The sequence below is a fragment of the Ipomoea triloba genome, chromosome 7, assembly GCF_003576645.1.
Source record: "Ipomoea triloba cultivar NCNSP0323 chromosome 7, ASM357664v1".
Classification (NCBI taxonomy): domain Eukaryota; kingdom Viridiplantae; phylum Streptophyta; class Magnoliopsida; order Solanales; family Convolvulaceae; genus Ipomoea; species Ipomoea triloba.
Window position 1 is genome coordinate 12,099,851 of NC_044922.1, and position 66,798 is coordinate 12,166,648.

At 34.0% G+C, this 66,798-nt stretch overlaps 6 protein-coding genes and 1 pseudogene across 8 annotated transcripts; 2 read left to right on the forward strand and 5 right to left on the reverse strand.

The window, feature by feature from the left end:
• Positions 1 to 4,898: 4,898 nt before the first annotated feature.
• LOC116025664 (putative uncharacterized protein DDB_G0290521) lies at positions 4,899 to 10,242 on the reverse strand. Its single transcript, XM_031266982.1, has 12 exons — positions 9,926 to 10,242; positions 9,462 to 9,632; positions 9,234 to 9,335; positions 8,932 to 9,141; positions 8,358 to 8,409; positions 8,130 to 8,191; positions 7,375 to 7,494; positions 6,259 to 6,399; positions 5,889 to 5,949; positions 5,642 to 5,799; positions 5,337 to 5,420; positions 4,899 to 5,248 (listed from the first exon to the last, which is right to left on the reverse strand). Exons 1-12 carry the CDS (start codon positions 10,046 to 10,048, stop codon positions 5,225 to 5,227), a joined length of 1,308 nt encoding a protein of 435 aa, XP_031122842.1. The 5' UTR covers positions 10,049 to 10,242; the 3' UTR covers positions 4,899 to 5,224.
• A 3,200-nt stretch (positions 10,243 to 13,442) lies between these two features.
• LOC116024131 lies at positions 13,443 to 15,081 on the forward strand. The gene is made up of 2 exons (XM_031265033.1): positions 13,443 to 14,264; positions 14,521 to 15,081. The coding sequence occupies exons 1-2, from the start codon at positions 13,443 to 13,445 to the stop codon at positions 15,079 to 15,081; spliced, it is 1,383 nt and encodes a 460-aa protein (XP_031120893.1).
• Positions 14,287 to 18,894, reverse strand: LOC116024132 (annotated as a pseudogene).
• A 7,245-nt stretch (positions 18,895 to 26,139) lies between these two features.
• LOC116024133 (secreted RxLR effector protein 161-like) lies at positions 26,140 to 26,592 on the forward strand. The gene has a single exon (XM_031265034.1). It carries the CDS (start codon positions 26,140 to 26,142, stop codon positions 26,590 to 26,592), a length of 453 nt encoding a protein of 150 aa, XP_031120894.1.
• Positions 26,593 to 33,844: 7,252 nt separating this feature from the next.
• On the reverse strand, positions 33,845 to 36,562 carry LOC116024612. 3 transcript variants are annotated; one of them, XM_031265547.1, is made up of 4 exons: positions 36,368 to 36,562; positions 34,702 to 35,503; positions 34,433 to 34,609; positions 33,845 to 34,257 (listed from the first exon to the last, which is right to left on the reverse strand). In XM_031265547.1, exons 2-4 carry the CDS (start codon positions 35,401 to 35,403, stop codon positions 33,985 to 33,987), a joined length of 1,152 nt encoding a protein of 383 aa, XP_031121407.1. In that variant the 5' UTR covers positions 35,404 to 35,503; positions 36,368 to 36,562; the 3' UTR covers positions 33,845 to 33,984. The 3 variants fall into 3 exon arrangements, 2 of the variants coding, with proteins under 2 accessions (XP_031121407.1, XP_031121408.1); XM_031265548.1 differs by having other exon boundaries at positions 36,327 to 36,562; XR_004099504.1 differs by lacking the exon at positions 34,702 to 35,503 and having other exon boundaries at positions 36,368 to 36,558.
• Positions 36,563 to 43,118: 6,556 nt separating this feature from the next.
• LOC116024134 (F-box/LRR-repeat protein At3g03360-like) lies at positions 43,119 to 48,688 on the reverse strand. Its single transcript, XM_031265035.1, has 8 exons — positions 48,578 to 48,688; positions 47,931 to 48,473; positions 47,668 to 47,838; positions 44,395 to 44,836; positions 44,124 to 44,247; positions 43,495 to 43,616; positions 43,214 to 43,275; positions 43,119 to 43,130 (listed from the first exon to the last, which is right to left on the reverse strand). Exons 1-8 carry the CDS (start codon positions 48,686 to 48,688, stop codon positions 43,119 to 43,121), a joined length of 1,587 nt encoding a protein of 528 aa, XP_031120895.1.
• Positions 48,689 to 52,191: 3,503 nt separating this feature from the next.
• On the reverse strand, positions 52,192 to 55,395 carry LOC116024135 (F-box/FBD/LRR-repeat protein At1g13570-like). The gene is made up of 3 exons (XM_031265036.1): positions 54,808 to 55,395; positions 54,538 to 54,708; positions 52,192 to 52,599 (listed from the first exon to the last, which is right to left on the reverse strand). The coding sequence occupies exons 1-3, from the start codon at positions 55,393 to 55,395 to the stop codon at positions 52,330 to 52,332; spliced, it is 1,029 nt and encodes a 342-aa protein (XP_031120896.1). The 3' UTR covers positions 52,192 to 52,329.
• Between the last annotated feature and the right edge of the window lie 11,403 nt (positions 55,396 to 66,798).

The window sequence follows — 66,798 nt, forward strand, 5'->3', positions numbered from 1 at the left end:
TGTGTGTGTGTGTGTGTGTGTGTGTGTGTGTGTGTGTGTATAATCAATTATGCTTTATAATGGAAAGTATAAAAAAAAACATACAAATATCATAATAATTACTCAAAAGAAGGGAATGATAATCTATTTTTATACTAATAATATTATACCTTAAATATAAAATAAGAATATTAGGCAATTATGTTAATAAATAATTAATATTTTGGTACATTAATTTCCGCTAGGAAATAATTAGGTTGGAAATAATTAATAAGAATATTAGGCAATATCAATGTCATGAAAATGTGTTTTTGGAATCCAATTCGCAGTCTTAGACAATTTTGTATATTATTATGATTAGATAATTATATTATTATTAAAATAAATATAGAAAAATAAAGAAGAAATAATTTAAAAAATAATTTTTTTAAATATAATATAATATCAACTATTATATAATAAATATGCATATTGCTTGTTAATGGCGTAGAAAAGATATTTAATAGTAGAACTTAATTAACCGACCAACTTTTGCAATATATATACTTACAACATCATATTTTGAATATCTGATGAACCCATAAGAGAGTGCCGAAATATACAATGTTGCGTCAAAAAACCCCACTGATTTTCTACCAGTTCGCAATGTTGCGTCAAAAAACCCCACTGATTTTCTACCAGTTCGCAATTAATTTAAAATTTTCATCAGAAAGGCCACTTAGACATCACAAAATCATTCATCCATCAACTACAGAGTTATTTTTACATCACAAAATCATTCATCCATCAACTACAGAGTTATTTTTAGAGAAAACCTCCATCCGATCTCGTTTCATGCTTGCAACAATCTGCAACACTCTCTTTGACACATCACTCTTGTAGTCACCTTTCATTAAAACTGATGGAGGAAGAGAAGTCAAAATTATGCATTTCAACTCCTACAGCTCACAACAATTTGGAAGAAAGCACATTCGATAATTATCTAAGCATTTTGGATGGAGATGCACCAATTCATAGAGACAATTAATCATTATCCTTAGCAATTTAGTTTACACACCAAAAATGAGAAAATGGGGACAGACTTAAACGAATAGACGATGAATTATTTTGACCCTCAGTCCCTGACCATTAGTATAATGATGCATGAAGAGGCTAGGATCAACAGGTTTATGAACAATTTGATGTTTTTCGAGGCTCAAAAGCTTGCAAACACCTGGCCAGTACATAACTATAAAAAGAAAACGCAATAATTAATTCATATCATAAAAGGAAGATTCAGCGTAATATCAAACCAAGGTGATTCCAACTATCCAAGACTCTAAGATAAAAAAGATTCACATTTTAATGAGAATATCTCTTACACGTTAACACTCAATAAGATGGCGAAATCAATAAGTAGAAATGGTTTTGACTTCGTCCTGCAAAAGAGACAGAAATTCAGCATTTAATTCATCCCCAAACAATGACCCTTATTATTGAGTTACTCACTGACAATCAATGTAGAGGCACGATGTTGCAACATGAGTAATTATCTGTCCTTTTGTAAAACTGCGTTCAAGAGCTATTTGGAATTACACGTGCAATTAGACATGTAAAAAGTAAATATAGTGTCAACTTTCAACCTATGATTTCTTATTGAGTGATGGAAGAAGGGAATGAGAGAACTACCAACATGAGGAGAGGAGGCCATCCATTGTATTTATAGGTAGGGAATGTGTGAATTATAAATTAATAATATCATATTCCTTTTTCAATTTACCTCTTAATCAAATATTATTTCAGTCAATTAGGAATCTTTATAATTTTCCATTAAATAATAATATTCGTTTCCTTTTTCAATTTGCCAATAATGATTATTACCAATTATAATTAATAGATACTATTTAATTTCCATATAAAATTTTCTTACCAATTAAGTTTTACTAATTATTTTACTAATAAATTATGTAATTAAATATTAACAAAAGTTTGAGCGGGAAAATTTGGAAGGAGGATGTTACTTTTATATATAGTATAGATTGAAATTTTGATCCATCTCGGGTCCACCTCCTCCCCCCAGCCCAACCACAGCAGAATTATATTTGTAGCGTGTGTGGGAGGTGGTTTAACAGCTGCCAAACGCTCTTTTGGCACATGAGGCTCCATGGTAGCCGTGGGTGGAGAGGCGCCTTTCCTCCTCCTGTGTTCAATAGAGGCGAATTTGCCTATTTGCTACCATTACTTGCAGCCACCGCCGGCGAAGTTGCGGATGCCCCGCCTCCTACCGCAGACAATGCTCTACCGGCTCAGCTCGAAGCACTACCTGATCCCAATGAGCATCAGTACCGTGTTCCTGATCTGAATTTTCCTCCCCCGCCCGCTTAAAGTTGCTTGAATCGGTGCCATGCATGGTTTCATGCATGCATATATGTATGGGTTAGAAATAAACAAATAAACTTGCTAAGTTTAATATAATTTTTTTATATAATTTCTAGTGAGTGTTCTCCATACTAGTATCTCTCCCTCGTTACGCTACATTCAAAATACACATTCTAAAAATAAGAGATTTTAATACATAATGATTGATAACAACATGAATTGTGCGTGCATGTATTTTAAAAACATCTATATTGAGTTAGAGAAAACGATCATTTCAATATCAATCCAATCATCAATTAAATTGAGAGAATTATGAAAACAGTCCCTCGACTACGACGGAGCGGGTTCTTTTTTTTGGTTTTGGTTTGGATCGAAAACTAATTTAGTTAATTAAATTAATTTTAGTTAGGTGATGAGTTTTTTAAAAAATTTTAAAAGATTGTGTATTGGTTTAATTCACTTTAAAAAAAACTAAATTAATTAATTAAATTACTTAAAAGGTCATCAAAGCATGAACTTTGCAAATTTAATTTTATATAAATTCATCATTTTTTAAATATACTTGACCTTAATATAATATAATTAAGCCCATTACTGCTTATTATGTGAAAATTGGTGAATATTACCAACAATATACTGCTTCATATTTGATGTCTGGTTTGGAATGTCTAAGCTTAAAGAGTATTTTAAAATCTAAATTGAATTCTAGGAACAATGGTGATGGCTCTTCTCACTTGAATTCTCTTCTCCACGGCCAGCCACAACGGAATCATATATGTGGCATGTGTGAGAGGCGGTTTAGCAGCCACCAAGCACTCTTCGAGCACATGAGGCTCCATCCTAGCCATGTGCGGAGAAGAGCCTTCTCCTAGGGAATCCATCTTGCTTGCTCCCTTCATCCTAGCTTTCAACGATCAACGATAGTGTTTAAGTTCATCCTACAATTCTAATTTCTTTGATTTAGGTTCGGATTGTTTCGACATTTAGGAAGGGTTTCGTGGTTTTGGTCGGATAGTCTTCGTTGGTCTGTTACTCTCTTCGTCTTTGACTGAGGAGACCAAGAAACAAGTGTGCTGATTAAGACTTGGACTTGAAAGGACGGAAATACCCCTCAACTTCACGGCCTTCAAACGGCAATGGTAACTGTGGACTAACATTGTTCAACTTTAACAAAATTTGGGTACAATGTGGCCAAATTAATAAAATCAGACTAAATATGTCCAATGCACAATAAGTCTAGGACCAAAAAAAGATTTCACTCAATTGTTATATTTATTCATGGAAAGATTGCTTAAGTTATAAATAATTAATGCTTACGTTCAAGTGACATGATAAATGGCATGCTTACATACATGTAGAGAAAAAAAAAAATTAAGTCCGCATGCATGAATATGTTGATAAAAAAAAATATACTAAAATTTTAACGTGATGTTGAAGAATGAAATTAATAAAACAATGAACACGTTGTATTTATGTATCTACTCTAAAAAACGATTGTAAAGGAGAGAACGGAAATGGGTAAATATGAAATGTTGATTTTGCGTAATGTCCGTTACAAAGTAACAGTAATATAGAAACCAGTAAGGACTACATATGTTTTTTTTCTGTTTTCTCCTTAATAACCGATCCATACTTTATGGTCCTTAGGACATGTTTCTCTGTCATTCAACAACACCTACACCCTTTCCCACTCTATTTATTTGTATTCAACAATTCTCAAAGACCAAACAGCACTACAATACTTGCCCCAACACAACACGACATTTTCCTAAGGTTGTTTCTTTAGTTTTTGTAAATGGAAGTGGAGAATAAAAAGGAGGCGAAGGTTTCAGGAATCAAGTCGTCTTCCCCTACGAGGCTGCAGAAGAAAGCTCCGGTGGCTCTTAAGTTGGATAAAGAAGAGATGGTTCCCTACAACCCTTTCATATCCTTGGAAGATGGCTCTTATTCTTCTTCTTCCTCCACTCAGATCGCAATTCCGTTGTTGTCTCCGATCGTCCCACCTCCTCCTCCTCCGGTGCTTAATGTGGAAGGGCAGAGCTGCAGCCAAATCGGCCTTTGGTGCCACCCAGCATTGGAGCCATTTCCGGTTCTCGCAGCTTTCAACACAAAATGTACGCTATAATGCCCTTCCAGTTCCTGGCTTCTTCTGCATTTAGATTGATTGTATTGTATTGTAGCTCCCTTTCCCTTCTTTGTTATTCTAATAGTGTCATGAAAATATGGTTATAAAATTTCCTACTTCATGTTTGTGTACCATACTCCAACGACCAAAGCTCCGACAAAATTCATTAAACATTGTTCAAAAAGAACACCACTTGTTACTAGATTTTGAGTTCAAACTACTTGAACTAGATCGAGGTCAATGGTTAGGTAAAGAGGGAAAGATGAATGCAAAATTGTTGCACTGCTATATTTTAACAGACGACCAAAGACAAATAATGTGCGTGGGGTTGAGACTTGAGAGTGATAAGTGGTCGGGGGCCAGGCCAGCATTTCAGAATTTTGTTGCAAATAACCTAATAAAAGTAGTAGGCATGGGCGTTCACAATAAGCAACAGTTTTCGACACGACAAGGAAAAGAAGTTGCAGTAGATGTAGAGGAGACTTGTAGAATGCGACATAATTTGGTTTACATCAACAAAAAATAATCCACATACAGAGTCTACGGAATATAGTCTGGAAATGAGTCTCAATTTATGGCCAAAAAGCTCTCCCCTTTATGTACAGCAACTAATCAGAGTCCCACACATATTAGGCAATTTCCTTCAGGCTCGTCGGTCTACTTAATAAGAAAGAGCAATTATAAGAATACCTAAGCATTCTTGCTTTTCACTTCACTTCAAACTCAGTGCTCTTTTGGCAACAAGGATTTCTTTCGACACAATCAGAAGTCAAACTCTCCTGTTGCCTGAAAAGGAAATGTGCATTGAATAAGTAGGCCATTCCAAGATGCATAATTCACTACACAATTTTCAACACACTATAATATACCCCACCTTATTAAAGAGTATATCTTTGTTATTTATATGCATTATACCGTCCTTTAGAGTGCATTTCCACCTGCTCTTAGTACGGGTAACCTTACAAAACAAAAATAATTGCATCACTGTTACCATAGCTGTATAAAGTGCATGACAAGATGAAGAGAATACAAACAGTCTGCCTTGCTTTTCCAGCATTATTATAGCCATAAAATGACATTAAAGAGAGTTTGATAAGGGAAAGGCAATAAGAACAACCACTCTTGATTTTCCCACACAAACCAAAGTTCTTGAAGATGGGAAAGAAAAAGGGTAAATACCTTGTCAAACTGAGCCAAAACTAGATGAGCTGTGTTTAGATCCTCTCCTTGGTCTACATCATCCAAATCATCATCATCATTTTCATTCAAGGGCTCTTCATCATCGTCATCTACAGCATCATTTTGTGGGACTGGAGCAGGAGTAGGTGCTTGCATGTCTAAAAGACAGAAAATCAGCTCCAAATTTACGGGAGAACAATTTAAGCTGATGACACACTATCATATAAACACTGGATCTTGAATTTACCTGGTGCAGGTGTATTTGCTACATTGTAGTCTTCATTGACAGCTCCTTGATAATTATAGATCTTTAATGTAAAATGAAGCAACCAAAGTTTGCCAGAAAAAAAAAATGTTAAATCACCAAGATTCTAATATGGTTCAATAAAAATTGAGAGGACAACTGACTTGTGAAAAGAAAAAATCAGAGAAAAAACATTGATTAGTGTAAAAAATGCCAGGAAAAACTGGAAGTAGAAAAATGAATATGAAAAGCTGAACATTATGAACTAGTACACTGACAAACATTCCATACGCAAGTAAATTTAAGCAATAAATGCATACTGGAGGTTTTCATTAAATCCAAACATGTTATCTGATGATAAACCAAAACATACATTGGGTGTTGAGAGCATTTCATCATAAGGATCAGGAATTGGACCATCCAGCTGAGGGATTCTTGAAATACTTAGCCCTTCTATCACTATCTCCTTCCCAGCAGCAACAGATCCATGCTGAATAGCACTACCTTGAACACTCTGAAAAGGACCACTTGGCAATTTAACAAGTTGTTTTGGACCACAAAATAGATGTATAACCAACACTAGAGGGAGGAAAAAAAAAGGTCCAATTTAATTCATGAAAACTCCTACCTATGATAGAAAGGAGTTACTTAAAAACCTTTACAGAACACAGACAAGATGTGAATCAAATTGTGTTGTTTTACTACTAATCCAACTAAAAAATGGAAGGTACTTGGTGTGGAGGTAAGACATTTCTCTTACAATTAACAGCCAATGAGAATAGCAAAAGTTATAAATCAGCAATGGATAGATTAGCATCTAAAGACCACTCAAAAAAAACCCTGTCCCAACCCTCCTAAAATCTATGCTAGTCATTTAAGAGCACACGGTACTCCACCAAGGACCTTGTAGCCTAATGACATAGGCCTGAGACACTAATATAAGAGATCTTAAGATTGATCTTCATTCCCTTGTATGTAAATAAAAAAGGAGCACATGATACTCCAGAAGCAGGAGTTAATTAAGTATAATTTTTTGTTACCAGGAACAACAGAAAAAAGACAATAACAAAATTGTAAAGAGAAGCAGAGCCTATGCATGCCCATAAGCTTCAGACCACAAGTGCACGTGCTAAATTCAACTGCTGGTGCCACAGAGTACTAAGACTGCAAAAAGAAACTGAACTTGTATTGAACCTGGGAAAATTATATCTATGTTCATAATAATGGGAGCTCAGTCTTTTGCTAATTCAGTCCCACAATATTGTACAACTTCAACCACCCCACTGTGGAATACACAAACTAGATGCTGTAAAAACAGAAAGTCAATATACTCACCATAAAACTATGACTTGACCTCTTAATAACCTTTTTCTTTATAACTTGCAATTTGAATGGCTCTTACTTGCGAATAAGTTATTAGAGCTGTTGAAGCTTTAAAGCAATGGTCCTAATTATGCATGAACTTATGAGAATATATAATATATTCCACCTTTGGATCATAATATAATGCATCTCCAGCTCCATCTTGCTGTGGTATGTAACCACCAGGCTGATACTGTGAAGCAAAATCCCTTTTTCGCTTTCCAGAAGGAGGAACCATGAAAAAATCCTGCATTTGTCAAAATTATTTTTTAGTCCAATAATGAGCCTAGAGTAGCATCAATTTGAACAGGACATATGTTATGAGAAGCCTAAAGAACAAGAGAAATTAAGGTATATTTAAAGAGTAGTTGGTATTCCGGGAATAACATGATTAGTGAAACATGGAAATATAGTCAACTCCCTTATGTTGCTGTAAAGTATTAGACGTACCCTTTGATGCTATATTCCTATACGCAAAGATTATACAAATTTGGATTCTCATGTACATGATCCCATTACCATCACAAGCTTACTAAATGCTAAGAAAATTCAATTTCAACAATCTTGGACCTTCAAGTGGCATCAAGCATTTTGGATTTTTGGCTATCTTCCCTACTATTATTTAGAGGTTTTGTTACCCACGAAATTCTCCAACCATCTGAACTGAATAGAATTCTAATGATTCAAATCTTATTAAAAAAATATTAATCTTTATAAATTTAATACCCACTTATACTGGTCAACCCAACACCTTTCGGCTTTCACACACATAAAAGTGTTGGGAAGTAGAAATAAGTGAGGAACAAAGACCACTGAACAACATTTTGCTTTTACAGGGTATTTGATAGAATCACGGTTAAATCAGACAGTTTAAAATTTCACCTGTGTCAAGGGTTGTTGTTGGGATGCTACTCGTTCACTATCTTCACGTCCTTCAACGTAAGCTGCACAAAGGAAGAAACAGATTAAAGCATAAAACGTTGTACATAATAACGAAATATACATGCCAAATCAGTAGCCAAGATTAACATCAAGGGGAGGAAGATAACTAAGCACAAAACAGTTTAAATAATAATGTCAGTAATATAGATGTCAAATCAGTTCACTTACCAACATTAACATCAAGAGGAGGCCTTTGGTTCATCCAAGTTGAGGGTGGTTGCTGCACAAATAAATATATCAATCCCAAGAGTTACTTCTGAACAGAGCCAATAGAATAGAATGGAGAAGCAAAATGAGGGACAACTTTCAATTATAATTTTTATAAAAGCAATGCAATAGAGGGATGGGAGAGTTAGTTGAAAACTAAGAACTTCCCTCTAATTTTCCCCCACCTTCTATATTGACTTATTGAGGTGGGTGAAACCAACTTAACTAAATTTATAAAAATTCTATAATGCCAAAAAAAAACTGTTTTTAATTGCTTCATTATTTAGGGAAACAGATATCAAATAGTTTAGAACATTCTCATTTTTCCCTTTTTTGTTCTCAAACAAAACATGTATCTAGTCTATGATCCTATTTTCATCCAAACACAAGCAAAGTTTACTCAAATTTTCATTCTTCTCAATTCAAATATACCATAAAGCTTTACCTCAAGTCCCAAAACATCATAGAAGAAAACTTATTAAAAATATTCATATAATTATTTAGATTGGCAGACTAAACAGATTGCAGTGTTTACCATATAAGGGCTAGGCCTCCCTTGAGCAGGTTTAACATCGGGGATATCATTCTCATTCACAGTAGAGTATTCATTGGGGGTTATTGGAGTGCCACCAGTAGGAATGTTATACAAAGAACTATCTGCTGTTCCTGGCGGTGTCTGAGCAGTTCCAGGTAATGGAGTTTGAACACCTGGCAATGGTGTAGGGGCCGGGGTTGGTAAAGGAGTCTACATTCACAAACACACAAAAAAAAAACCATTCAATATTCAAAACTTCCGAATTGCATTGTAAAGATGGACACAGAATGCTTAAAACTAACCGGAGGAAAAAGCAAATCAACAGTGGGAGTGTGGGCGGTTCCAGGTAGCGGTGTCTGAGCTGTTCCAGGCATAGGTGTTGGGGCTGGGGTGGGTAAAGGAGTCTATATAGATTCACAAACAGAAAAACAAAAGGCTCAATTTCCCAACTAGAGCTACTGCTGAATCCCAGAGCATGAGCAAAATACAGCCAAATTCCATTGACAAAAAGGAAACAGCATAAAACTTACCGGAGGAAACAGTAAATCAGCAGTGGGAGTTTCATACTCCTCACTGCCTTCGTAGGGTACATTAAGGTCATGCACAGGGGTGATTGGACCGCCGGGTACCGCTTTCGGAGCGGAGTTCCTCTCAATCGGACCCAATATAGCCCCAGCTTGCATCATTTTCATCTCCCAAATCTATAAAATCCACATAAACTTATCAACTAAAATCTCCGAAAATTAACCCCACACTCCGATAGATCTACAGAAAACGTATTAGCCCTAGACGGGTTCAGATCGATCCACAACCAAGTACCATAATCAAATTCCCACATTACACCCGACAAAAACCGAATACTAAGTAAGTATTCCACTAAATTCAAACCAGAAAAGCACCCGATACACATACGATTGTAGCCACACACGAAATCGAATACAAATTCCGAGCAACAAAAAAAAAATCAAAAATAAATTAAGAGAAAGACGATTACTCCTTGGAGCTCGTTGAGGACGCTTTCTCCGGGACCACCATTGTTGATGAACTCATCGCGGACCTTATTTATGACGTCCTCAATAACATGGATGTAAACATTGCTGGTATTGGAACTAGCCATTTCTCCACACCTCAAATCCTCGGGAAAATCGGGAAGAAAGCAGCAATTAGGAGAATCGAACACTGGAGTCCCGAGATGCGGGGGTTAAGGTGGTCTGCAGGTTGGAGTGACGGCGGTGAAGGCGGGGGGAGACGGAGGAGGAGGGGGAGGAGGGAGGAGAGGGGAAGAAGAGACAGGGGGCGGAACAGAAACGGAGAATAAAGAGTGGAATATAAATAGGTTTGCATCCGTTTATATGCGTGAGCCCACGTGGCGAGATCTGATAACTCCGACATTTCGGTTCTGTTTTAAGGAAAAACTTCGAATTTCACTATATCGTTGCTGCCACCACACACCGCCATTATCCAGCTCTTGTGGGCCTGGCCCCCTTCGGGATCATTGGGCTTTGATATCAGTGTTAGCTAATTGGCCGGTTTCATTCTAGCCCAAATTGAGTTTTGTGGACCTACACCTACTACAAAATATTACAGGAGTCACTTACTTTCATTCTCTATTTTTCTTTTTCCAGTTTTTCATTTCTCCAACTTTTTCATTTTTCTAATTTTCTTATTTTATTTTACAAATTTAATTTTAAAATATATAGATTTATTAAACTAATACTAAATGTGTAAAAGGTAACAAAAGTTAATACAAAAGGAGAAGAGTGCTACCGTGCGAGACTGCGAGGGTTTAATCCTCCGTCCTCAGGGTGAACCACTATTTATTGAGCATATATATAATAGACTCTCGCCCATTTTTTGTCCTACTGTTATTGGGGCATTGCCAATTTTAGTCCACTTCATTAATTTTTGCCACATTGCGACCAGTCTTATTTAGTCATTGCCACTTTTAGTCCACCGTTAAAATTCCCGTCAAATGGTCGTCCAAAACAGGGGTAATTTTGTCTTTTCATGTTTTGGTCATCTCCTTTACCCTTTGTAGTGGTTTTCCTTACACATTTTCATCCAATGGAGACCTAAATCTTTCTATGCGGCGTCTCCTATTTTGGACGACTGCAAAGGGTAAAGGAGAAAGGAGAAAGGGACGATTACAAATGTGTAAGGAAAACCACTGCAAAGGATAAAAGAGATGACCAAAGCATGAAAAGACAAAAATACCCCTGTTTTGGACGGCCATTTGACGAGAATTTTAACGGTGGACTAAAAGTGGCAAGGATTAAATAAGACTGGCCACAATGTGGCAAAAATTAATCAAGTGGACTAAAATTGGCAATGCCTCAATAACAGTAGGACCAAAAATGACAATAACTCTATATAATATATAAACATAAATGTACAATCCAACTATCCGCTTAAATTTTTAATTGAGATCCATGGAGCACATGCTTCAATATTCAAGCATGTTTTTTCATTCCTCCATTTGGAGAAATCCATTTATCACTTTTCCAAAAACAATGAAAAAGTGGGGAAGAGGAGTGAGTTTAATAAACAAGTTTTTCATTTTCCATTTTTCACTTCTCTAATTTCTTGATTTGTAGAAGATTCTCCCATTTTTCATTTTGGTAAACAACCCCTATAATTGCTAATAAAAGATACAAATGGTACACTCTTTGTATAATTGTATTTGTATTTATCATTTGAGTAATGCTAGGAACCAATTCCCTTTTCACAACATTCCTTTACCACCTGAGTTAGAAAAAAACTAAATCATTATTTCTACAAATAAAAATGTTCTATTAAATATATTTTTTTTATTTAGTATGCCATTTAATTGAGTAATATATATGAGTGAACAGAGGTAAAAATGTAAGGTGGAAAAGAAGCATTGTCCTTATCTTTTTCAACTATAACGGAGGCAATAGTTTAAAGCATAACTATACAACAACAATGTTCTTAAAAGAGTTATCTATATACGAGCTTGATCGACACATTTTTGAGATTATCCTTAATGGGACTCAATCGGTACTAAACTGTATTAGTCTCATCTTACAATATGTAAATACTAGTATTATATTGACCATGATTTGGTCTCAAATACAATTCCAAACCCAACTTGACTGTTCAAAGTTATGTAGGGTTGACTTGTACTCTCATAATTAGAACCAAATATAAATATCGGTATATGTGAGTAACACAACGTAAGAACAACATCAATAGTGAGGTTTTTGGGATGGTTTTTGAGGTGCCAATTATGAGAGAGATAAGGGAAAGAGAAGAAGGGAAAAAATAATAATTAATTTTTTTAAAAAAAAAATAGTGTTGGGCTCTAGCTTTGTGCGAGCACAAAATTCCTAAATTTTGGTGGGTCCCACAATATGATAAAAACCAAGGTTCTTACCGGGAGAGGTTTCTCTCTCTCTCTCTCTCTCTCTCTTCTCACCCTCTCTCCCCCTCTAAGCTTCCTTTCTCAAAAACCTTTCTAGCAAAAACTACTATTGGTGATGCCCTAATAACATTATACTCCGTAGCTTTTATATGTTGTACTCCATATATGTACTTCCTTACCTCTAAACTCATAAACCAAACGTCCCTATATAACGCTCAAATTATTACTCACTCTGTCTCATTTCACCTGTCCTATTTACTATTCATTGGTCAAATCAAATCTTTCTTTATTGCTTATTTTCTTTAGTAATTTTTTTTTTATTTTTAAATTTAATTTTTTGTGTTTAATAGTACTTTTAATGTAGTTTCTAAATATATAAATTTTATATATTAATGCTAAACTTAATATTATAAAAAATTAGATTAAAAATAATTTCAGTCAAGTCTCGTTAAACGAATTAGACAACCAAAATTGAGAAGAGGTAGTATATTGTATTCCATACTATCACGGGATTTCAAGTTTGACTCCTAATAAAACCATCCTATTGGCTTTATTAATTTGAACCGGCCAGCTATAAACAACATATATAAATTGATTTACCCCTTGTGGTCATTTATTAACTAGAGTCACCCCACCGCCTTTACTTAATAAACACCCTGGGATAGTAACCGTGGATATTTCTCATCACCCAAAAAAATAAATTAATTAATCACAACTTCAACACCACATACACATAGTCTATCATATTACTTTACCAGCAATGCTACAATTAAAGAAATAACAGATGGAATAAAAGCGTCACATGTATGTAAAGATCAGATTGATAATTATATGTAGTGTGATGATGGAATAATGTATACATGGATGGTGTGATTACAGTTGGGAGGAAAATGTGAGAAATGTTACATATATATAATGTGTCATCACGAGAAAATCATATATTTCCATGCATGATACATACTTCCATCACGTCCAAAACAACATAGTAATAAACACATGATTGCCAGAACTTTGATCTGTTTATTGCTCTTAGCTTCTTCATAAGAAATAATCGATCAAAAACTACTGAGACGACAGATCAAATTCTATAGTTGCTGCAAAAATTAAATTTACTGCGCCGCCGCTTATCATGGGTTGGACGACAGCGCCGCCGCAGCTCCAAAAGATCACGCCGTTATCCTCCAAAGTCCTGACCGGAAAAATCTTTAAGTTGCTGGCGATTTCTGGAATAATCGTATACGTTATCTACATTTTACTCCCGATTCATCCGTGCTGTTACTCTTCCACGATCTTCAACAGTTACTTGACCCACAGGCGTCACGCGGAACCCGACAACCTTAATCGCCCCGCCGCCACGAACCTCAGCCACGTAGTGTTCGGAATAACGAGCTCCGTGAAAACATGGAAGAGCAAGAAATGGTACGCGGAGTCATGGTGGAGGCCGAACACAACGCGCGGGTACGTGTTCTTGGACGGGCCCCCGGGGCGGGGACGGTGGGCGGCGTCTTCGCCGCCGTTCAGGGTGTCGGAGGACACGTCGAGGTACAGAGCGTACGACAAGCACCCACTGAAGCACGCGATCAGGATGTCGCGTGCGGTGGTGGAGGCGTTCAGGGAGGGGAAGGAGGGGGCGCGGTGGTTCGTTCTGTGCGACGACGACACGGTGTTCTTTGTGGAGAATTTGGTGAGGGTTTTGGGGAAGTATGATCACGGCGGCTACTTGTACGTGGGGATGAACTCCGAGTGCCACACTTCCAATTGGCTTTACTCGTTTGGCATGGCGTTTGGCGGCGGCGGATTTGCTCTCAGTTACCCTCTTGCGGAGGCGGTTGTGAAGAATATGGATATTTGTCTCCAAAGGTATCCCACTCTCTATGGAAGTGACCATATTTTGCAGTCTTGTGTGGCTGACTTGGGAGTTTCTCTCACTCAAGAAAAGGGATTTCATCAGGTAATCTTATAAATTATTAATGTTTTGAAAAAAATATAAACATTAATTTATTGAGATTTTAAGTCATCTCTAAGTCTGTCAAGCATCTTGTGTTTAGATGACATGCAGTGACTCTGAGATTATGAGATCAAAAATATACAGATACTACAATGTAATAGAGTCAGTAACATTAAAAATATATATATATATATATATATCTCTAAGTCTAAGATTTCATGACTATAAACTTATTAATTGTATACACATATGTATACAGATAGATCTGCATAGTGACATCTCAGGCTTTCTGTCAGCGCATCCACAGTCTCCTCTGGTCACCCTCCACCACCTGGATTTCGTGGACCCAATATTCCCCACCATGGACCGCTACGAGGGACTAAACCATCTGATGAAGGCAGCAAAAGCAGACCAATCCAGGCTACTGCAGCAAAGCATATGCTATCACAGGCAAAAGAATTGGACTTTCTCTGTATCCTGGGGCTACTCTGTTCATCTCTACGAAGCCATCCTCCCCCAAAGCCTGCTGCGGAAGCCACTGCAGACCTTCACTCCTTGGAGCAAATCTGCCACGCCCTTCTTCGTCTTCAACACCAGAATCCCCTCCAACAATCCCTGTGAGGCTCCCCACGTCTTCTTCTTTGACTCCGTGGAGAATCGGGACTACAGCTTCATAACCAGGTATACCCAGAAGAAGAAGCGCGGCTTGCCGGCTTGCTCCCTTAACGGCACCCATTCTGCGAGTCATGTGCCTGAGATTCGTGTTGTTTCGCCTTTATGGGAACTGGACTGGGTGAGTAAGGCTGCCTCCATTGCTTAACTTTAATTCTTGACTTTATTGCTACAGGGATAATTGCACTTTTCGTCCCTAAATTATACAGTAATTGTAGAATTCGTTACTAAGTGTTGATTATTCTTATTTTTCATTACTAAGTTATTATTGGCGTTGCACTTTTTGTCTGTGCTCACTTTTCATTTCTAAAATATATTAAAATTGTAAATTTCGTCTCTAATGTTTATTAGTAAAAGGACGAAAATTGTAACATCAATGATAATTTAGTGAAGAAAAGTGAGTATGATCAACACTTATAAACGAATTCTACAATTACTCTATAACTTAAAAACGAAAAGTGCAATCTTTTCTAAATATATTCTAATGAATAAAAATAGGTCTTATCATTTGATTTTTAAAATAACAATTATGTGACCTACCAACTAAACTACTTTGTCCTTGATTATATATATATAGAAGGTGTACCCAACATGGGTCCTAGGCAAGGGCCAGCCTGTCCTAGCCTAGTAGCAGCGAAAGTAATACTTGTATTAGCGATTGAAATATCTTCGGCGAGTATTTTCTTAATTGTGTTGAACGGTACTGCAGTCCCTGAAAGGAAAAGATTAGAAGTTTTGTTCCACACTTTTAAAAAGCTATAAAGTGTTGTGCATATAAGATTATTTTTTATTAGTATGAATACTATAAATTATATATACTATAAATTGTATGTCTTATATCCGATCAATATATATAGACTCAAATAATTATAATTTCCATTATCAGGTTGGGAGCGGAAGAGAATGCTGTGAAGTTATGTCTACAGATGAAAAGAATGCAACAGAAATCAGGATAAGTGAGTGCATCAAGGATAGCATCATTCTTTGAATATCATTAATTAATTCCATTTTCTTAATAATATTGTGTAAACAAACAGTTGTCAATTAATCAGGATCAACGAGTGCATCAACTGCATGCACTTTAATTTTTATTATTAATAATTATCTGCTGTTATAAATTGTTATATTATAAATATCTATTTATTGTGATTTATTCTTCCTCTAAGGAGTTAACATTGTAAGTTTCTCTCGTCCCTTTTTGTGGTCTATATAAAGGCACATATCTCTTCGAATAAAATAATCTTCCTCACTAATTTTACTCTCTTCTTTAGTTGCTCTCTTTCTATTATTTCATATTTCATAACACGTTATCAACATTAGTGCTTTATATTTTGGAACCGTTGTTTTTCCAATGTATGTTTTACATATCTATTACTCCGTATGATTTATGATAATGTTAATGTTAATATAATGACTAGTACTAAAGTATTATCTCGTACCATGAACTATACCGAATTGTTCATGCTGCACCATGATATTTCATAACATATATTTTGATTTATTTACCATTATTTTTTTTCGCCTAACATTTTTTACAAATTTCCCAGTTACCATGATGACATGACACTAGTTATTAGTTAATGTGGACCTTCTTTTTAAGTCAATCCCCCAATTTCTAATATAAATAAGAGTAAAATCCTTTTTTGGTCCTAGACTTATTGTGCATTGGACACATTTAGTCTGGATTTATTAATTTGACCACATTTTACCTTGACTTTGTTAAAGGTGGACAATTTTAGTCCAAAGTTAGTCTTACCGTTTGTCAGCCGTGTATTTGAGGGGCATTTCTATCCTTTCAAGTCCAGGACTTAATCAGCACTGATCTCACTCGTGCAAGGGACTGTATAGAGATTGCGTGCAGTTGTAAATATCTTGTATAGTATATATAAAAAAAATGCAGCATTGCTAAATCATGTTAAATATGGCCTTGAGAAAAAAAACATACGAGACAATTTTTTCAGCATATTTCTTTCCCATATTTCTACACTACCTTTGGCAGATTGTGCTTGCTTATCAACCTAACCAGTGCGATTTAAAATAAAATGTTTACAAAACATTGACATTGAAATATATACAACTTACAGAGTCAACCTCATTGGATAACAACCAAGGATAATATAAAATATCAATATATCATGGTGACCCATCCTACAGCATGCTTCAGCTAAGTTTTGTGAGTATTTACCTTAAATCAAAACTCAAAAGATCACAAATCGTTCAAGCTAGCTCACTAAAGTAGTGACATGTATCCTAATTTTACATCCCTCAAATTTAACAGAACATTCGGTGGGTAATGCATCCATCACACGAAATATTTCCTTAACGTAAACAACAAACCATGATCCATCATCCTAAAGCCCGTTTAGTGTTTGAAAGTTAAGCTTTGTGAGTATTACCTTTAAAACAAAATATGACCACTTTCCAAACAAAAATATCTAATGTTCAAGCTCACTAATCTTGCAATATGCATCTTATTTTTACATTCCTCAAATGCACACTTTAGGGAGAAAAACAGGCATGTCCTATCCATCCATTACAACAATATTTTCTTTATCAAAACAACTTTTCATGGCAAATCCTAAAGAATGCTTCAGTTAAGCTTTGTGACAATTACCTTAAAGCACAAGATGAAAGCTTTTCAAACAAAACAATATATTTGAGTCAACCTAGTTTATGGCATTCAATGAATTATAAGAGTGAATAATTACCTAGCTCACTCCATGGTGATTTTTGCACTGACCCCCTTCATTTTCTCGATGATCTTCTCAGCCTCCACTTTACTAACCCCCTTCTTCAAAACTGCCGGAGCCTTCTCCACCAATTCTTTGGCTTCTTTCAATCCAAGGTCAGTGAAAGATCTCACCTCCTTGATAATCTTGATCTTCGCCACAGAATCGAACCCGCCCTACAGCTTCAAATCGAACACTGTCTTCTCCGCCTTGGCCCCAGCTCTGGCGCCTCCCTTGCCCTTCAACCCTCCGGGACTAAAACCCATTCCGAGCATCATCATCGTCATCAGCGGCATCTCCTCAACCCCCATTTTCTTCCTCAGCATCTCCGTCAAATCGGAGACTTCCAGCAGCGTGAGACCCGAAATCTCATCAACGATACCCAACACTGCCTCCTATGGATTCGGAGCTAAAGTTGTGTAATTTGAGGTGATTAGGAAGTGGGTTCTCGAAATTAGTAAGACACGGCTAATTAAGTAGTGGACTTGAAAGGATGGAAATGCACCTCAAATACACGGCTCACAAACGGTAATATTAACTTTGGAGTTTGGACTAAAATTGTCTACCTTTAACATAATCAAGGTAAAATGTAGTCAAATAAATAAATTTGGACTAAGTGTGTCAAATGCACAATACATCTAAGACCAGAAAAAGATTTTACTCTATAAATAACTAAAATCCTAAATAATCCAAAGAAAACGTTATCAAGTAGAATGTATGAAAGGGTAAAATGGTACTTTGAATGCAACAAAAGGTTCCCCAGTACCACACGCGACTTTACCAACCAAGACCCGCCAAGAAGAACAATAGGGCTGATGGGTGATACATACGTTTCTCCAGTACGACACGCACTACGCCTAGCAAATGAACATTTCTCTCCTCAACTCCCTCTTCTCTTCCAACACCACTTATCCGTTTCAACCCGAACACGATAACTATTCCGCTTTAGTCTCCATTAATTCTTCATCTCGGTTCATGCAAGAAGCCAATAATGGTGCTTATGCAGCAACAAGCGAGCTTGGATGAAAAAGATGGCGACGGAGGAGGAAGAACGGCGGCGAAGGGGTTCGCATGAAACAGAAATGACGCCCAGGCCCAGCCCTAGGCATGTCTGCTCAAGGCCGTTGCACAAGGCCCCCAAATTTTGGGGGCCCATATTACAAAAAAAAATTATGTATATAGTCATATAAAGGAATACAGGCTGGAGGGCGGAGGTAGTATGCATTACGCATTTACACAATCGGGAAGAAGGCAACCCTATGGCGGCAGGCGGCTAATTGGCTATTTAAATCCGATCCTTTCCTTACCAAATTCAAATTGCTAAGCTTATATGTACACAAATATCACAACTCACAACTAGCCTAGTTAGGTATTAGGCAATTTTTAAATTGATGCAAACATTATCAGCATACGACGAAATTAAAGCAGTAGCACGAAAGTAAATACGAAAATGACGCAGTCGACGATAGACCGTATACGCACTCAGAATTCTTCAATTCTTCTTGATTACTCAGTTCTACAATTCTCTTAACAGGTAATTAAAATTATTAAATATTTCACAATTTTTATTTATTGTTTTATTTACATGACTTAATAATTCTTATTTTAGAATAATATATTCAAGAATTTGTTTCTTGATTAATTATTTATTCATGGAGTTTATAAGTAAATTCTTATTTGTTCTTAGGATTTTATAATTATGTCGTCTAGAAAATATTCAGCTTGGTTTGAGAAGCATAAGAATAAAAGAAGAATTGAGCAACTAACTCAATCTCAAAAGAGAGTTGATCTTGTAAAATTCATTATAAAAGAAACTCAAATAGATGTGAAAAAGATGATGCCCAGAAAAATTTGTTAGATGCTACTATTCATTTAGAATATCAAGATGATTGCGAGATTGAAAAAAATTTAAATGATAGTGTGCACAACGATGATATGTATCATTGTGATAATGAAAATAATAAGAATGTTGATAGTTGTTTAGATGATGTTGGTCACAATAATAAACCAAATAATTCGCTTTTATTTGACATACTAGTTTTTCTTAAAATAGGTGCCCAATATTAGTATTTTATATTAAAATTTTAAATTTATTTAAATTTTAATATATTAAATAATAATAATAATAATAATAATAATAATGTAAAATATTTTTATAAATTGGATATTTATATTTTAAAAAATAACTAACATACAACTCTAATATTTAATGTGTATATATTATTATTATTATTATTGAAGAAGATAAGAAAATATATGGTGGATACATGTGCATAGTAACAATAGTGGAAATGATAGCGGAAGTTATAACGGTAGGAGTATATTTGTCTAAAATATTATGTAGTACAACTTTTATAGCATAATGTACAAAAAAAAACTTAACAAAAAAAACGGACATAAATGAGGGGTATAACCTTCATTCACATTTATTATGTTTTTAGATATGATCCAAGAAATTGAGATACCCTTGATTCTAAATTAATAGATAATTTTGTGAAAGATGGTCCTAAAAGAGATTTATCAATAAATAAATTAAGGTCCTAAAGATAAATTCTCTAGAAGATTTTCGTCAACATTTTACACAAGATATTTGCCAAATGTAGAGAAGTGTGATCGAGATTGGCTTGTATATTCAAAAGAACTTGACAAAGTGTTTTGTTTCTGTTGCAAGATTTTTAAAAAAGGTATAAGAAAAGGTGTTTTTGGTCAATGAAGGTTTTAGGGACTGGACACATCTTGGTGTTAGACTTAAAGAGAATGAAACGAGTGTAAATCATATGACTAATATGACAACTTGGATGGAGTTCCGTCTTAGATTACAAAAACATGAGGCAATTGATAAAGTGGCTCAAGAACAACTTTTGAAATAAAGAAAAAGAATATTGGAGGAAAGTATTATATATGATTACTAGTATTTTTGCCCGTGCGTTGCACGAAATGGATTTGTTATAATATTTTAAAAATATTTAGATCGATATACAATTATATAATTATAAAATCGAATATTATATAGCGCAATTGATGAAATTGGTTGGATCGATTATGTTTTCTGATGTTTTTCTTTGCTTGAATTAGACCAATAATTGTCTAATTAGCTGTGCGATGCATGGATAAATTTTTTATTATATATTTAGATAATAAAAATACATATGAAATTATAGAAAATTCCAATATTGAACGTGTACATTTATTTGATTATAAGATTAGTGCAAAAGTATTACTCAATTAATTGAATAATATATGATTTGTTTGTCTACAATTATCTTAAAAATATTGATATGCAATGTGACTTATGCAACTATACTATTACTAAAATAAATATGAGAAAAATGAGAAATAATTTAATTATAATTATTATAATAATAAATTCAACGACTAATGTTTAGCTTAATTACCATAATAATTATTAGACAATTATAATTAGTCAATTAGACTAATATATGTGCAATTATACTTTTATACCTTAAGTATATTCATTTTCACCATATCACATTTAGTTTTTCTTCCTCCTTCATATTTGAATGATTAATTGTAATTATTATAAAAAACCTAACAACCCATGTTTAATTTTTTTTTAAAGTTTAAATAATTTAAAGTTTTCAAAAGGAAAGTGTAATTAATTTTTTTAAAAAAGTTTTTAAATAATTTTTAGTCAATTAGTAACATCTTTTTACTTTTTCAATTTGCCTAATTTCCTTTTCCTTTTTCATGAGGATCTTTTTATATTTTCAATCAATCAGTAAAATCAGGTTTCTTTTCCATTTTTTCTTTACTATTGTTTAGACGAGAATTTCATAAAGGATGATTTTATTTTTATCAATAGTAGTATAGATATAGAAGTATAGATAAGTATTCGAATTATAATTATTTGTGTAAATAATAATTAGTAAATTATTTTTCTTATAAAATTACTCATAATTTAAAAAGAATTTTCTTATTTATTACAAAGAATTTGTTTCCATTATTTTCACAATTATAATGGTTTAATTATTATTAGAATTTGGTAAATACAATTTTGTTACCAATTAAACTTTATTACTTTTTTTTACCAATTAATTAAAAATATTAGTTTGTGCGGGAAAGTTGAAGGGGGGATTTTACTTTTATTAATAGTATTGATACGTGAATATAGAAACTGTAACCCCTCGGTTTTTTCCGACAAAGTTAAGATTCGAGAATAGCGATGTAATTTTTTTTTGGGCTATGACGTTTAAGAGAAGACTGTTCGGTGCTCGAAATAATTTTTCTCTTAAGGATTAGTTATCGATAAGCTGCGAACTACGTACCGGTCACGAACCGAGAAAATTTTAAGGATATGGATTCGGTTCGAATTTTCCAGGAATTAGATTATTAAGTGTGATACGATTAAGCCTGAATTTCTAGTTAGTTCAAGAAAAATTTTAAAGGGACTGTAAGGGATAAATTGTTACGGACTCTGTACCTAAATTTAGCGGGACACCGAAAATTCCCAAAATTGGTGATTTGTGACGGGAATATTTTTACGATAATTTTGGTATTAGAATTTTCCCGAATTAAGTTATAATCCTCCGAACATTCATCTGATTTAAGCATAAACTGGCAAATTAGATTTGAGATCTTGTAAGGACTCCATGGGGTGTTGACATGTGGCAAGTGAATCTAAGCCTAGATTGGGCAATTAATGAAGCATTAATGAGGTTGCACTTGTTACTTGTAGATCAAGAACAAAATCACACCAAGATCATCTCTCTCCCTCTCTCATTTCGGCTACACCCTTAGGAAGAAGAAAAAAAAATAGATTTAGTCCTCCTTTGTGATCTAAGAGCTCCCAAGCTTTTCCAACCCAAGTGTACAAGTGTAGTTAAGATCTTGAACCTTGTTGGATTAAATCATCTCTAGAATTCATGTGTTGATGTTTAGTGCATGAAAATATTGTTATTGTGATAATATTCTTAAGGTCTTTGAATTCAAGAAAGGAGCTAGCAACTACTTTGGTTTAAAAGCTTCTATTGAGGTAAGGAATCCCTTAAGTTGGCTCAATCACTTGGATATAGACAATTGCTAGGAAATTATATGGTTAGGAATTTTTACGTGATAACTATGTGTTATGTTATGGATCTATAAATTGGCTTCAAAAATCCTTACTTTGATTTTTGGTAAATTCTAATATACATGTTATAGCTATTTTATGCATGTATAGGTTGTATTTATGCCCATATAAATTTATATTTGTGAAATTATTGGGTAAAAACCAAACTAGTTTCCAGCAGTGACCTTTCGAAAATTATTAGGAAAAATTGGTGAGGTATTTTGACTCCAAATTCTGTAGACATTTAGACCAACGAGTGTAGAACCTACATATAAAATTTCATAATGATCGGAGTAGTGTAAGTATGGTTTTTGCTCATTTTCCCAACACTGGTCCAGTGAGAAAAATATTTCGGACCAGGGGCAAAAAGGTAATTTTCTGTGTTAATTCGTGGACCTTTTTGACCAAAACTTTTTATGGACATCAAGTACTATGAGTTAGGGTTCTACCATAAAAATTTCAAGTGAAAAAGAGTCCGGGAACTATTTTTAACGGCCCGATCTTTCGGGTGTCGCCAGTAGAAATCTCCCGTAGAGGGGCTGGACGCCCCACGGACGCGCGCGTCCGCTGCGCGTCCGTAGGCGCCCAGCCTTCGGCACAGCACGCCGAACCAGCGGACGCGGTCCGGACGTGCGTCCGCCGGGCGTCCGCTGGCGCGGCCAACCGCGAGTCCGCGCGACGCGGACTCGTTTCGACTTGTTTTCGACCCGGTTTTTCCCCGATGTTTTTAACCTTGAGTGTTGTGACATTTTGAAAGCCTACGGGCATCCGGGTGAATATTTTTGGAAATTAAATTATTATTTTGGTATCCTACTAATTTGGAAGAGTATTTGTACTTGAAAATTATTATGACTCCTATGCTTGGATTTCTGTGATGTGACTAATACTAACCTAAGTATGCGGGTTGGAAAAATATACTTGAGTGAGTTTTGGCTATGGAGTCGTGTGACTTAAAGGTGGATGTGTTTCGTACCCCACCGTGAGTTAAACGTGGATGTGTTTTGTACCCCACGTGAGAGTTGGAAGGTGGATGTGTTGTGTACCCCACCGAGATCTAATAGTGGATGTGTTTCGTACCCCACTCGTGAATTAAAGGTGGATGTGTTTCGTACCCCACCGTGAGTTAACGTGGATGTGTTTCGTACCCCACGTGAGAGTTGGAAAGGTGGATGTGTTGTGTACCCCACCGAGATCTAATAGTGGATGTGTTTCGTACCCCACTCGTGAATTAAAGGTGGATGTGTTTCGTACCCCACCGTGAGTTAACGTGGATGTGTTTTGTACCCCACGTGAGAGTTGGAAGGTGGATGTGTTGTGTACCCCACCGAGATCTAATAGTGGATGTGTTTTGTACCCCACTTATGAGTAAGGCGAGAATTGTGTACCATGGGTGATGTGTGAGAGCTAACCATCGGGTGAATTAATGACTGAGTTATTTGCTCGATTTACTGAAATGAAGTGAAATTACTTGTTGTTAAAAATGTTGCAGGTTGATTGCGATTGTTGGGTAATGTTATCTTACCTTGTTCTTGTTGAATAATTATTTTGAAAACCTTTGTTTATTTTCGAGTGATCATGGATATCCTTACTTAGCCGTCGCGCTAACTACACTTCATTGTGTACTTTATCAGATGCAGTCTAGCGTGGGCCTCTGTGGCCCGATGAGCTCTGAATAGGATGGAAGTCGAGGTTGAAGACTACTCTATCCTAGAATAGACACCCTGAGGGATTATTTCCATATGTACATATCTGGGTATTGATATGGTTATTTGAGGTTGTAAGTTTAGCCTTAGCGTTTGGGTATAGGAAAGATACCTAAGCGTGGCGGTAACACCCAGTTTTCTGCTGGTTAGACGCTTCCGCAATGTATTATATTTTAAGGATTTTGTAATAAATCCAAGATGTGAAAATTGGGGTGTTACAGAAACAATATTACCAATTAATATACATTAGTTAATTTCAATTTTACATTTTCCAACCAAATAAGCTTTATTATTTATTTGACCAATAAAATATTTAATTATTTTGTCAAGCATAATGCTCTATTTAAATAGCAAATGTTATGTTATTACATATATTACGAATATATCACCAATTAATATTAAGAATATTACCATATTACCATAATAATATTATAGGTGAATGAAATTGGTACGTTCTTAGCTATTGACTTATTTTATGAATAAATATATATGGATAATTAACAATTGACTGATTTTATGAATAAATATATATGGATAATTAATAAAATAATAAATGAATAAAATAAATGATTTTACTAAAATGCCACTAAGTTTGGGCGGAAAAATTTGGGAGGAGGACATTGTTTTTATATATAGTATAGATTAGAATTATTTCCTTATATTACTTAATTCCTTAATTTCATTATTAGCTTAATTATAATTAATTCTTTAATTAGTATAATAATTAAAATATTTTAATTATTACAAATATTGATATTTTGAAACATTTGCTTATATTCATTAAGTAAAAAATGATTTAATATACGTTTGCAAAACTACAATCTGTATACCAAGGAGGCAAGGAGATATCCTTCCTGCAATAGTCTTCATTTGTTTTCCCGAATTACAGGAGCATCCGTAGATGGAGAAGATGAAGATTGCTCTAAAGGTTAATCATTAGAAAGTAAATCAGGAATAAGGAATAAAGATTTTAAACATAGTTACGTTTCCATTGTATATGATTTTTTAATATAAGGCAATTTTATTACAATTTAAATACTCTTTATTAAATATTTTATATAGTATTAATTATCATTATAATGATTATTTTGAAAATATTTTATTTAGTGCAAATATTTATAATGATTATTTTGAAAATATTTTATTTAGTGCAAATATTAATATTTTGAAATTTGAAAATATTTTATTTAGTGCAAATATTAATATTTTGAAATTTTTCTTATATTCATTAACTAAAAAAATATTTTTTAATTATAAAGATAATTTTATTACCATTTAAATACTCTATAATTACTTTCAATTATTTAATTTTTATTTTCGATTATTAACTTAATTAGAATTATTTCCTTATATTACTTAATTCTTTAATTTCATTATTAGCTTAATTATAATTAATTATTTAATTCCTTAATTAGTATAATAATTAAAATATTTTAATTAATGAAAATATTGATATTTTGAAAGATTTGCTTATATTCATTAACTAAAAAAATAATTTAATATACGTTTACAGACACTGCAATCTGTATACCATGGAGAGATCCTTCCCACAATAATCTTCATTTGTTTTCCCGAATTACAGGAGCATCCGTAGATGGAGAAGATGAAGATTGCTCTAAACACGTACAAATATTAGATAAAATCATGAGTCAAATAACAATTATTCACAAATACTATAGAAATTATTTTTGAGGGATTCTAGAAAGATGGTGCACATAAATAGCTGTACTAGGCTAGATATTGCCTTTGCGGTTAGTAAACTCAGTAGATATACGAGTAACCCCGGTGATATGCACTGGAAGGCAATTGTGAGGGTTATGAGATACCTAAGGGATACTCGTAACTATGCACTGCACTATACGGGATATCCTGCTGTACTTGAAGGGTATAGTGATGCTAACTGGATATCTGATATTAAGGACTCTAAGACCACGAGTGGCTACGTGTTTACACTAGCCGGTGCAGCTGTTGCATGGAAATCCTCTAAGGAAACCGTGATAGCTAGATCCACGATGGAATCTGAGCTGATAGCCTTGGACAAATGTTGTGAAGATGATGAATGGCTACGTCACTTTCTAGAGGATATTCCTAATTGGGAACGACCTGTACCTCCAATATGTGTGCATTGCGATAGCCAAGCCACACTTGGGAGAGTATGAAGTCACATGTATAATGGTAAGTCTAGACATATATGTCGTAGACATAACACCATTAGACAACTTTTCTCAACTGGTGTTGTCTCGGTTGACTACGTAAAGTCAAAAGACAACATATCGGATCCGTTAACCAAAGGGTTAAGTAGAGAGTTGACCGAGAAGTTGACACGATGAATGGGTCTGAAGCCCTTGGTATAAGTTCTATAGTGGATACCCAACCTAGCTGGCACCTAGGTTCAATGGGACAACTAAATTATGGAACGTAGCGTGTCACTGTGGGGGTCTCGGACCCCCAACCACTCCTCGTTAGAATAGTGGCTCCCGCACGAGGTTAGCACATTGATGCTTTAATGATTCGAATGTCGGTTGACATGTGTGAGTATGCGGGATACTCGGAAAAGAATCACCTATGTGAGAGAGAAGTGAGGGTCGCTTCAAAGGAGAATTCAACTGGGCTCAATTCTTTAGAAACTCTTGCAGAACCAGGAACGGTGACCCATGACCAAAACGGGCACACTCATGAGAACAGAACAAGGTTGGAAGGTTCCTGTGTGAGATATGTCATCGTCTACACAAATGGCAGTCGGTTCAAAGACACCGCGTTCTATCGCACAGCCAGTAGAGTAAATGTATCTTCACGAGGGAAGGTTCAAAGGGTAACACCTACCTATCCTATGCAGGGATCGACCAGTGAACACAGTTGTTTCCGATTTCAAAACAACCCCGAAAATCAATTTTCATTCATGTGGGGGATTGTTGGAAAATAGCATGAAAATGGCAATTTAAGTGGCTTTTTTGTGGTACAAATAAATGTGGGGTCCACTTCCGGTTTGGGTCGGGTCAAAGTGGAATCGGGTTCTTCGTAGTTAGACGAAGAGATTGATATATTGTACGCACAAAACGGATAATGGGTGAATGAGAAATTGGTTCTCAAAGGTGACCCATTTGAGTTAGAAAAATTGTGGGAAAGCTTTAGAATAAGGCTTTGTCCCACATTGGTTTGGAAAGGGAATTTGTCCCACATTGGCTTAGTGAATTGTATAGCATAGAGGCTCTCTCTCGCGCGCAGGGGGGGGGGGTGCAAATCAAATCTTAAAATGAGTTCGAAAAGGCTTGAACTCGTGTGCACGAATGTCGTTCGGAAAATTGGGTGGCCTTGCGGGCTAACTTATGCCAATTTTTCGAGACTTTTTTCCAACACAAAGCCTCTAAGGATTCGGCGATCTCCAGTCCTCGGCATCTAGGGCTCGTGATTTAGTCCTCGGCCCGTCCAGGACTCGTCCTCCGTGCGTGATCTAATCCTCGGTGAGGACTGGTTCGGAGACTCGCGTAACGGTTCGACCTTCCGTAGCCCGAATCATTGACCGAATCCTAGTCCATCCGTGTAATCTGAACACCTCGGTGTAACTCCTCGCCTCGGGTAGTGACCGTTCAAGTCTTGATTCATCTGTTACGGAATTAATACCGGGTTAATTCCAATTTTTATTATTTGAATCAATTCTCAGGTAGTGGTCGACCGTTACAGGGGTTACAATGCTGAGTTTATGATCAGATTAAGTGCCTTAATTAAATGCTATTTAATCCTCAACTCCTATATAAGTAGATGGTAGGAGCAGCAGTTTGATACAGAACGAAAAAATACTCCTTTTCTCTCTCGAAAAAACTGCTTCTACTCTCTTCTTTGCATACTATGTTCAGACCTTGGTTCTTGTTCGCTGGGTTTCGAAGTTTGAGTGCTCAAACTAGAAATCGGAGCTTGTTTTATCCTGGGAAACCTAGGCTATAACGCTCCTAGCACCGTAGGAGGTAGCAAATAAGGTTTTAAGGATAGTGTAGTAAGTACACGTGATGCGGCCCAACATAACGAAGATCCATTAAGTGTATCCATTGGGCCAATCACAAGGCCCAAGTCCAAACAATTAAGGCAACTCTTCATTGGTTATGTTCAAAGATGGTGGAAACCCAAGGCCCATGTCCCTATACCTATAAATAGGGCACAATCATATCAGTTTAGAAAGGCTTTCATTCAATAAAATTCTTAAGTTTTTCTTTACTTGTGTAAGAAACCTTATAGCTAATTGTGGACTCAATTAGTGGCTAGTCGTGGACTCAACTAGCAAATTGATTCGTGGACTCGAATCAATCTTCCTTTCTTCAACCTTAGATTTAGGTTCGTGGACTCGTTCTTGAATCGAAGGAAACTAGATCCGACTCTAGTTGATTGAAGATTGCATCATCGAGGTACTTGAAGCTACAATGATATTCTTCTAAGTCTTTGAGGATTCGAGACTAAGGGTTTCTTGTGAGGTCTAAGGTATTTCGATCCATCTCTATCCTTACTTTGGGAGCTATCTTAGGACAATACTCCATCTTTATTTGAACCTTGGACTAGGTTCATATCAATTTGGTATTAGAGCCTAGGTTTATCTCATAATCATTACAAATTTGGTTCCCTAGGTTTCCTAGGATTTGTTAAAAAAAAAAAAAAAACATCATTCCTATCTTACTTATCCTTTCTTATATACATAAAAAAAAAAAAAAACCCAATTTTTTTTCTTGCATTCTTGATTGTGTTCTTTAATCTTGATATTTGTTATTGAGTTTCTTGAAAAACTATCCCACAATAGTTTTCCAATTTTCCCACCCAATATCAACGAAAACCCACACCTCCAAACCACTATGTTATCATAAATTCTACCGGTTAGTTCTAGGAGCCATCAATTTGGTAAGATGGTTGAACAGGTTCCAAAGCCACCTCAGACGTTAGACCAAAAAATAAATGCTCTAGCCTTTGCCATGGATGGGTTAAGCACTCGAATAACTAATCTAGAGCAACACCATCAGCAAGTGCAACCGCAACTCTATACTAGGGGAAACATTTATGGAAAGGGATGCCTTGTCATTATCAACTCAGATCGTTGTATGAATTTGGCTAGTGCAGCCATGGTGGACTACCTTAAGTTACCTCTTATCGATCACCCACAACCATATATTCTTATTGATTCAGGGGATGTGAGAGTGACTAAACAAGCTTTTATTCCTTTTTGTATTGGCAAGTATTATGATGAGGTTCTATGTGATATTGTGCCAATGCGTACTGCACATGTTTTGCTTGGAAGGTCTTGGCAACATGATAGACATTTTTACTATAATGAACTCAACTACACATGCAATGTCACCTACAATGGATTTATGCATATGCTTCAGCCTCTCCTTCCAAAACAAGTAGAAGAAATCCACCTGAGGTTGAAGCAAGCTCTCAAACCAGCCTTGAAGAAAGAAGAAATCAAAGAGATCAAAGTGGAACCACCACGTATGGAATTGGAGTCGCCACTCCAATCCTCTAACTCGGTTTGTAGCCAAACAAATGGACCACAATCAGTGATACAATTGAAAGGACCAGCCCAAGGTGTCAAAGTGCAGCCTATCTTGGTAACTAAAAAGGATAGTAACCAAGAGAAAAGAAGGATAAAGTTAACTGGAGCAACTCATGTCAAGCATCCTAAGAGAAAGTTGCATGAGCGTGATAAAGCAGAAAGTGATCTTGCTTATTTGTCTTTCATTGAAGATTTGGATTCGAGGATGAATCCTTTTGAAGAAGAGGTTAGGAACCAGCACACACGGAATCCAATAAGGGTCCATAGTGTGCTCATCACAAGGCCCATCACTACATCCTTAAAGCATCATTGGTGGAAGAAACAAGAAAGCCCAAGAATAATTTCATTTGATAGAGGGAAGAATTATAGTGGCCCATTTCAAGTGATACCAGGGATCGAAGATAGTGCTTATAAGATTCGAGGTCGAATCATTTTCAAGAAGGGGAGGATGATGCGGCCCAACATAACGAAGATCCATTAAGTGTATCAATTGGGCCAATCACAAGGCCCAAGTCCAAACAATTAAGGCAACTCTTCATTGGTTATGTTCAAAGATGGTGGAAACCCAAGTCAAGCCCATTTGCAAAAGATGAAGAAGAACTCAAGGCTTTTTATAATTCTTTAAGTGCTGATTTTGGGAATTAAATTAGGCCCAAATCAGCCCTATTATTTTTGGTCATCATTATTTTAAATTGTTTGGCATGAAAGAGAAAACACTAGTTTGTATTTAGAAAGGATTCCTTAAATCCCTTTCTAAATAGGACTATATTTACTTGCTTTTTAGATTAGGTTTAGGACTCTTTTTCCAATTGTATTTAGGATTATAATGATGTCCCTATACCTATAAATAGGGCACAATCATATCAGTTTAGAAAGGCTTTCATTCAATAAAATTCTTAAGTTTTTCTTTACACTTGTGTAAGAAACCTTATAGCTAATTGTGGACTCAATTAGTGGCTAGTCGTGGACTCAACTAGCAAATTGATTAGTGGACTCGAATCAATCTTCCTTTCTTCAACCTTAGATTTATGTTCGTGGACTCGTTCTTGAATCGAAGGAAACTAGATCCGACTCTAGTTGATTGAAGATTGCATCATCGAGGTACTTGAAGCTACAATGAGATTCTTCTAAGTCTTTGAGGATTCGAGACTAAGGGTTTCTTGTGAGGTCTAAGGTATTTCGATCCATCTCTATCCTTACTTTGGGAGCTATCTTAGGACAATACTCCATCTTTATTTGAACCTTGGACTAGATTCATATCAACACGACTCAAGCTTACCCTTGTCCAGAAATTCCTTTCGTATTTTGTGCTTGTTATTTTTTTTGGAAATATTATTTTCGTAATATATTTCCTAACACTATTATCCAAACTATAAATATCAATCACATTGTCAAAGACGTCGTCATTTTGTCACTCATACAAAATCTTTATAATGCGTTTATAAAGCACAACAAAAGAGCTTCCTTCCATATGACATATACTGAAACGATGAAAGAGAAGTTGTGCATGTGCTAGTACATTCAACTTTGCAAGATAGTCAAACTAACAATTATACATCACTAGTTTAAAAGTTTATATATTTAATAAATCAACAAAGTAATTCGTCCGAAAGCTTTGGCATAACATGGTGAACCGACAATTTTACCCCTTCATTTGACCTCAACTTAAAAAAAATTTGACGAAATGACCAACATCAGAAAGAATTTGAAATTTAAGGAACCTATATTGTCCAAATTAAAAGTCGGGGACTAATTTTAAAAAATCAACATAGTCGGAGGACCATTGCTGGAATTAACTCTTTATTTAAATATAAATTGTCATTTTTATATGGATAAATATCATTTACTTATCACATTAACGGTTGTTCAATCTCTTGAAGTAGATAACGAACCATTTTAGACTCAAAGAATATAATAAGTATATTTTGGAACCAAAAGTCCATTATTTCATTGACATTGGAGTATCGTTTTTGGACCAGAAGTTCCATAATCACATCAAGCCTGATATTATATTCGCGATAAAATTGCTAGCAACATTTAATGCTCCTCTTACAATGAAATATTGGAATTGTATTTAACATTTTAACATATCCTCTAGTATCTTTGAGTTATAAAAGATTTTGGCATTTATGTGAAAAATCATTGTATGGTTTTAATGGGTTACTTGGGTACTGGCTATTAATATTTGATACCCATTATGCCAAGTCCCAAAATTGGTTGCACTATATTTTACTCCTATTGTCTTATAAAGGGGCAATAAAGATTGTGTTGAATCAATGATAAATGTGTATATTATGAAAAATGTTAATACACATTATGATGTCAATATTATACGCACATGAGCTCTAAAAAAAGTCACGGGATTATTCACCGCATTGACAATTGGACATATTTGTTCACGAAATCACTTTCTACATTTTGGAGGTATATTTTATATAAGGGATTTGAAGAATGATATCTTAAGGGGAGTATCATTTACTTGAATCATGAGTATTATGCTCTAAAGTTTATGTTGGGATTATGGTTGCACTCTTTTTCCCTTAGCTAATTTTTTTTCCCACTAAGTTTTCTTAGCGTAAGGTTTTTAATGAGCCAACCGATGCAACACATAATTTGACATATATCATGTACTCTTTTCCTCATTAAGTTTTTCCCACTGGATTTTTCTAATGATGTTTTTAACGAGACTTGAATATGATATAGTAATCTCAAAATGGAGAAATTACAAAATCCTAAAGTTTATACACTAGAAGTTTGTGATTGGTTATCCTAAAGACTATGCCCTGAAGATCATGATTGATTTATAGTTGTACTCTTTTTTCCTTGGCTAAGTTTTTACCACTGGGTTTTCTTAGCCTAAGGTTTTAATGAGGCAACATTATGTAACAGATGTTTTGAAATACATCATGTACTTTTTTCCTTTGACTAGGTTTTTTTCCCACAGGATTTTCCTAACAAGGTTTTTAATGAGGCATGAATATGATAAAATAATGGCCAAGGGAGAGTGTTATGAATAATACATTCATATGTAGTCATTATACCAGTTATTATATTTTCTAGATGTATGAAGGGTCAAGTGTCATTTTGGAGTGTTGAAGGGTCAAGTTGATTTCCTATATATAAGCTCATATGTTTCATGTGAAAATGTACTTCTGAGTTCTGAATGATATTAATAAGAATTCTCCCAAGCTCCTTCTCTCCTTAGGATCCGTTTGGAAAACAGAAAAATGACTTTTGGAAAATATTTTCTGGAATTTGAGTCATTTTCAGAAAAATTGTTTCATTTCCCGTGTTTGGATGTATTATAGAAACTGTCTTTGTGTGTTTGGTTCATTTTATGGGAAATGTGTAGAATTATATAATTAAACATTGTAATTATTTTATTTAAAATATAAAAATTATAATAATATTAAAATAATATTATTTATTAAAAAATAGAATTAAAAAAAAAACGTAGCACAGGTTTCCGACGGTTTCCCTACCTCCTTGGTCCACCCCACCTCCTTGGTCCACAGTCATGAGTGATATAGCTTAGTTTTGGCCGAGAACATGCGAAACGGTCATTTTGGCAATTTCGGAAAATGACTTACAGAAAAAAATTCCGTAAGTCATTTTCTAGAAAAATGAATTGATTTTCCTTGGTCAATAGAAAACATTTTCCGGACGTTACCAAACACCGAAAACTAGAAAAACATTTTCTAGAAGCCATTTTACAGGTTACCAAACACACTCTTAATCTCTCTATATTTCTCTTTGTATAATTCATGTTCTTGTTTTCTTACAAATTTCCTTATTTTATAACATGTATGATATACCTTGAGACTTGAGAGATTAACAATACCATTCAAGACTACAAAAATATTTCAAGTCCAAGCTAATTGAGAGTTGGTAAAAACGACAATTAAAGATTGTTAAATCATCAATTTTTTGAGTAACAATATTAAAATCAGTCACATTATTACATTCAATAAATGACATACTGTTAAGCATAAGAGCATCAACCAAAAGATCTTCACCATCAAAGGATACTCAAACTAATACTTTTACGTAATACTTTTTGTTTTTTAGGGGGCATAATAATGCAAAAAAATTCCTTGGCTTCTTCGTAGTTGCATGACTCTTCATCAATGAAGACCTTCTCAAGTGCGGGAAAACAAGTAAGCAGTCCCTTGATGAACATATCATACGCATAACTTCCATTATATGAGTTCAACTTCAATGTGTGAAGCATTGTATGTCTTTGAGCCACAGTGTGAAATTCGTCCGAAAGTTTTGGCATAGTATGGGTGAACTTAAAAAAGCAACAAATTAACAAAAACAAAACAAAACAACAATTAAGCATTTACACAACAAAATTGCATTAGGAATACCACAACAAAAATCAAAAATCAAAAATCAAAAATAGTAATAATAATAAGAGAAACTACTAGAATCTCACAGAAAATTCACAAGTAAAATAAAATTACCTTTAAGTCTATATCAAGTTTGCATAATTTTGGGCATATTTGAAGCAAATGAATGAATGCTGAATAAACATCTTCCTTATCATGATCATGGTCTTTAGTTGATAACATCAGATATTCCACATCTAGCGCAATTGGTTGTTGTTGTAGTCCCTTTTCAGTAAATGCATTAACAAAAACCTTTGAAACCAAATAGAAATCGAGTTACATGGGTTGCTAATAAATAATTTAAATAAATAAATATTTGGAAAAATAAGGATCAGACTATATACCTTCAGAGAACAACAATCCAAATCAAGAGTACGAATAGATCTCAAGTCTAAGTTAATAGGGAGATCATAACAAAAGCAAGAGCCTATTCTTAAACTATGAAGTTTTTGAGCAGTAATGTTAAAATTAGGAAGGGTATAACAATTCTCAAATGACAGATTCTCGAGCATAGGAACATCAACTGGATGATCTATAGGACTAAAGTTAACTTTTTTGAAGCATAGTGAAGTGACATTTGGTAATATGTAAGGGTCATTTATTGGTCCAATAGAGACTCCACAAAGATACAATCTCCTAAGTGTTGGGCAAGAAAAAATGCAATTCGGCAGACTGTATTCATCTTTTGGCATAAGACTAAGGTGTATTTCTTGAACACCTTTACAGGTGACAAAAAGGAGCCATTGATCGAATTCAAACGACCGAGACCTAAATGTTTTCTTACTATGAAATCTATTCAAATAGTGAAAATCAAAGACAAACTCGCGAATAAGTCCATTGTGCTGGATGAGAACTTTGTTGACTACATACAAAGCAGCAAATAAGTCCATATTGATGTTTTTCTTCATCTCTTGTATGTTTTGGGTCTTGATATCACTGCGAGCATGGGAATATTTTTTCCTAATGTGAATAAAAAACCTCCAATCAAAGTGAAGTTGTGTAAGACTGAACCAAATATCTCTCCAAAAGGTAGACAAAACGGCCATTCTAGCAGCTTCGTGAATCGGAAAGAGAACCCCAAAATCTTGTCAAGTATATCTACAGGGAGTTCACTGATTCTATCTCTTCGTGCCATAATCCAGATAACTTTAATATATGCAAATCAAAGAAGAAATAAATTAAAATTGAAACATAACCCTAAGATGGGTGAAATTGATAATAGTAAATTAGTAATTAAATTTAAGCCTAATCTGCAGGTAGGAAGATGGCAATTTTGAAAGATGCAAGATGCTAAATTTAATGCAGTGCCTATCCTAACCCACTAAAGTTGTTACCATCTTTAAGCTATACAAACATGAAGTTAAGGTAAAAGGATTAGTGCACCCAAACATTTCAAAAATAAAAGACGTGCTTTTTAAGATGCATCAATACCCAAAAAAGAACTATACTCTGTGTCTTTGTTGCATTTGTTAGAGGCAATGGTGAAACTGTGGCAGTTAAATGGAAAAGAATGAACATATCAACACAGAAACCACTGGTTTGTCAAGGTGGGTAATACAGGAAAAAGTGCAAATATAGACAAATAGTTGAACTTGGGTCAACCATTCAACCAAAATTCATTAAGCAGCCTCCCTGAAATTGGTGTTTTCGAATCTGCAATAAATAAATGCAATTTTCTACAATGACACAAATGGTGTTTTTCAAACAAGGGGACATTAAAAGTTATCTTATTGATGAGCTTCATCTGGTGCATACACCGTATGTAGTACTGAAGCAAGTAGAAAATTCTAAAAAAAAATTGCAGGGGAAAAGAAAAAGTAAACAATACTTCGACTTCACTTCATTCAATTTCAATCGCTCTATCAACACATACTGAACATTAATCCTCAAAAGCTTAAAGAGTTGTGTAAATCACAATATGAAGCTAGGGTTAGTGAGAGAAAGGAAATCCGGAAGAATGTATACATACATATACACGCTGGCACACAGTAGATTAGATTTGAGACAAACCAGTAATCGGAGCGGCGAATTGCAGGGAGGCAGGATTCGGCGACGAGGAGAAGTGACCTTTCACGGCAATGTTCCAAGTCTGATCTCTCTATCTCTATATAATAAGGCCATATCGCCATGGCCAATCAGGATTCGGCATTTTCCAGCCCAGTGAAAATGTTGTCGTTTCACACGGTGGGCAGTGGGCACTGCTGGCCAAGCCTTGCTTTAAAATCCTAGGGTTTTGCGCGTGTTAATTATGTTAATTAATGAATATATAATCCTTTCCTATTTCGATCAAACAACATTTACTTTTGCTTTTAAATTTACGGCTCGACGCATCGTTCGTATAACTTACGGCTCTATACATTACATTACTCTATAAATACATTCAATTGAAAAGGGTTTAGTTCATATTCGATTCATCCTTCTTTAAAATCACCATGGCTCCAATGTACATTGTTGCAATAGACATTTCTCCTCTGAAAACTAATTGTGCAATGAAAGTCCGGCTGGTTTGTACCTATGACATTGCAGAACGAAGAGGGAGTCAATCTATAAAATGTAGGGAGTGACTTTTTCACGTTGAAGATGTAACTTTTTTTTTTTTATATATTTTTTTAATATGTAAAAGCTTTTGTTCTTTATAATAAGATTGAAAAAATAGCGAATCAGGATTGATTTTTCAACAAACCTTCGTGTAGATTCCAGTACCAGTATGTTGCATAGATAATGAGCAAATTTCTGTATTCCATACACGTATAACCTACATAAATATCTTACACAAAACTTGAATTCAATTATCTTATACAAATGTTTTGCAATGAAATGTTTACCAAACAAAAAAAATGTTTACCAAACAGGCAAAGCAATTCTATAAATTTTAAAGCGTGCAGTGTTCTATTTTCTGACTTCTTATAAATCTATCTTTTGTTCTATTTGATTGCTGGCAGGCCTTCTTGGCTTATTGATTTCCTGTTCGAAGACCCCAAGTAACATTTTATATTTTTTCAGTTTGTTTATGTCATAGAATTTTTAACCAATTTTTTCCTGGGGAAATCAACTTAAGTGCACAATCTAGGACCAACATGTGGAAAAAGTGTTGCCTTTCTATAAGTATGACCTAATTCAACCATTTATTGTTCTAATACAACTGTGCAGGGTAAAGATTGATGTGAACAGTAAGTTTTTAGTTGTAAAAGTCATTTCTTAGTATACCTACGTATCTGTCTTTAGTTGCAAATACTAAATAAATAATTGCAGTCACACACATTTCAAATAAGGTAGATGACAGAGAAAGAAAGAAAGAAGAATAAAATGTCACCTCATCATCTTGCCAATCATCTTCAATTATAAGTTATTTAGGTTGTTCGAATTCCAAACACAACAGTAAAAAGCCACAGTTATAAGTTATATAGGTAAGATAAATAATATAAAAACCTAAATCTGCAAAGTAACTCAAAATAAGAGATCAACAACACCAAACACCACATGCAGAACACAATTTCAGAATAACAATACATAAAAATGCACAATTATAACTGTTTTCTGTCATTTTAGCTAGAAATTTATCAACATATCAGTAGATTCTAAAGCCTCAGTTGTTATAGCAGAAAATCAAAATTTTGTAAGATAAATTAAACCAAATACAAATCCAAAACAAAGAAAAAAAATAAAGGCAAGAAGAACTACATCACCTACTACGATTGTAGAGAACCTAGGATCTTATTGTAATTGCAAGTTTTGGATGAGAGAATGAAGTTGAGCGAATGGAGAGAACCGACATTGTTCGAGAGAAAAGCGGAGACAGCGTTTATGCAAGAGAAACAAGAGCGAGAACGGGATTGGGGAAATGGGGTTGGACAGATTAGGATATTCTAAAACATCTATGTTTACATTTATTTATTTATTCATTTATTATTATTATTATTAGCTATGTAGATTTACCCAAAAAAAAAAAAATAGCTATGTAGAATTAATCTTATTACATTAGATAGATATAGACAAAACATCCAATTTGCAGATAACGGTGGAAGAAGTTCAACAACAAGAAATCGTGTAATTCTAAGAGAATATTTCTCTTTTCGTTTGCAAGATAGGTTGTATGAAACCTCAACATTACTATATGTTCGAAGGTTGTTACAACAATTTATTGCTGATGCTTACACTATAATAGAGTTTGGAAGATTACTCTACATTATGACACACCAAAAAACTTGATGTGAATCTTAAAAGTGTTTGACAGATACTCTAACATGTGGAGAAGTAGATCCTACACAAGGAAAGAGAATCATTTTGCCATCAAGTTTTACGGGAGGTGCACGGTACATGGTACAAAATTACCAAGATGCAATGGCCATTTGCAAATCAATTGGGTATCTAAATATTTTTATTACTTTCACATGTAACCCAAAGTGGCATGAGATAGAAAGGTTTTTACCAGCACGGAGATTGAAAGTTGAAGATAGGCCAGATATTATATGCCGTATTTTACTTTTCATGTAGATTTAATACTAACTGAAGCAGAAAAGAAAAAGTATGATTTGACCGAAATTGAAAAACTATTGAATGGTTGGAACAAGTCATTAGCTTATTATCCACCGATGCCTATACCAAATGGAATTACCTATCCAAATGGAATTACCGATCAGATCTTGGGTAATAGGTTGTTGTTTGAAGAGATGCCATATGATCGTGAAGCTTTAAAAGAAGAACATGGCATTTTGGTTTCACAAGTAACTGATGATCGGTTAAGTATCTACCAAAAAGTGATCGTTGATGTTCAAAACAATAATGGTGTGTTGTTTTTTGTCTATGGATATGGTGGTACAGGAGAAACTTTTCTATGGAAAACAATGTCAATAGCTTTAAGGTCACAAGGAAAAATTGTACTAAATGTTGCATCTAATGGTATAGCATCATTAGTGCTACTTAGGGTAGGACTGCACATGCATTGTTTTGAGGCTTTGGACAGAACTCTAAGAGACCTAATGAAATTCTCAAATCATACAAGTTCAAGCATGACATTTTTGGTGGAAAAACTGTTGTCTTAGGTGGTGATTTTAGACAAATACTTCCAGTTATTCCTAACGGCACAAGGCAAGACATAGTAAAGGCAAGTATAAATTTTTCTTATTTGCGAAATAATTGTCAAGTGCTGCGGTTAACCAAGAATCTCCGGTTGCGTAGTATTACAACTGAAGGACAAGTAGAAAAGTTAGACAGATTTGCAAAGTGGATTGCTGATTTAGGTGATGAAAAATTGGGTGAAAACAATGACGAAAAATTGGGTGGACACCATGCAGGGACAGATGTCTTGATACCACGATTGTCGATTGGCATTGACTCCTTCAAATCCAAGACTCCCTTTTAAATTTCAAATGAAACAATTTCCTGTTATGTTGTCATACACAATGACAATAAACAAAAGCCATAGATAAACATTATCGATCACATGTTGGATTGTTATTTAAAAAATCAGTTTTCAACCACGGACAGTGGTATGTAGCAATTTCGAGGGTTAGTAATCCCGATGGTCTTAAAGTTGTAATTTCTTATGAACGTAGAGGGTTTTAAACACTACTCGAAATGTTGTATACAAAGAAATTTTTAATAATTTGTGATTTTATTTCTATTCAATGTTATAAAATTAGCTTCTTTTAATTTCTATGTTTTCACTCTTCAATATTTTTAACTAAACCAAAACATAATGACCGTGCATCGCACGGGTGCAAATACTAGTTTGTGAAATAGGGGCAAGGTAGAAAATAATCCGTCAAAAAAGGAATTGGCATTTAGAATTAAAAATATGCACATGTTTAGCGTCATTTAAACAAGTTTGTTAAAAAAAAATTATCATATCATAATAATACTAGGTTTATGTTTTAAAAAAAATAACTAAAAATAAAATGTTACCTATAAATTAATTATTATTTTTTTTGAGTACTACTGACTCTGTTACAATGTAGTATTTTGCCTCCTACTTTCTCAACCTACTAAAGCACAAAGAGTCAACAGTTGCTTCCAACAGTTGCCTCCATTGACTGGGACACCAGATGCCACTAGACCACAAGGTCTTTGGCATTATTATTATTATTATTATTATTATTATTATTATTATTATTAAGGATGAATATGAAACCTAAGGAAAAAAAGGTTTTATGCTTGACAACCGATCTTTACAAGTGTTGAGAAGTAAGCAAGTGGCACTTTGACGAAACACATTTTAGACCATAACTCTTCCAAAAAAAAAAAAAAAAAAGATTCAAAGCATGAAGCCTCACTCTTGTGTAATAATCTATATTGAGTAAATATTGTTTCATAATGGTCTGCAAATCACAGGAGAAGCATATCGTACTATAAAGATGCTCAACTGAGAGGGTGTTGCCAAAATCATGCTTCACCTACTTGGTTACCTCTTTCGATGTGTCTCTCTTATTATTTTAAACTTTTATATAAAGGTACAAATCATGAAATACATAAACACTCATACGGAGTATTATTTAAAGGGATAAAAGGGTCAAATAAATTTATAAAGTAGATCAAATAGTACAATTGAGTCTCGGAACAGAAAATTTTTATTCACGCATTTAAAATCGATAACTAAAAAAACATTCATTTAAGTCCTAGATATATATAAATTCAAGTGAGGACCTCAAAATGGTGACCCAACACATTCATTTAAGCCCTAATTAATATCTATAAATCCAGGCGAGGACCTCCAAATGGCGATTCAACGTTAAATAAGCGTGAATTCAATATTAACCTGTTGGTAACCTACTAGGAGGCCTAATAATTGTACATTTTGACCAATTTCAATGGCTTAAATGTAATTTTATAGTTTAGAGGCTCAATTAAACTATTTAGTCTAATTGAAAGATTTATTTGATCGCTATTTTAAATCCTCCCTGAATATTAAGCACAACTACGAAAGTTGTATTTGCATCTACACATTGTGCACAATTCATTCTCGTGTCAATATTATTATCTAAAAACATAATAAATGTGAATGAAGGTTATACCCTTCATTTATGTCCGTTTATTCCGTTAAGTTTATTTGTACATTATGCTATAAAAGTTGTACTACATAATATTTTGGACAAATATACCCCTACCATTATAACTTCCGTTATCTTTTTCACTATTGTTACTATGCACATGCATCCACCATATATTTTCTTATCTTCTTCAATAATAATAATAATATATACACATTAAATTTTAGAATTATATGTTAGTTATTTTTTTAAAATATAAATATCCAATTTATAAAAATATTTTACATTATTATTATTATTATATTAAAATATAAATAAATTTAAAATTTTAATATAAAATATTAATATTGGGCACCTATTTTTTGCGCATCGCGCATAAGAAAAACTAGTCTAAATTATAAATATCAATCACATTGTCAAAGACATCGTTACTTTGTCACTCATACAAAATCTTTATAATGCGTTTATAAAGCACAACAAAAGAGTTTCCTTCCATATGGCATATATTGAAACGAGGAAAGAGAAGTTGTGCATGTGCTAGTACATTCAACTTTGCAAGATAGTCAAACTAACAATTATACATCATGTTAGATATATTTAATCAAATATATCTATGTATTTAATGGAGAGAAAGAGGGGAAAGGACTAAGGAATATAGCTAGGAAATCTTTCTAAATTTTGCTTTGAATTATTTCTTCACACTTCATTCACCGCATACACTACTACAATTCCTACGGCATTACATATATATATATATATATATATATATATATATATGCATACAAAGATGACAAACATAATGTCATAATCAACAACCACTAATCCATGTTTTGTGCTATATCTACCTCACATCCCATAAAACATTCCATGTTTTAGGAACACACTTTAATTATTAAATTTCCACTCATCTATGTTTTAGGGGATTATGATCTACTTGGTTTATATTAATAATAATAATATATTATTATTATGACAACATTGCCCCCCTTAAACCAAGTTGGAAATATTCTTCATCCCAATTTCTTCGTCAATTTGAGAAATGTGTGTATCTTCAATGGCTTTGCAAAGATATATGATTTTTGCTTGTAACCCTTTGCTACCAACCATGCCTTGAAACGGTCAATCTCACCATTTGACTTGTATTTGGTTTTGTTGACCCACTTTACTCCAATTGGCTTCTTTCCGGGAGATAAGTCTGTTAACTCCCAAGTACCGTTCTTTTCAATGGCACACATCTTCTCATCCATTGCCTTAAACCAATGAGTTTCTGTAGCAGCCTCAGCTCCTCAAATGATATAGGGTCACAATCTGCAAAAAGCGCAAACTGAACAATCTCTTCATCAGTCAAGTCATTATCATTACCCAAAACATAATCTTCCAAATGAGCTGGTAAGTGACGCTCGCGTTGAGATCTCCGAACTGATGATTCTAGCTGTAAAGAAGACTGAACATTATCTGGAACCAGTTGCTCATTATTAGGAATAATGGGACCAACAACTAACCTTTCATCTTTAGTTGACCAATCTCATGCACCATATTCATCAAAAGTGACATCACGACTTATAACAACCTTTTGAGTTTCAGGATTATACAATTTATAAGCCTTTGAAGTGTCACTATAACCAATAAAAATACACTTCTCACCTTTGTCATCCAACTTCTTTCTCAACTGATCTGGCACATGTGCATATGCCAAACATCCAAAAACCTTGAGATGTCTGATAGAGGGTTTATTCCCACTCCAAGCTTCCTCAGGTGTCTTATCACGAACACTTTTAGTTGGACACCTGTTCAACACATGAACAGCACAAGCAACAGCTTCTGCCCAAAAAGGTTTAGGCAGATTTTTAGATTTCATCATGCATCTCACCATGTCCATGATAGACCTATTCTTCCTTTCAGCCACTCCGTTTTGTTGTGGAGTGTACCTAGCTGTCATTTGATGCTGAATACCATTTTTCTTTAAAAATTCACCACAAGCAATATATTCTGTACCTCTATCAGTTCTCAAAATTTTAATCTTATAACCACTTTGTTTTTTAACAAAAACCTTAAATTGTTGAAAAACATCACATGCATCTGACTTCTGTTTCAGAAAATAAACCCATGTTTTCCTACTGAAATCATCAATGAAGGTAATAAAGTACTTACAACCTCCATTTGAAGGAACTTCCACTGAACATAGATCTGAGTGAACAATCTCCAACTGCTTTGTGGCTCTTTTTGACTTACCTACAGGAAAAGGTTCTCTATGCTTCTTCCCAATCAAACAACTTTCACAAATTTTGTCAGGAACATTAATAATCGGCAAATCAGAAGCAAGTTTCTTTCTTGCTAAATAATTTAATCCGGAGAAATGAAAATGCCCAAACCGCATATGCCACAACCAATTATCATCTCGGATTTCAGAATTAAAGCAAGTAAGATGTGCATGATTGATTTCCAAAGGAAATAGTCGATTTTGGGACATATTTACCTTTGCAATCAAAACTCCCTTGGCATCAATGATGGTACAACACCCTCCAGTGATATTTATTTTATATCCCTTTTCTGACAACTGCCCCATACTTAACAAATTTTGGTGTAAGTCAGGAACATAAAACACATCGGATATAAAATTGTGAGTACCATCCTTCAACTTAATAGAGATTTTACCTTTTCCCAAAATTGGCACTTTTGACTTATTCCCAAATGTCACTTCAGATCGAACTGATTCATCCAATTCTGAAAACAATTCCTTCTTTCCACACATATGGTTACTACATCCAGTATCCAAGAACCATATGTTTTCATCTGCAGACAAACTGTTACTGGCCAAAAATAAGATTTCAGGTTCAGTAGAACTCTCACCACATTTTTCAGCAACATTTGCTTGTTCATGATCATCCTCTTTATACCAACAATCTGCAATTTTGTGTCCATACTTGCCGCAATTGTAGCAATTAAATGGAAATTTACCTTGCTTGGTATTATTACCTCCACCTCTTCCTTGATTGGAGTTACCACGTCCTCTTCCTCTGAATCCTCCTCTTCCTCTTCCACGACCTCTACCAAATTCTCCACTTCTTTGATTAGAGCCAGTCATATCAAGGGTGACTTGGCTTTTCAAAGCCTCTTCTGCTAGTGGTTCCGATTTTGACTCAATTCTTTCAACATGACTTTCTATCATACCTTTTAACTCGGCAATTGTCAAGTCCTCGGTATCGTGTGACTCTGTTATTGAAGCCACCACATGGTCATACTTCATCGGCATTGTTTGTAGAATTTTTTCAACCACTGCACTATCTGCAACTGTGTCTCCGTATAACCTCATCTTATTTACAAGATCAATAAGACGAGAGAAATACATATCTACCGTTTCTGTAGAGGTCATCTCACAACGATCATACAACCTTCTCAACGACTGCAACTTAGACTTCTGCGCCCGAACAACTCCTTTGTGTGACACCTCTAAGATGTCCCAAGCTTGTTTTGTCGTTTCAGCACGAGCTAGCTGCCCAAAAATGGAGTAATGAACACCTTGGTGAATTTGTCCAAACGCCCGTGAATTTGTCCCAACGCCAATTGATCTCGCCGTACAGCAGCTGCATCAGCTCCTTCTAGTAGACTGGGATCAACATAGCTCCAAAGATTTTGAGCTTTCAAATGTGTGGTCATCATAATTTGCCAATAATTGTAATCGAGTTTCCCATCTAATTTAGGACCCGACCACACAATATTGAAATTATTGGTCATATTTCACTAGAAAAAATATCTCAGGATTGGAAGGTTGATAGGCTCTGATACCAAATGTTAGATATATTTAATCAAATATATCTATGTATTTAATGGAGAGAAAGAGGGGAAAGGACTAAGGAATATAGCTAGGAAATCTTTCTAAATTTTGCTTTGAATTATTTCTTCACACTTCATTCATTGCATACACTACTACAATTCCTACGGCATTATATATATATATATATATATATATATATATATATATATATATATATATATNATATATATATATATATATATATATATATATATATATATATATATATATATGCATACAAAGATGACAAACATAATGTCATAATCAACAACCACTAATCCATGTTTTGTGCTATACCTACCCCACATCCCATAAAACATTCCATGTTTTAGGAACACACTTTAATTATTAAATTTCCACTCATCTATGTTTTAGGGGATTATGATCTACTTGGTTTGTATTAATAATAATAATATATTATTATTATTACAACACATCATCACTAGCTGAACCTATATATAGAGTATCAATGCACAAATTCATTTCAATAAAAATACAATAGGATTCTCAGCATTATATTATACAACTTCTGCTTTTGTCCAAGCACAAGGGCTTTTGTGGAGGCATGAGGAAAATGTGAAAACTCGTCCATAAATTTAAACACATAATTGTACTTATATATTGAGTCAAGAATAATGACAATCTTCTCAAGCTTTGAAGAGCGTGAAAATAGCTCCAGGATAGTAAACATACAAGTGCCCCGAACCACAACTGAGCTAAACTTCAGAGTGTGAAGCATTATGAATGTTTGAGCCACACTATAAATATCCTTGAAATTTTTTTTACTCACTGTCAAAGCACTTTCAAGCCAAATTGCCAAACTTAAAAAGAAAAAAGAAAAAAGAAAAAAAAAACAAACAAACAAACAAAAAACTTAGACTTCAGTAAATAATTTATCCAAGAAAATATAATTACCTCTATATGTGTATGTAAATCAAGTGTGCATAATTTTGGGCATACTCGCAGCAAATTAATGAAATCAGAAAACTTAGGAGGCCAAAAATCATCATAATTTGGTAATATCAGGTATTTCACTTTTAGTATAGGTTGTTGTAGTCGTAGTCCCCTTCTAGTAAATTCTTCAACAAATTCCTCGGAAACCAAAGTGAAATATTAGATTAGTTCCTTACAAAAAATCTTAAATTAATCAAATAATAGTCTGTAAGAAAAAAAAAAAAAAAGAAAAAAGAAAAAAAGTACTGCTAATATACCTCAATAACACAAACATTTAAATCAAGAATATGAACAGATGTCAAGTCCAAGTTAACTACAATAAAACCACCTTGTAGGTCAATATAACCAAGTTTTAAACAACCAAGTTTTGGCACAATGATGTTAAAATGTAACATGTTTGTACAAGAGATAAGTGGCAGATTCTCAAGCATCGGAACATCAACTGGATGATTTCTAAGATTAAAGTCAACATTTTCAAAGCATAATGAATTGAAGTGGCATTTGGAAATATGCCAGGGTCATTTATTGGTTCAACAGAGACTCCACAAAGGTGCAATTTTCTAAATGTTGGGCAAGAAAATATGCAATTTGGCAATCTGCATTTATCTTCAGGCAAAAGATTACATAGTTATATTGGATTTATTCAACACCTTTTTGTGTGACAAAAAGGAGGAGCCACTGCTTAATGTCAAACGACCGAGACAAAAGCATATCCTCAATAGGATATGTCGTTTCTTCAAACTTCACCACTGTGACCAGTTAAATTGCCCATGCAGGCTTGTCTTCCATTTCTTGTTGTACGTTTTGGAAGTTCCTTTTTTTAAAAAAATATTTATTTGATCTAAAGTAAGAAAACATTTTTTAATTTTAATTAATTTTTAAAATTTAAAAAGTACCATTTATCTAAAAGTATCCTGTTAATTAACTTAATTGCATAAAAATGAGAAAGTTAAAAAATTGACTTTGTCATACCAAGTAAAAATCGTTTCTTACCTACCACAAATTTTACAACTTAACTTGTCATTCCAAGTAGTGAAATTAAACCATAATCAAAATTTAATGAGATTAATCTTAACCTGCTATGGGAGAATATCAGTATAAACTGCAAGGATACTCAAACTAACAATTTTACATCACTTAACGTATATAGAAGGTATGGAATCAATACACAAAGTCAATTCAACAAAAGTACAATAAGATTCTTAGTCGATAATAAATATTTTCGCTTTTGTGGAGGCACAAGGAAAATGCAAAAGCTCCTCCTTGTAATTTTCAAATCCCACATATATTTCTGAAATAGTAATAACAACCTCCTCAAGTGCTGGAAAGCAAGCAAGTAGCTCCTTGATGAAAACAATATAATCCTTACGCGCTACAAATTCTCTGAGATTCAATATAATCCCGTGCCTCCCGGAGCGAAAGTGGGTGGACCCCGGACCGTTAAACGGACGGAGAGAAAGACCCTGTAAATTTACCAAAAAAAAATAATAATAATAACAACAACAACAATAATAATGAAAACAACTAGAATCAAGAAAAAAATATAGGAAAATTACCGATAAAGATAAATCAAGTTCCCATAATTTTGGGCATATTCGAAGCAAATGAATGAATTCAGAAGAAATGTCATCGGTATAGATTTCTGATTCTGATAGTATCAAGCATTCCACATTTAGTACAAGTGGTTGTGGTTGCAGTCCCCTTCTAGTACATCCTTTAACAAAATCCTTTGAAACCAAATAGAAACGAAGTTAGATTAGTTCCTAACAAATACTTTAAATAAATAATTATCCAAACAAAAAGAGTCTGGCTAAGATACCTTGACAGCATAACTATCCAAATCAAGAGTACAAACAGATCTCAAGTCTAAGTTAAAAGGGAGTTGGCAAAAGAGGCAATTGTTGATTGTTAAACTATAGAGTTTTTGAGCAGAAATGTTCAAATTGGACAGGTTATTACATCCCATAAATGAGAGATACTTGAGCATAGGAAAATCAACTTGAACCGGAAGATCAACACCATCAAAGTCAATATTTCTAAAACAAAGTAAGGTGACATTTGGTAATGTGCAATGGGCATTTATTGATTCAACAGAGACTCCATTAAGATACAATCTCCTTAGTGTTAGGCAAGAAAATATGCAATTCGGAAGCCTGTATTCATCTTCAACCATAAGACTAAGGTCGATTTCTTCAACACCTTTTTGGGTGACAAAAAGCAACCACTGGTCCAAGTCAAATGACCGAGACCTAAGCGTATTCCGGAGATGCTGAAAATCAATGAAAAATGTGCGAATAAGTCCATTGTGCTGGTTGAGAACTTTGTTGATTACATACAAAGTTGCAGACATCCAAACATCCCACTGCAAGCATGGGAATATTTTCTCTTAATGTGAAAAATAAACCCATAGTCAAAATGGAGCTTTGTAAGACTGAACCACATATCTCTCCAAAAGGTAGACAAAACAGCCATTCTAGCAGCTTGTTCAATCGGTAAGAACCCCAAAATCATGTCAACTATATCTGCTGGGAGTTCACTGATTCTATCTCTCAGCCGCTGTCTCGGTTTTCTCCCCATAATCCAAATAACTTTAATATATGCAAATTAAAGAACAATAGTAAATTAGTAATTATAAATTGCAAGTATCAGCTGCAGGCAGGAAGATACTAAATTTGAAAGATGCAAGACGCAAAATTTAATGGAGTGCCTATCCTAACCCATTGAAGTCAGTACGAGCTTTATGCTATATAAGCATGAAGCATGATTAAGGTAAAAGGATTAGTTCACCCAAGCATTTAAAAAATTCAAGACACACTTCTGAAGAGTGAAGATGCATCAATACCAAAAAAACAATACTTTACAATGAAACTCTGCCAGCTAATAGGAAAGGAACATATCAACACTGAAACCACTTTTTGTGTTTTTGTCAAAGTGACTAGTACAGGAAAAAGTGCACATTTTTTAGACAACAAATTCAACTTAGATCAACCAAAATTCATAAAGCAGGCACCCTGAAATGGGAGAATGATTTTGAATCCGCAATAAATAAATGCAATTTTTTTCACAATAACACCAATGGTGATCTTATATTCCCCATCTTTAATCCCCTATACTATAACCATCCTAGGTTAGTTTCAAATAAGCGAAAAGAAAAAGACACCATATTTATGATTTTCATCTGGAAACAAGTAAAAAATTCGAACAAAACTACATAGAAGAAAAAAACAGTCTACATTATTTCAACATCACTTTATCCAATTTCAATCGCTCTATGAACACATATAAAACATTTATCCTTAAAAAAAAGTTGAAAGATCGAGTTGTGTAAATCACAGTATGAAGCTAGTTTCAGCGAGAGAAAGGAAAGCCGGAAGAATGTATACATACATACAAACTCGCTGGCGCACAGTAGATTCGATTTGAGAGAAAGCAGTAATCGAAACGCCGAAAGAGAGAAGTGTTTGAGTTGGGAGAGGTTTTGCAGTTTGCTAAACCCTTCACTGCTATGTTCCTAGTCCGACTACTGCAATCGGGTCCGGAAGATGAGAACAATTATGTTTGTATTAGAGTTCACACAATATAACTGTAGGAATACAAGAGTATATATACAAGAGAATCATAAGTAAACTAGGACTGAGACTTATAGTATGACTCTATTATGTAGAGTCCTAATACGGAAAGTGAAAAATCTCTTTATATACGGAGTTGTATAAATCCCTAAAAAATAAGGATGGGATAGTGGATACGCTTCCCTCCCGTATCTAAAATCTAAAAACATAATAAGTCTCAATCAAAGTTATATCCTTCATTTATGTCTATATTTTTAGTGCTAACCATTTTGTACATTGTGTTTTTAGAATTGTACTATACAAATTTTTGAACAAAAATATCCTTACCATTCTAACTTACGTTATCTTTTTCATTAATTTTACCATGCCCATGCATCTACTTATCATTTTCTTATATTCTTTAATGATAATAATATTTGTAAACATTATACAATAAATAATGTTTTTTCATTTAGATTTTAATTAATCTTCTAATCTAAAAATATAATAAGTCTCAATCAAAATTATATTTCTCATTTATGTCCATGTCTTTAGTACTAACCACTTTGTACATTGTGTTTTTAGGGTTGTACTATACAGATTTTTGAACAAAAATACTCTTACCGTTATAATTTCTGTTATCATTTCCATTAATTTTACCATGCACATGCATCCACCTTATCATTTTCTTATATTCTTTAATGATAATAATATTTGTACATTATACAATAAATAATTTTTTTTCATTTAGATTTTAATTAATAAGAATTTGTTAGTTATTTTTTAAAATATAAATATTGGGCATATGCTTTTACACATCGCGCATGGAAAAGATTAGTATTAGAATAAATGTTGAATGGAAAATTTGTAATATATATTATAACAAATATACTAATAATCAATGTCATTTCTGAATTATATTATTAATGATGAAAGTGTTGCCTGTCAGCATATATTGATCCTCTCCTGAATTATTAATTGTGTAAATGTAGTTATTCGTCGTTTTCTTTCTTCCATTTTTATGTCTTCGTTTGTTCTCCTTCCGTCGACAACAATATTTCTCATTCTTCCTATTAGATGAGGGGCAATATATATATATATATATATATATATATATATATATATATATATATATATATATATATATTGAAAATTATAATTTATGTTCCTCACAAATATACCAATTATCAATGTCCCCCAATTTTCAAAATATGACATATATTGTTCATCTCCTAATAGGAAGAAGGGGAAACATTGTTGTTAAAGGAAGGAGAACAAACGAAGAAAGAAAAAATGTGGTCTTCGAACAAAGAAAACAACGGGTAAAAACATTTACACCGCTCAAATTAAGAGCAGGAGCAATATATGCCACGCTTTGGGAATATCAACACCAACAAAGTCAACATTTTCAAAACAAAGTGAAGTGACATTTGGTAATGTGCAATGGGCATCTATTAATTTAATTGAGACTCCATTAAGATGCAATCTCCTTAATGTTAGGCAATAAAATATACAATTTGGAAGACTATATTCATCTCCAACCATAAAACTAAGGTGGAATTCTTCAACACCTTTTCATGTGACAAAAAAGAACCATGGTCCAAGTCAAACAAGTAAGACCGAAGCGTATTCCTATTGGAATACTGAAAATCAATGACAAATGTGTGAATAAGTCCATTGTGATGGTTGAGGACTTTGTTGATTACATACAAAGGTGTAGACATCCAAATATCACTGATATCGCCACTAGAATTGGAATATTTTCCCTTAAAAGTTGAAAGATCGAGTTTTTTAAACCACAGTATGAAGCTAGTTTCAGCGAGAGAATGGAAAAGGCGAAAGAATGTATACATACATACAAACACGTACGTTGGCGCACATAAGATAATGAGCCCTTATAAATGTGTCTATATCAAAATTTTAAGTGTGAGAGTAAAAAATGGAAGTAGAGAATGTGAGAATATATAATATTTTTCTTTACGGAATCCAGTAAATCTTGAAAAAATAAAGATGATTTTTTTTTAATTGCAATACATAAAGCTATTTAAAATCTATATAAAATATATATGATATATCATAAAAGATTTGAAAGAAAATTTATATAAATACTAAGTATAAATAGAAATCATTGAAAATTGGTAATGGTATATTCAATTTAGAGTTTTATTTTAAAAAAAAACTTACAATTAAAAAGCTATAAAATAATTAAAAATCTATAAATTTATAGAATAAACATCTTATATTATTCAATATACATATCTCAAGGGCTAATATGTCAATTTAATGAAGAGCAATAATTATAATTACTATAGCTATTTAATAATTTAATAATAATAACAACAACAACAACAACAACAACAACAACAACAACAATAATAATAATAATAATAATTTTTTGAATATTATATATTTTTTTTGAAGGAATTTTTTGAATATTATTATATATTCATTGATGAAAATCGTTTCCTACGTACCCCAAATGTGACACTTAGCTTGTCATTTCAAGTATTGCAATTAAATATCATGATAATAACCAAAATTAATTGAATTAATCTTATCCTGCTATGTGAGAATATATTAGTATAACTTGCAAGGATACTCAAACTAACAATTATACAGAGGTATGGAATCAGCGCAAAAACTCAATTCAATAGAAGTACAATAAGATTCTTAGCCAATAACAGTTATTTTTGCTTTTGTAGAGGCACATTTTAAATGCAAAAGCTCCTTGTAATTTTCAAAGTTCTCATCGCAATCGCACACTTCTGATCGTCTAATGACAACCTCCTCAAGGGCAGGAAACAAAGCAAGCAGCCCCTTGATGAAAACAAACTCCTCTTCGTACGCAACAAAATCTACCAGATTCAAATTGTGAAGCATTTCAAGTCCTTGAGCTACACTACGAAATTCCTCGGAAAGTTTTCCCAAAACATCATTTAACTTCATAGAAGGAAAAAAAAAGGGTTAAAACATTTACACAACAAAATTGTATTAAGGAATGCTGCTGCTGCTGCTGCAACAACAACAATAATTATTAGGACTCTACATAATAGAGTCATACTATAAGTCTTAGTCCTAGTTTACTTATGATTCTCAGTCCTAATTTACTTATGATTCTCTTGTATATATACTCTTGTATTCCTACAGTTATATTTTGTGAACTCTAATACAAACATAATTGTTCTCATCTGGTATCAGTCGCTAGGGTTTCGTTCTTGTTCCCATGGCTACGAATGACGGCTCTGCCTCTGAGCGGACCGTTTCAGATGTTGCTGTGAGTTCTGCGGCGCCGGCTCCCGCGTCGTCGCTCTCTTCTGCTCATCACTACATTAGCATCAAACTCAACCACCGCAATTTTTTGTTTTGGCGTACTCAGGTTCTCCCGTTTCTATGTGGCCATGATCTCATTGATCTTGTTGATGGATCGTGTCCTTGCCCGGAGGAGTTCCTCCCTGCCGTGTCTGCTGCTACCTCGTCCGCTGCTGCTGCCCGCGTTCGGAATCCGGCGTTTGTTGCGTGGTCTCGCCGTGATCAAGGGTTGCTGTCTCTCCTGGTTTCTTCGCTGTCCGAGGAGGTGTTCTCCATCGCCGTCGGCTGTCGGACATCGAAGGAGTTGTGGGATGCCATTGAGCAGTCCCTCGCTTCCGCCTCTCAATCCCGCCAACTTCACTTGCTTAGCCAACTCCATGGTCTCCGGCAAGGAGATTCGTCGACGGCAGAGTATCTCGGGCGAGCTCGGCTTATTGTTGAAGATTTAGCTCTCGCCGGCCGGAAGGTAACGCTGGAAGAACAGAACCTGTACGTGTTCCGCGGCCTTCGACCGGAGTTCAAGGGTGTCACCTCTTCGCTGGCGGTTCGAGGACATCCGGTGACGCTCCTTGAGCTTGCTGACTTGCTGGGCGCGCAAGACTTCATCGCCGGTGATGATTACGCATTGCCTGGAGGTGCTGCACCGGCGGCTTTCGCTGCTCAGGGAGGTCGCCAGTCGCGTGGTCGTGGAGGAGGCCGTTCGGCTGGCGGAGCACCGTTCGGTCGTGCTGGTTCTAGTTCTGCTCGCGGTCGCGGAGGTTCTGCATGGCGCGGCGGCGGCGGTTCTGGTCGGCAGTCACGTGGCGGTGGGAGAGGCCGTGGCAGAGGCTCTTCCATCCAGTGTCAAATTTGCGGTTCATTTGGTCACTCGGCTTTGTCTTGTTACAAGTTGCCTTATGTTGTTTCTCCGCAAGCGAATTTTATTCATCAGGGTGATTCGGCGAATAACGTGACTGCTCATACCTGGTTGCCTGACACTGGTGCAACACATCATGCCACACCTGATATAGCTGCCCTCTCTACTTCTGAAGAATATGGTGGTAACGACACTTTACGTGTTGGTGACGGTACGCCTTTACTTATTAGTAACGTGGGTCATGCTTCTATTTCTAGGCCTTCTAGGTCTCTTAAGTTGTCTCATATTTTACATGTTCCCCGTCTTTCTGCCTCTTTATTATCCGTTCAGCGCTTTGCGTCGGATAATCAGGTGTTTTTTGAGTTTCACCCTTCCTTCTTTGTTGTGAAGGATATTCGGACCAAGGAAATTCTTTTGCGGGGCAATAGTTCCGGTGGGCTCTATACCTTGCCGGTTCCTTCTGGTTCACCTTCCGCGTTTATTTCTGCTCGTGCTTCGGCGTCTACGTGGCATGATCGTTTGGGTCATCCGCATCAGCGTGTTTTACATCGAGTCTTGGAGTCTTGTTCTGTTAGTGAGTCGAATAAAACTTCTCATACTGTGTGTTCTGCGTGTCAAATGGGTAAATCTGCGTGTCAAAAACATAATTGTTCTCATCATAATAATAATGGAAACAACTAAAACCAACAGAAGAATTAGTAAAGGGAAATTACCAATACGCTTATATCAAGTTTGCATAATTTTGGGCATATTCGAAGCAAATGAATGAATTCAGAAGAAATGTCATCCCTTAAATAATTGTGTTCTGATACTCTCAAGTATTCCACATTTAGTGGAAGTGGTTGTGGTTGTAGTCCCCTCCTAGTACATCGTTTAACAAATTCCTTTAAAACCACATAGAATGAAGTTAGATCAGATCCTAAGTCCTAACAAATACTTTAAATAAATAATTATCCAAACAAAAAAAAGTCTGGCTAAGATACCTTGAAAGCATAATTATCTAAATCAAGAGTACGAACAGATCTCAAGTCTGAGTTAATAGAGAGTTGGAAAACCCGGCAATTGTTGATTGTTAAACTTTCGAGTTTTTGAGCAGTAATGTTCAAATTGGACAGGTCATCACAACCTATAAATGAGAGATTCTCGAGCATAGGAAAATCAACTGGAACTGGAAGATCAACACCATCAAAGTCAACATTCTCAAAACGAAGAGAAATGACATTTGGTAATGTGCAGTGGGCATTTATTGAATCAACGCAAACTGCATTAAGATGCAATTCCTTTAGTGTTAGGCAAGAAAATATGCAATTTGGCAGCCTGTAATTATCTTCACCCAAAAGAGAAAGATTGATTTCTTCAACACCTTTTCGTGTGACAAAAAGAAACCACTGGTCCAAGTCAAACGACTGGTACCTAAGAGTTTTGCTATTGTAAAAGGTTGTCTGAAAATCAATGACAAATTTGCGTATAAGACCATTGTGCTGGTTGAGGACTTTGTTGATTACATACAAAGCTACAGACACGGAAATTTCAAAGTTTTTCTTTTGCTCTTTTGTGGGTTGGGCCCTCATATCACCGCAATATTTTCTGATAATGGGGTAAAGAAACCCAAAGTCAAATTTGAGTTGTGTAAGACTGAACCACATATCTCTCCAAAAAGTAGACAATAAGGTAGACAAATTTGAGTTGAGAAGTGTTGCTCATCAATTTTCAAAATGTAACATACATTGCTCCTCTCCTAAATTATTAGTTGTGTAAATGTGGTTATCCATCATTTTTCCTTGTTTGAAGGCTAAGTTTTTTTCCATCTATTTTTATTTCTTCGTATGTTCTCCTTCCGTTGATAATAATGTTAGTTTCTCATTCTTCCTATTAGATGAGAGACAATATATGTCAGGTTTGAAAATTAATGGATAACATTTACACCACTCATAACTTAAAAGCAATATTAATAATTGATATATTTGTGAGGGCATATATTACAATTTTCCATGTTGAAATATACCACTAAACTACACACAAATATGTAACTAGATCATCGAACTTAAAATAACTGCAATTAATTCTTTGAACAAACTAAAATCATGCAATTAAATCAAAATTAATAGTCAACTACTATGTAGTGTGATTACACCTCTATTGTCATTCTAAATGAGTGATCACAGAATCGAACTTCAATGGTGGGAGTTTTTATTCTTTGGGTTGAAATACATTGTAAATGATTAAATATAATTATGATAATATTTAATATATACTAATTGAAGTTGAACAATTTATGGATATCATTTTAGAAAAACAATGGTATTTTACCCCGTGTAATGCACAGAATAAATTATATTATCATGAATTTAAATAAAAAATTTTAAAAATAAAAAGATATTAAAATGTACAATATAATAATATAGTTAGATTTTTCATATATTTGGCAAGTATGTATGTTCATAACATACAAAATCAAAATTAAAATTTTGTATGATTAATATAATGTTTAATGATGTTCCTAATTGTATTTTATATGTATTATAATTCTAATAAAATAATACTAATAATTAAGGGAATTATATTTAGAAATCAAAAGAGGTAAATTTTAAATTTTATATAAATAGATTTAGATCATAATTGAATGTATTTCCTAATATGATTGTATAATGCTTTGCATGATCACATAATATTTATTAATATGTATTTTTTAAAAATTGTAATATAATGCTCTTAACTATAACTAGTATTTTCACATGTGCGTTGCACGGAATATATTTTTTTTATAATATTTTAAGAGTATTTGGATAGATATACAATTATATAAATCATTATAACAACAAATATTATATAGTGCAATTAATGAAATGTGTTGAATCGATTATGTTTTCTGATGTTATTATTGCTTGAATTCGAGCAAACAATTGCCCAATTACTCGTGCGATGCAAGAGTAAATTTTTTTATTATATATTTAGATAATAAAATTAAAGATGAAATTATAAACAATTATAATATTTGAAAGTGTACATTTATTTGATTATAAAATTAGTGCAAGAGTAGCAATCAATTAATTAAATAATATATGACTCGTTTATCTGCAATTATTTTTTAAAAATTGATATATAATAATATGATTTATGTAATTATATTATTACTAAAATAAATATGGAAAAAAAAGGAAAATTTATTTAATTGTAATAATTATAAAAATAATTAAATTCAAAGACCCATGTTTTGTATGCATTATAATCATTGTGGTTATTTGTTGACTAGCACTAAATTTTCACACCAAGATGGTGTTTTGTTGTCTTAGTTTGAGAGAGATCTAGAACAATGTGTTTATTACACACTTTCTGAACTCATATTTTAAGTTAAAAAAAAAAAGAGTTTGTAACTTTTTGTTTTTACGTGGAAAAGAAAAAAGCATAAATAAACTACAAAATATAGAAAAATATGGGCTACAGGAACCCTACAATATTTGCATCTAGTAAACTTTTAAAACCCTTTTGAGAGTTGTGAAAAATGTGTAGATTGAGACGTTACAATCTTGTATTGTAGCTAGATTGTTTTCACACCTATTTTGTGCATGTGATCGAGAGTTTTCAACTCTGTTGATACACATAGTGAAACTGTCATTTTATGATGCCTTGCACAAATATTTAAGATAATGAAATATTGATATAGAATGCAACAATACTTTTGAGATAATTGCTGCATAAATGACTAAAAATTAAAGTGCATTAATTTCATCCCGTGCAAATGCAAGTAAAGGAAAAAGAGAAAAAAAAATTAAAGTAAGTCAATCTTCTCCTTAAAGTACACTATTGTAAGGATTAATATGTATATTGTTGTCATAATTTAACATTTAATCTTATTCAATGTTATCTTAAAATAATTTTATTATGATATAATTACATAAAAAATAATAATTGATTTTAAATTGTTGTACAAGCAAAACTCAAGATAGACACATTATCATGTGCATTAGAGTTTAACAAAGCATTTTCTTAACATTAGTAGTGGAAATATAGAATTCAACAATTACTTGCCAAGTGAAATTATTTATTAATTTTTTATGGGGCTCTTCAATGAAGTTATAAACATTATCTCAGGTAATAAATATTTATTCCGTAATAATTAAAGGATTAGTGTAGTAATTGTGTTTACATTCATAGCCAAAAAAGTGAAGCAACTAAGAAATATTTCTCGAGAGAGTTAAATACATTTATAACAGTTATAAAAAAAAAAAAAAAAGCAAAATCAGAGTGGCGCAGCGGAAGCGTGGTGGGCCCATAACCCATAGGTCCCAGATCAAAACCTGGCTCTGATAGAGTGGCTTTGATTTATTTTTAAAAATATTTCTTACTCTATTAAATATAGATTGCATTTTGACTACTAAAATATCAATAGGGGATGTAGTTCAAATGGTAGAGCACTCACTTTGCATATGAGAGACACGGGTTCAATTCTATCAATTAATGTGATGGGGGTATCATTTCACACAAAGTAATATATATGGTACTAAAAAAATTGTATACTATCAATCAATGTAGCAACCACAATCGAGTTGAGTTGATTAATGGCCTGGGTAGCAAGGTTACACCTTCTTAACACAAATCTACAAATTAATTTTTATTTAAACATTAAACATCAAAATATAATTAAACTATCAAACTCAAAACAAAAAACTTTAAAAAAAATACTCAAATAATTCTAATTAAGCACTCGAACTAATTAAATTGATCCAAAGTTTTTAAACAAGGAAAATGACACTTTTTTCCCCTCTAAATTATAGGCTTATAACATTTTTTCCTTTGAGTTATACATGTATCCATATTTGTTCCTTCAATCATTTTAAAAGTGGCGATTTTCCTCCTTTTGATGTTAAATGGACATTTTTTACGTTTAAAATAATTATTTCATTTATGTTTTATTATTTCTCTAACAAATTATTACTTATATGTAGGGATGACCACGATTTAATTTGAACCGAACCAGACACTATAGAAACCGAACTAAAATAGTAGGGACGGTTCTTGTTATGATTCAGAACTGGACAAAAATAAAATAATTGTTGAATTCATACTATTTTAAATAGAAAATAGATTTTACAAAAATAAAGAAATAAATAAATTTTGAACCGTCGATACAAATCAAAACTGAACTCAAAATAAATGCAAATCAAAACCAAACAGATTTATCATTTACAAATAGTGTTTACAAATTTATTTGATTCCGGTTCGCATTTATTCTAATTCTAGTTTCGGTTTGAACCGCTTGTTCAAAATTTATTTATGCCGAAAAGGCTTGACTCGTGTATACGGCACCTGCGTGCACGAATGTCGTTCAGAAAATTGGCTGGCCTTGGCCTAGCCTCTCGCGAGAGGTGGTTCGATGTCTCGCTGCTGAAAGAGTCGACCTAGCTCGCATGCGTTGATGTCTCGCGGCCTGGTCTGATGACTCGGGTGACCTCTCGAGCGACGTTTCACCTACTGTATCCGTTAAGAAGAATGACTCTTGGATTAGTGAGTGGGTGTAAATAGGTTGCTAGTGGGTGGAGGTTACATTCGAAATTAAATGCCATACGTTAATGCTACTATCCCTTTCCTCTACTATTTAATCCCAGGTTGAGCAGTTGATAGAACACAACTTATAAGCAATTTACAAGCAATTCACACCACGAAATTCACTTGTTTTCTCCCTAAAAACACTGTTCTTCCTTCGTTCTAGCCACCTGAAATTCATCCCACGTTCTAGTTCGTCGGATCCCAAGTTTGTGTGCTCAAACGCAAGTTCATCCCACGTTCTAGTTCGCCAGATCCAAGTTTGTGTGCTCAAACGCAAGGATCGTAGTGCGTTTTATCTTGAGAAACCTAGACCGCAACGCTCCAGCACCCCAGGAGGCGGTAAATAAGGTTTTAAGAAGAGTGGCAATAGACTCGTGCTTCCAACCAACCCGAGATCGGGAGAGTGGCAACACGACTCGTGCTTCCAACCAACCCGAGATCGTCCCCAATTTTTCCATCACCTTCGTGTTCCAGGTTTATTCTACCTCTCGTAGGTTTAATTTTCTGGATTAATTTCCTTCGTGGAATATTATTGTAATTTTCCATTTTCTTTGTGATTTTCGAGAATATTATCCAATAAAAACACCTAAAGATACAATCAACATATTTATATGCATCTATCCCTATGCAATGGGATCTTTATATGAGACAAAATCAACATGTATCAATACAACAACTCATTAGTGAATTAGTGAAAATCGTTTCCTGCGTATCCCAAATGTTACAATTCAACTTGTCATTTCAAGCATTGCAATTAAATATCATGACCATAACCAAAATTTAATCAGAAGTAAATCTTATTGTGCTATATGAGAATAACATCATAATTAAACTGTGCAAGGATACTCAAACTAACAATTATACATCACTTAACTTATATAGAAGGTCAATGCACAAACTCAATTCAACAGAAGTCCAATAAGATTCTTAGTCGATAAAAGATATTTTCACTTTTGTGGAGGCACAACAAGCAAACTGCAAAACCTCATCCTTGTAATAATCCAAAACCTCTTTGTTACCCTCAATGTCGAAGAGCGTTTTTGAACGAGTAATACTAATGACAACCTCCTCAAGTGCGGGAAAGCAAGCAAGTAGTCTATTGATGAAAGCAACATAAGGCTTGCATGGTACAAATTCTGCCAGATTCAACTTCTGAAGCATTTTAAGCCTTTGAGCCACGGTATGAAATTCATCGCGAAGTTTTGGAAAACCATGGGTAAACTTCATAAAAAGAATAAAAAAAAGGTTTAAACATTTACACAAAAAAATTGCATTAAGGAATGCAAAATAATAATAATGGAAATTAAACAACTAGAATCAACAGAAAAATTAATATAGGAAAATTACCGATAAATTTATATCAAGCGTGGATAACTTTGGGCATGGTCGGAGCAAATGAATGAACTCAGAAGAAATGTCACCAGACACATAAATGTATTCTGATAATATCAAGTATTCCACATTTAGTACAAATGGTTGTGGTTGTAGTTCCCTTCTAGTACATCCTTTATCAAAATCCTTTAAACCAAATAGAAATCAAGTTAGATCAGTTCCTAATAAATACTTTAAATAAACAATAATCCAAACAAAAAAGAGTTCAGACTAAGATACCACAAGAGAATAACAATCCAGCTCAAGAACACGAAGAGATCTCAAGTCCGAGTAAATAGGGACATGGTAAAAATGGCTATCATTGAGTACTAAAATATCGAGTATTTTAGCAGTAATCTTCAAATTGGGCAGGTTTTAACATCTGATAAATGAGAGATTTCGAAGCAAAGGAAAATCAACTGGATCCGGAAGATCAACACCATGAAAATCAATAATATTTTTAAAAACAAGTGACGTGACATTTGGTAATGTGCAGTAGGCACATAATTTAATAGAGACTGTATCAAGATACAATACCCTTAGTGTTGGGAAAGAAAATATGTAACTCGGAGACTTGTAATCATCTCCAACCATAAAACTAAGGAAGATTTCTTCAACGCCTTTTCGTGTGACAAAACGAAACCACCGGTCAATATCAAGCGACCAAGACTTAAGTGATTTCCTAGTGTTACCTTGATTTCCTAGTGTTACCTTGAAAATTAACGACAAATGTGCGAATAAGTCCATTGTGCTGGTTGAGGACTTTGTTGATTACATACAAAGCTGCAGACATCCAAATATCACTGTCTTCCCGGGTCCTATATTTTATCATAATGTGGGACAAAAACCTAGAGTCAAAGATAAGCTTTGTAAGACTGAACCACGTATCTCTCCAAAAGGTAGACAAAACAGCCATTCTAGCAGCTTCATGAATCGGTAAAAACCCTAAAATCTTGTCAACTATATCTACAGGAAGTTCACTGATTCTGATTCTATCTCTCCGCTGTCGTCTCTGTGGTTGTTTTCTCGCCATAATCCAGATAACTTTGACATATGCAAATTAAAGAATAAATAATAAATTAAAATTGAATCAAAACCTTAAAGTGGGTTAAATCGACAATAGTAAATTAGTACATACATAATACAAGAAAGCCAGAAGAATGTATACATTAATACATACATACACGGTGGCGCACTGTAGATTCGATTTGAGAGAAAGCAGTAATCGGAACGTCGAAACGGAGAAGTGTTTGAGTTGGGAGAAGTTTGCCGTTTGCTAAACCCTATAAATCTCCCCATTCACGGCATCCTATAAATCCCTAACACAAACATACAAGGATGGGATAGGCATTCCATATTATTGTATAAATATATATAGTAATACGGAGTACTAGTTTTTTCGTCCAAAAATAGATGTCCAATATTAATATTTAATATTAAAATCATAATTATATTAATATTGAAACATTTTTTTTAAAATAATAGTATATAGATTTTTTAAAAATATTTCATAGGTGTAGAATTCAAATTATATTAAAAGTATAGTTGATATTTGATAATTTGGATAANACGTCGAAACGGAGAAGTGTTTGAGTTGGGAGAAGTTTGCCGTTTGCTAAACCCTATAAATCTCCCCATTCACGGCATCCTATAAATCCCTAACACAAACATACAAGGATGGGATAGGCATTCCATATTATTGTATAAATATATATAGTAATACGGAGTACTAGTTTTTTCGTCCAAAAATAGATGTCCAATATTAATATTTAATATTAAAATCATAATTATATTAATATTGAAACATTTTTTTTAAAATAATAGTATATAGATTTTTTAAAAATATTTCATAGGTGTAGAATTCAAATTATATTAAAAGTATAGTTGATATTTGATAATTTGGATAATAATTATGATATGATTAATAATTGTTAAAGTAAGAATTTTACATATGGTAATTGATTCAATATAATTATAGTAACATTTAATATATATTAATTGAAGTTAAACTGTGTAAAATAATTTTGTCTGATAAAAATAATAAAACAATATTTGTAACGCAACGTACAACTCAATAAGCATAGAAATACAGATATAAATTATGGGTAATAGCATTAGTTCACTATAATAAGATTTTTATTTAGATTTCATATAATAATATTGTTGTATCATAATAATAGTAATAATAATGTAATCATTTTTATATATTTGATATTTATATTTTAGAAAATAAGTAACAAAACCTTACTAATTAAAATCTAAATGAAATCAATTTTAGTTACTATTGAAGAGTATAAAAAAGATATGGTGGATACCTGTGCATAGTAACAATAATTGAAAAGGTAACAAAAATTATAACTGTAGGGACAATACAATTCTAAAAACACAATATACAAAAAAGGTCAACTTTAAAAACACGAACATAAATTAAGATATTCACCGCATTCAGAATGATGCGCCCTGGGGTCGCCACTTATGAGAACTGAACTCGGGTTCTCCAAAAATTCTTCCATACAAAGAGAGCTCACTTGCCACTTGTGCTACCGTATTAGGCTAATACACACATAATATTAATACTTAATACTTAATGTTAAAATCTTAATTATATTAATTGTTTTAAAATAAAAGTATATATGTGTATATTTTATATATATATATATATATATATATATATATATATATATATATATATATATATATATATATATATATATATATATGTCTGTATGTATGTATGTATGTATGTATTAATTCATACTTATAAAAATTTATATTATATTAAAAGTATAGAAGATAATTTCAGTAATAATTATGGTATGATTAATATTATTAAAGTAAGTATTCTAATATATGATAAATTTCTAAATATAATTATGGTAAAATTTAATTAAAATCTAAATAAAATCAAACTTATTTCTTATATTATATTTCTTATTTCAACAGGTTACCATGCCACATGGCGCCTACTATTTCTTATTTCAACAGGTTACCATGCCACATGGCGCCTACGTGGATATTAAGTTAAATATACTTTTAAATTATATTTTAAAATTATGTTTTTAAATTAAACATTATTACTTTTATTATTAGTCTCCGCAAGTTTCCAAACTACATGCATGTTTTTCCCAAAATCTCCCGAACCTGCAAAGCAGAATATATAAAAAAGAATATAATATAAGCAAAGAACCTGTTTAAATTATGTTTTTAAATTAAACATTATTTTGCTCGTTGCTTGCTCACACAGTTCGTAGGTCCGCTCACAAGTTCACAGGTTCGCAAGTTCGTCGTTGTAGACAGAAAATGAGGGATTTGGATGATTGGAGATTTACACAATGTAAATGTCTATTCGGCGTTCTCCATGCACAATGTAAATGTCCATTTTAACTCTGCTTGAAAATGAATTTTTTTTCCAGCGAGAAATTGATAGAAAAGTGCAAAAAACTCATTATTTAATTTATAAGTACTTGAAATCTTTAGGAGATAAGCTAAGAATTCTCATAATTAATGTCAATAGGTTAAGAAAGGAAGCCCATAACCTCCTTTTTTTTTCTTTCTTTTTTTTTTAAATTACACAAACACTTTATTAACTAGGAAGGCCAAAGACCTTGTGGTCTAGTGGCACCCGGTGTCCCAGTTTACACTCCCACATGGATGATGGGAGCTGAGTGGGTTCGAGCCTCACGCTTCAGTAGGTTGAGAAAGTGAAAGTAGCTATGAACAGATACTACATTATAATAGAGTGTGCTACTCCGCATGAACATGCATGAACATAACGACCAATCCCTAATTAAAACATGAGTAACTCGATTCACCCATGCAGGGTGAATAACAACTCTCTCCAATGCAGGGCATTTGGTGAAGACTGACTTTACAAAAAGAATTTCAAACCTAGATCGAACTTCAAACCTAGATCCATTAAACCCTTCAATCTTCACTGTACTAAGCACAAAAAGAACTTCAAACCTAGATCCATTAAACCCTTCAATCTTCACTGTACTAAGCATCTTCATATCCTGATTAATAAAGTAATCCCGATTAATAAAGTAAGCATCTTCATATCCTGATTAATAAAGTAATCCCAATTAATAAAGTAATGGTCTGGATCCTCCAAATGCTTCAAAGCATCTTCTTCATAATCACTCCATGATGCCTACAACTCAACAAGAAAAGAAAAACATCATGAGAGAACTCGAAAGAAACAAAGAAATAATAAAGAATCATGATTGCTAAAAATTAATAAACTCAACGTACCGTTCCTACCCTAATACCCAATTCACATAGGTTGGGAGATTTTTAAAGCAATGCCATAGCGGTGGCGATCTGCTTCTCACAACTAAATCTCAAATGATGCAGCTCCATTATTTGCAGATTTATTGCAGTCGAAGAATTAAGCACAGCTAGCTGCTGCAACATCTCCACGCTAGAAAAAAAAGTAACAATAGATCAGAGAAAACAATTCAAATTAATTAGCCCATCTAGACAAAAACTTTAACATTAAATCCTTCCATCCATTTAATTTTTACCAATACAAGTAAAGCAAGATAGATTCTATTCTTACCCTCAAGAAACTGCCAGACAAGCAAAGACTCTTAATTCTCTTCAATTGAAGTGCAAACCATCTCGGTTCAAACCCAGGCCAGAATAAGCACTAATGTGAGACAAGCTTTCAAGTTTGGGAGCAATGATCTCAAATTTATCCATCCCATCACAACCTCCAAGGAAAGCCAGCTTCTCAAGATTAGGAATAGTAGAGGAAACTCCATTAACACTCCACTTAAGCTCAACGCTATCGAAAACTAATGAAGTTACTCCGGGGAATATACATCGAGCATTTGCTGGGAAATCTACAACTAGACAATCGAGTCTCAGCCGCTTGATTGTGGGGCACGAAAATATACAAACTGGCAGCTTAAGCGTACTTCGAACAACAAACAAATGCAAGGTGAGTTCTTGATAGAAAATGACACCACCGCTCTATATCAGACTGCTACAGCTTAGGCTCTAAGAAAATGTTTAAAGTAAATTTCTTGACTGGCCCACGACGGAGCAAGAGAATATTATTGATTATGTACAGTACTTGTGGAGTTTGCAACTACATATTTTCGGATGTTTTCAAAGAAGTCCTGATCAAACACAAGCCGCCCATGTTGCAACCAAACATTCTTCCAGATGGTTGAGAGCATGGCCATTCTGGAAACATATCGGGTGGGCAAACACTCCAAAATTCTTTGTTTTAGCTCTATTGGCAGTTCACTTATCAAATCCCTTCTTTCATGTTGTGTGGTTTCCAATCGACGACTAGTAGCCATTAAATTAAATTGGGAGTAATGATGAGGAAGTATGTTTAATTTGTTTGGGGTTGTTCAAAATCAGATCAAAAGTTTAAACCATTCCATTCTTCAACCTGCAAGAAAAGGAAATTGGGAAGAAGAAAGAGATTAGCAACATGAACTCAAATCATATTCAAATATATTATATAACCTCAAACTTTTCTCTTAAATTTTTTTTAAAACTTTTGTTCTCCTTTTCTTTTTTGTATAAATAAAATTAGAGTTAATACCTCCAATGATCCTTCGAGTATTAGCGATTTACTACCCGTGGTCCCTCGACTTTTAAATGACCTCCAAGTTTTAAAAAATAACAACCTGGTAAGCTTGGGTCCCCGGGTTATGCTATGATACTTCCAACACATTTTGTGTTTCACTTTCTTAACCTATCATGACTCCTAGAACTTGGGGTGTAAACGAGCCGAGCCGAGCTCGAGCATAGAGTGGCTCGATCTCGAGCTCGTTAAGGAAAGCTTGGCTCGAGTTCGAGTTCGAGTTCGGGTTCGAGCTCGAGAATTGATGCTCGAGCTCGAGCTCGCCAATTTTTGAGCTGCTCGAGTTCGGCTCGAGCAGCTCGATTGTTTAAGCTTGAGCTCGAGATCAGGGTTGAACTTGAGTTCGAGTTCGATTTTGAGTTTAAATTTAACCTGTTTGATTTTAAATTCATGTTTCAATTAAAAATAAATTGTAATTATATATATATATATATATATATATATATATATATAT

Excerpts from the sequence above, each read along its gene's own strand:
- LOC116024612 (XM_031265547.1), bottom strand. The coding sequence starts at position 35,403 with ATGGCCGTTTTGTCTACCTTTTGGAGAGATATTTGGTTCAGTCTTACA. Across the intron at positions 34,610-34,701 it reads TGGATTGTTGTTCTCTGAAG|GTTTTTGTTAATGCATTTAC; the intron begins GTATATAGTCTG and ends TTGGTTTCAAAG. Across the intron at positions 34,258-34,432 it reads AACTTGATATAGACTTAAAG|TTCACCCATACTATGCCAAA; the intron begins GTAATTTTATTT and ends TGCTTTTTTAAG.
- LOC116024131 (XM_031265033.1), top strand. The coding sequence starts at position 13,443 with ATGGGTTGGACGACAGCGCCGCCGCAGCTCCAAAAGATCACGCCGTTA. Across the intron at positions 14,265-14,520 it reads AAGAAAAGGGATTTCATCAG|ATAGATCTGCATAGTGACAT; the intron begins GTAATCTTATAA and ends ATATGTATACAG.
- LOC116024134 (XM_031265035.1), bottom strand. The coding sequence starts at position 48,688 with ATGGGGAGAAAACCGAGACAGCGGCTGAGAGATAGAATCAGTGAACTC. Across the intron at positions 48,474-48,577 it reads AACAAGCTGCTAGAATGGCT|TGGGATGTTTGGATGTCTGC; the intron begins GTTTTGTCTACC and ends CCATGCTTGCAG. Across the intron at positions 43,617-44,123 it reads TCTGCAGATGAAAACATATG|TTGTTTGATTGGGAAGAAGC; the intron begins GTTCTTGGATAC and ends AATTTGTGAAAG.
- LOC116024133 (XM_031265034.1), top strand. The coding sequence starts at position 26,140 with ATGGTGCACATAAATAGCTGTACTAGGCTAGATATTGCCTTTGCGGTT.
- LOC116024135 (XM_031265036.1), bottom strand. The coding sequence starts at position 55,395 with ATGAGGGCCCAACCCACAAAAGAGCAAAAGAAAAACTTTGAAATTTCC. Across the intron at positions 54,709-54,807 it reads TAGATAATTATGCTTTCAAG|GAATTTGTTAAACGATGTAC; the intron begins GTATCTTAGCCA and ends GTGGTTTTAAAG. Across the intron at positions 52,600-54,537 it reads AACTTGATATAAGCGTATTG|TTAAATGATGTTTTGGGAAA; the intron begins GTAATTTCCCTT and ends CCTTCTATGAAG.
- LOC116025664 (XM_031266982.1), bottom strand. The coding sequence starts at position 10,048 with ATGGCTAGTTCCAATACCAGCAATGTTTACATCCATGTTATTGAGGAC. Across the intron at positions 9,633-9,925 it reads TCCTCAACGAGCTCCAAGGA|ATTTGGGAGATGAAAATGAT; the intron begins GTAATCGTCTTT and ends TGGATTTTATAG. Across the intron at positions 5,421-5,641 it reads TTTTGGCTCAGTTTGACAAG|GTTACCCGTACTAAGAGCAG; the intron begins GTATTTACCCTT and ends TTGTTTTGTAAG.